This window comes from Clinocottus analis, unplaced genomic scaffold, assembly GCF_023055335.1.
Source record: "Clinocottus analis isolate CAN_PGR_092001 unplaced genomic scaffold, fCliAna1.0.p SCAF_29, whole genome shotgun sequence".
Taxonomy (NCBI): Eukaryota; Metazoa; Chordata; class Actinopteri; order Perciformes; family Cottidae; genus Clinocottus; species Clinocottus analis.
In genome coordinates this window covers 1,598,042-1,662,500 of record NW_027176031.1, presented here as the reverse complement: position 1 = coordinate 1,662,500, position 64,459 = coordinate 1,598,042, and the positions used below count along the sequence as shown (strand labels likewise).

Genomic DNA, 64,459 nt, shown 5'->3' with positions numbered 1-64,459 from the left:
GCATTGTGTTGCAGAACTGATTTCCCTTCATCCAAAATGTGTCCGCAAATCCACCGCTGGGTTGCAGCTGACACACCTGGTCCTTACATGAGCTACCCCTCACCCGCCTCTCCATCTCCTCTGTTGCGGTCCATCTGCTGTGTCATTGTAGGCGTTAGGAAGGAGAAACGATCCAGAGGAAGAATGTTAGTCATTGCTCTGGACAGTACAGTGGAATGAAAACCTTTAGTGCCCTGGGACATCTGAGTAGAGGTCACCAGATAGTACAACATGTTCAATGTCCTCAATGAATCAGAGCGTCACTGTATCCGCCAACGCTTTGATGTAATTTGGGGGGAAGTGTACAGAAGCACAGCCTGTGCTAACTGTGACAACCAAAGTGTGACAGGATGTAGGGGTTGTGTTAGTAGGTAGGTCCACAGCCATTGAACTAGTTGAACTCAGGTCTGTGTGGGCTTTTGGGTCCTGATGGGACAGATTTTTGTGTCAGTACAGCGTGCTTTACATTGCTAGTTATTATTTTTCTATAGAGTGCTTGTCTATGTAATCAATGTGTTGTTATGATATACTTCATTTCCCATTTGAGTGTGTTAGGGTTTTTGGGATGGTTACGGTTGGGTGTGCATTACTTCAAGAGACTTTAGTATTCTGAACACTGCAGTTGATAGCCGTTTCCTCGGCGGTGTCAGACTAACTGACTCTGAAGTTAATACTGATCTGATTTGGGATGTTGTAAGGCTCTGCATTGTGTATTGGGATTCAGTCCCTCCAGGAGTCCTTGTGATTTTAGCACAAGAATTCACGTATATTCAGTAGATCTTTGAAATATATTTTTCAAACGACCAACCTTTTTGTGAAAACTGGTCCGGCTTTTACCAATCACTGTAAGTTCTGCTGAGATATCTAATAATGAAGCTTCAGTCTCACCCTGAACCACTGCCTTTGATCTACATGGTGCAGGTATTGTTGCATATTAGTATGCATGAGCATCCGTTTGTTACTTGGACAATAACACAACTTTTTTTAACTGAAAACCGAAAATATCAAAATGGCAAGTTTTGGCCAAAAGTATAATGTATTCAGGAGTGTTTGTAGAAAAGCTTGTTCATCAGAAGCTGCGTTCCTGCAGGGGCTGCTCCAGGACTTGGTCTGACCAGTTGTGCTACAATATAGATGTGATTTTGTGAGATTTCTTTTCAACATCATTTAACCTGGTATTGTTCTCATTCATGATTCATTGTTGATGAACTACCTTTTGTACACACAATAAATGTTTTACATATACACAGTGGCTGTATTGTGTGTTTAATAATATACAAACTCAGTGTGGTTTAAGAACTCGGCACATACCGGCTCATGGGTTTCCTTTTATATTAAGAAAATGTTTTCAAAAGCCATTCCTCTCATAAACTGTGCGGGCTGGCACATGAAACTGAACTAGTTATTGACTCGCTGTCGGACTTGACTGACTACACTGTCATTATTTTTTCTGAAAGGTTAGGTTTAAATATGTAAAGGAAATGTTATATAATGCTGACTTTTGGTTAATTTAGGTCAAATCTACAGATTCAAAATAAATGTAATTTTCTTTCAACTATGTCGGAAATAAGACATTTTATGGAAGCAAAAGGGTTTTGCCAGGATAATCAAAGATCTACATAACATGTTTCTCATCTGTGAAACCAGTGCGATCTTTTTTTATTTCCATTTTGTGTGTGAAAGAAGAGATTTTATTTTGTTTGGGTCGTTTCTCAGTCTTCTGTAACATGACTTGTTAACATTACATGCCACTTAATTATCTCCCCAGATGTTTACACTTGAAAAAATAAAATTTGCTAAATTAAAGAAGCCTGAATGTAACATTTCATAACAAATGCATGTGGTTGTTTCCTAATTACAAGGTTCCATATTTGTGTAATTATGTTTCTTGATGATGCAATCATTTGAACACAAAGTTCAAAGGAAGTTAGTAGGCTCGTTTGTTAGAGCTGCGCCTCCCCTGGAATCCAGACGAAAGCAGGCGGCCGCTGCCGGAGGCATTGACAAAAAACTGCTATCAAATCGGACAGTTTTCAGCTGCCTTCAAAGTATTAACAGGAAGTTACGGAATAAAATACTTCCTGTTAGTTACGATATGTAGTCTACTTGTAGTTTTCAGTTCATATGTGATTATAAATATATATTCATGTAGAAATGTGTGTTTGCTGCATCCTTTGTTTTTATGTCTGCCTGTGAAATACATTACTACTGGTTTTGATGTTTGTTATACAAATACGATTTTGTATTCTTAACCACACACAATATGTCTTCAGCTCTTGACCCTTGCAGGACTACTGGAGGGGAGTTTGCCCAACCAGTCTACATGTGCTTTGTGGACTTGGAGAAGGCTTTCGACCGGGTCCCTCGGGGGTTTTTGTGGGGGGTGAATCGGGAATATGGGGTGCCGGACCCGTTGGCACGGGCTATCCAGTCTCTGTATGCTTGCAGTAGGAATTGTGTCCGTATCCTCGGTAGTAAGTCAGACACATTCCCGGTGGGTGTTGGCCTGCGCCAGGGCTGCCCTTTATCACCGGTCCTGTTCGTAACTTTCATGGACAGGATTTCTAGGCGCAGCCGGGGGACGGAGGAACTCTGGTTCGGGGGCCTCGGTATCGCCTCTCTGCTGTTTGCAGATGATGTGGTCCTGTTTGCCTCCTCGGACCGTGACCTCGAGCATTTGCTAGGGCGTTTTGCCGCCGAGTGTGAAGCGGCAGGGATGAGGGTTAGTGCCTCCAAATCTGAGGCCATGGTTCTCTGCCGGAAACCGGTGGATTGCTCCCTCCAGGTGGGGACAACATGCCTGCCCCAAGCGAAGGAGTTCAAGTATCTCGGGGTCTTGTTCACGAGTGAGGGTAAGGTGGAGCGGGAGATCGACAGGCGGATCGGTGCGGCTGCAGCATCGAAACAGGCGCTGTACCGGTCCGTCTTGGTGAAGAGGGAGCTGAGTCGGAAGGCAAAGATCTCCATTTTTTGGTCGGTCTACGTTCCAACCCTCACCTACGAGGTCGCGGATACAAGCGGCCGAAATGAGCTTCTTCCATAGGGTGGCCGGGCTCAGCCTTAGAGATCGGGAAAGGAGCATGGACATCAGGAGGGAGCTTGGCGTTGAGCCGCTACTCCTCCGTATCGAAAGGAGTCAGCTGAGGTGGTTCGGGCATCTAATCCGGATGCCTCCTGGACGCCTCCCATTAGAGGTTTTCCAGGCACGTCCAACTGGAAAGAGGCCCCGGGGAAGACCCAGGACACACTGGAGGGATTATATCTCCCGACTGGCCTGGGAACGTCTCGTGGTCCCCCAGAACGAGCTGGAAAATGTTGTGGGTGAGAGGGAAGCCTGGGTCGGTCTGCTGGGTGTGCTGCCACTGCGACCCGACCCTCGGATAAGCGGCGGAAAATGGATGGATGGATGGAATATGCTTTTAGATTAAACCTGAGACTAATAGTCAACAATCGAGCATTAAGTATTACAACTACACATAAAATAAGGAACTTCAACACCTGGTGTTTGCTGTCAGATCTAAGAGCCAATCAGCTCTTTGATGTAGCGAGAGCCAGGCGTTTCCCATCATGCACTGGGCCATTCAGCCGGGGGAGAGCTGCTGCAGCGCCTGCCTCTGAAATCGACGGCCGCCTTGCTCTCGTGAGAGTACCGTTGATCACATGTGCATGACGTCAAAGCAAGGGGGAGCAAGTCGGACACAAACCGGCACGCATTGCGCGTCGATCGCCGCCGATCGATTCTGCGCAGAACTGACTCATCTGGAATGAGCCTACTAATACGCTGCAGTAAAACACCTACGAAGAACGAGGGGAACTCTGCCTCTGATTGGCTCGTACTCGTTGGCTGGATTGGTTAGGTTTATACACTAGGGTGCGATTGGTTAGGCCTAGAGTAGGAACGCCGGGGTAAGCCAATCAGAGGCCGAGTAGAGCGGGCTATGGAAAAACGGTCCAAGACCTCTTCCGGGTTAATGGATGTGTTTGGTGTCCGAACTGTTAAGCTGTTGCTGTTCAGGACGTTACCGGCTTTTCAGGATGCTGCTGGTTTTGTCTGAAGACCATAAAGAACACCTCTCCTTCTTGCCTAAGGTCGACGCCGCAGGTCGGTAACTCGTCCTCGATCGGGATCGTGACTTTATGGTTAGCTGCTGTAACAGTTACGGCGTGACTGTCAGCTGACCAGTGCTGCAGGAGCAGACAGAAGATATCGGTCCGCCGTACAAAATGAACCTTTAACTGTGTGATGACCAGGCCAGTGAATCTACTGTATCACATGTGGCGTTGTGTTGAAGGGAAATGCCCGGATAAACCCTTCTAGCAGGATCTCCTTTGTAGGAGCAAGAACCGCGAGCTCACTGCGCAGACTCCACAAAATGCCCACCCATCCACAATAAAACAAACATACATTAAAGTGCAGACAATCCAAGAACCCTGTATTTTGGAAACACTATGTAAAATTACAACATGTAATAGTTGTAGTTTGATAAGATGTGGGCTATGCCTCTATTGATTCAGAGTCCAGTAAGTCTGGTGTATCTGTCATTAATAAAGTAAGTTGACAAAATTGCAAAATTGGTTAACTAGTCCTGATGGACAGGTGCACCTCCCATCAGTGTGTGAATGGGTGGATGATGATACATAGTGTTTAAGAGCTTTGATGGCTGGAAGAATAGAAAGATCGAGACAGTCCATATACTATGATCGTTAAAACTAAGTTATTGCAGTTTCGGTGTATAACAAATACCTTGTTGGATTGTATACATATCAGAATAGCTCCACCTGAGAACGGGTGCATCCCTTCTATCTATAGAGTCCCAACCCTGAATATGAATTGGAACCTGTTGATTGAGTAAATTAAGCACATGTGTGTTTTTTGTCCTCAGTGGTTGGAGAGTTCGGTCGCATAGCGCTGGAGTTCTTAAGGAGAGGAAGCAGTCCTAAGATCTACGAGGGAGCCGCCAGTAAGACTACAGCTTTCATTACATTCTCCGTACAGCTGATTGGTCCACTCAACTGCTGCTAAACACTTTACTCAACACTGTGGCAGTAATGGACTATGTAAAACAGTCCTGCTCATCTACATATTTAAGAACTGTATACATTATTTATTCAGTTTAGTTGTACTCCAGTGTTCTTATAGTTTATGCTGCTTTCCAAATATGTCACAGTTGTCATCTTTAGTCATGCTTTACTGGAGTGAACAACAGCCCCGCAATGATTATATGTTTCTAATGTTGATTCTACCTTACCCTGATATATGTGGGGTGTGATTATTACCACATAGCAGTAACACAATATTCAGCAGCACCACCTACTCCACCCTCCTAGAATCAACACTGTATACAACCAAAACAGTGTAAACTTCATGGAGGAGGAGTCAAAGTAACAGTGATCACTTTACAACACACACACACACACACACACACACACACACACACACACACACACAGTGTCACAGTGCAATGATCATCAGTTAAATCCTTTAGTACAGTTTGATTCATTAATACTAGCTTTAAGAGACACAGCACGTTGGAATAGTCTGGTCACATCCCATGACCATTAGCGTAACAGAGTAGACCTGCAGAGTGTTAATGGCCCACTGCTTGCAGGGAAGCTGTGTGTTCCGGTTGAAATGGTGCAGCATGGAGTGGAAGGCCTGATGTACCTGATGACCGAGAGCTCCAAACACATGGTGACTCACACACACTCCGACACGCCTCTCCGTGTGTGACATGGCACCTGTTAAGAAAGACTGTTTGACACTGACTTCAAGGTGATGGGAGGAATGACCACCACCTTTAACCTTTGACCAGGTGTGGGTTAGGGTTGAAATGGCATCAGACATGTTTCTTGTCATAAACGTTAGAGGCACATTATAAATGCTACAGGATCATGACCTCTTGGTCGTTGACTGGTTCCGCACTTCCACTGTCTGCATCCGAGTGTCTGTGACAGTCAGAGACAATTCAGATTTCCGGTGTGTCGAGGGGAATTCACATCGCTTGCAGCACATTCCATAATGCAGAGGTGCTCCGTGTCAAACAAAACGACTGTCACAACTCGAAAAAGGTTTGAGAAACACTTATTTAACCAATGGCCGCTATTTAACGTCAGAATTACACTTCTACGATCCAACGTCTGCTTGATCATCCAACAACGCTAGCTAATGCTAACACACTTATTCCTAACATGTGTCCTTTCTAAAATGAGTGCTGATGACACTTAGCCGACCAGGCTGTGTTCTAGTTGTCTTTGGGACAGCGCTGACAACAACAATAACACTTGGAAACACTTGTTTGTGTGGGTGTGTGTAGATCTCTGAAGTGGATTTCCTGGACTCAGTGTTGGTTCTGGGGTTTGGTGAAGATCTTAACCAGACCCTCCTACAGGTGACTTTGACTCTATTTCTTCTGATTTGAGATAATTCGCCGTGCATACGCTGGGTGCCAGGTGCCTGCTCTCCTGCTGAGTGTGTGAGGTTTATGTTGCAGCTCTACCTGCAACACCACAGTCAGATCCGCAGCATCCTGAGTCAGCTGCCCTCCAGCCAGCCAGCCTACCACAACCTGGAATGGAGATTGGATGTACAGGTGTGTGTGTGTGTGTGTGTGTGTGTGTGTGTGTGTGTGTGTGTATTTGTGTGTGTATTTGTGTTAGATCATTTAGAAATGATGAATAATCTGCTTTACATTAAAATAGAGAATGTAGATTATTTATTTAAATAATTTTTTATAATAATTTTTGATTCAGTTAATTGCAATCTTCTTGTGTGTCTTTGTGTTTGTTAATTAATTGGTGTCTAATCACCGATTAACTTCCCACCACCACTTGTGATGTTATGTTAATGTTATGTTGTTACGACATGTTGATGACACAAACTAAGATTAGTTTTTGTTTCTAACTTTAACCTATCGTTTCACAACGTTAGCCGTGTAATGCAGCATTGATATGGGCATCATTTATAAAACGTGGTTTTGGTTCGGACGTGCAATGCCAACATGTTTCTAGCGACAGTTCAGAGTTGAACTTCTTCTCCCATGTGTCTTGTTGCCAGTTGGCGAGTCGTCCGATCCGCCAGCAGGTCGTTCCCGTGGTGACGCTGCGCCTGCTGCTGACGGGAGGTGGTGACCTCAGCAGAAGGGTTCTCCAGACGGACCCCAGCACCCTCCTGCACCTCATCTCCACACTGGAGGCTGCTCTGGCCGCCATAAAAACCAATCACGCTCGCCGCATATTTCGCAACATCAAATGACCCCCCCCCCCTCTTTTGTGTCACCTGTTTCTCCTGTGACACGCCACATTATTGCCTTTACACCTGGATACAGTATGACAGGTCTATGTTCTGATCTGGCCCATCTGACTGGAAAGCAGCCTTCACTTTATTACCCTTGAGTCATAATACTTGCCAGAAGGTGTTGACTTTATTGTATATAATTTTTCTACAGTGATGTTAATGTTGGATTAAAGTGTAAGATGACATGAAGCTCCATTCTTGTGGTTTGTTAAGCCATCAGTGTAAAGGCAGAGAGGCAGTTGACTGGAACAGAATATGAATGTTGAAGCAAAGGGATGGACAGTCATGACTGTTTGTTAATAACAAAGTTATCCAATTATTTGTCTTTACTGCATAGTTGTATGCAGTAAATACTAAGAAATACTAAAGAATACTAAGAAAGCATACTGCATGCTTTCTTTAATCAATCAATCAAGCTCAGTAAAAAAAGTAGACTAAGGGCCGCTCGGTAGCAGTTGAGCAGAGTTGTAATGCCCCGGCCTGCTGACCAAGCCCCTCCCTTTAAAACCGTGTTTTAAAGGGAGGGGCAGTGTTTAGAGGGAGCGGGTGTTAAGCTGTAGAAACATCTTGTTGCTAGAAAAGACACACAATCCATACATTTTCTCCACTTTTTCCTTTAATTCATAAGGCATAAGCATAAACAAATATGTGCACTTTCTCTTTATCGCAATAGCTGTGGTGATCATGGTCATTTACACCGATGGTGGGAATTCAGCAAAAAACGTCACTGACTACCAAGTGTCATAGTTTACACACAAAAAGAGATTCACGTCACTAAGTGCATCATTGTTCTTGAATAGGGGCTGGATGTCTGACGTCGTTGTCCACAAGGAGGTGAACGTTGGTTACTGTAGTGTTCATCTTCACCTTTGTCGCATTCATCATGACAGGTGCGGCAGATGGTTCTCCTGAAAGGTAAAAGCTTTAAATCAATCCTACAACGAACAGAGAGACAGTGGAGAGAGGCCAGAACCGGAGTAATGTGATGTTGACTGTTAAAACAAGTAAGAAGCCTAAAAAGCTAAAAAAAATAAATAAAAAAAAAATGAACAAAAGCAAACAAAACAGAGCAAACACCCTATGGGGATAAGTACAGTGCAAACCTCACTTTCACCTAATCATTTTTATTAAACAAAGATGTTTCTTGAAAATACAGACACACACGCACATGCGCACACATACACACACACACACACACACACACACACACACACACACACACACACACACACACACACACACACACACTCACACACACACCTTTTTACATGTATAGCTAGGTTTAAATAATCACACAACCTCCAGATCTGGTTTTGATTTTTGCAAATTTACCCTAAATTAATAGGATATGTATGGCTACAACACACTGTACAGTAATATGCTATCAAAGACTGTCTTGGTTTATGAGCTCAGAATGAGAATGTACCTTTATTTAGTGATATTGTAGCTACACCATATCATTACACCAATGTGTTAACACAGTGCTTGTTCTCTTCTTCATTGTTTTTTTTTTGTCTGCAATTTTGCCCATCTGAGTCCCATTAAGGGAGTCTTTCTGTCTCGAAACCAAGAGATACATATGTGTTCACAATGTTGTTTACTAATGTTCATATCCTCTTGACTCTAAATGACCATAATTTACAAAATGAACATGCCGTAATGTATTGTATTTACAATGTTTACTGAGGGAATACATCAAGAGAGTAGTAGAGTCATTTATATAGACTTCTATACAACCAGAGGAGTCACCCCCTGGTGGTCAGGAGAGAAAATGCAGCTTTAACACATGAAGCATGGACTTCTATACAACCAGAGGAGTTGCCCCCTGGTGGTCAGAAGAGAGAATACATTCACTTCCACATTGGCTTCACTTTTCATAAACTGGAGGTTGCTGCTTGGTATATTATACACACCCCTGTATGCATTCCCCCGAAAAGCAAGCTGCAAATTAAGTGTCATCTATATTCTGCAAGATAAAAGCACACGAATAAAGAGGACATAATCATAATAGTAATAATATAGAGCTAAATAAACAATACTCTTTCTAGTCCACATGGTGTAGTTATGTGAGGGGAACGTCGGTGCACGCTGTTCGTCTGGAGAGGAACAGGAAGTAGGAATCGGGCATCACCTGATCGTCTCAGCGCTACACAGGAAGTCGGTTCGCCAATTCAACATGGCTGCCGTCAGCGAATAGAGGAGGAGTAGAAGAAGTGACATGATATAATTCGACTTTCTCCGTATCCAGGACAGTTGACTCGGTTCCGTGTGTTAGCTGGTGTCGACATGGCCCAATGCGTACAGTCCGTGCAGGAGTTCGTCCAGGACTCGTTTGTCCCGATGGTGGCCGTTTTATGTAGCGAAGAAGCGGAGAGAGTGACTCGCAAGAACAACCTGAATTTCGCTGAGCTGCTGCGGCCTTTCTGCAGACTGACGTCCGAAGGTAAGCTAAACTGTTTACGAGCCACCGGGACTCCAGACCGTCGGAGTCCCAGCGGCCACGCACGGAGCCTCGGGCGGGTAGCTAGCGTCTTTAGCCTGCTAGCAGACTGGCTGTGTCTCAGCAGCTGTGTGCGTAGAGCAGCGGGAAGATGAAGGCTGACTCCCGGCCACGGAGCCTCTGGCAGCGGGTCTCAGGGAGAAGCTTTTGGGACTGTTGACTAACTATCCTGATGTTCTGCTGTGTTGGTTATCAAGAAACGGGTCAAGGCATTTTGTGCGTCCCTTGACCCACATGAAGGCTAACTCAACAGAGCTGAAGTAAGACCAAGATGCGAGCCGGGGTGTCACAAGCCAACGTCAACACGAGAAGGACGAGGGGTTGAGGCGGTCCGGCAGCCCCAAACACTCCATTCCGACTTGACACAACGTTGTCATTGTCATGCCAATGTCCTCTCTCCACAGCACTTGTTTGTTTAGTCGGTTTGTTCTGTTTGGTGGGTCGGCTTGTTAACAAACTATAGAGACAATTTCACATATATGACCAAACGGACATCGTTTATGGTTGAGAGAAATGCATAACGCCCCAAATGATCATTGTAGTTTATACCAATTATTCCTTCCTAAGTCCCGCCTCTATTCACTCTGTGCTCCAATGAGAGTTGAGTAAACACAACCTGGTAGACTTTAGCCGTTTCCTGTTCTACTTAGAGCAAAGGTAACATTACTATGTAAGTCACACTATGTTGGTCACGGACACATTACATTGTGAGGAGTCATATGTTAAGTTAGCTAATGTTAGCTGAATGCTATCTAACATATAACTTGTTCAAGTTAGGTTAATGTCAGATCACTAATGTCTATTAATAATGTTTATACACATGTTGTACCAAATGGTGGAGAGCCTTAAAAAAGCTAATACACAAATACTGCCATCCAAAATGCTACATAAATAAACCTAGCAGCCAGTTCTACGGACCTTTTAGATAAACCAACTCAAAATGAAATCTAGCCTTGGTTAGATGATCACAAAGCTAAAATCCTGGCCATATTTGACAAAGGTGCACATAGCTCTTCCTTGACTCCTCTCCGTATCTTTCTTGCTTTTGTTTTTAGAGCAGTGAGGCTCTAAACGCAAAGCTCACATGTTTGTCAGGATTAGCTGCCATAAATAAAAGACCCGAGTTAGATCAGCTGAGCTGAGTTTCCATCACAGGCTCCTTTTAATGAGTTGCTATTGCTCCTGCAAAGTCATGTCCTTTTTATAAAGCTGCAAGCTAATGGGTCCCTAACACAGTCAAATGATTCACTGTCACCTAAAGGGAAAGGGAAATGAAACCATAACCTCTCCTCAAGAGTTTTCAAATGTTTTCCAATTATCTCACAACGCAGAGAATCGTTGTGTGAATGAGGACATGTAGTGTTAAAGCTCTTTGAGTGGCGGATGGCCCGTTAGACCCAGTACTGCTGCTGACCACCAGCTCACGGTTCGGCTCATTTTAGTTGCTCCTGCAGAATGTCACCTCAGTGAGTCCGGCACATGTTGAAGGCTGGTTTTGTTTATATGGATGTTGGCATGCTTACTAGGAAGGGACCCAAAACATGTGGCAAAGTCTTTAACAGCATCTGGGTGTAGAATCTTCTTCTCAATGGCCTCTTTTGGACGACAAAATGTATGTCTCTGTCACAGTGTGTGCTTGATTTTGACTTTGCCGCTAGTTCAGTCGGTGGCTAAATATGAGACTCCCAAAAGACTTGCGCTTGCCAGAGCCCGTGGTCCAGGTTCTGTATTTTTCCTTTAAAAACAATAACAATTTCTAGATTTACATTTTTAACACCTTTGTCACCTGAAGGCCACCGTAGTTTGTCTCCACACTTAAAAGGGAGGGCTGTGCGCAGGGTGCGCAAGTGTAGACCGGAAAAAAAAGTTTGAACATGCTGTTGAAGCTTGCTTCTAAACCAATTATCTTTAGTTATAGGGAAATACACATGTTTTGAAAACACTTTGTAAACACCAGTAAATGCATGTCGTCTTCTTTTACTTCTCTAGGTCACATCCGGGACCCCAATAACCAGGTGCAGGTTGTGAAAAACCTGCGCATCTGTGTCAACAATGTGGTGACGAGTCCAAACACAGCCTTCAGCCCCGCCCAGCGGCGCGTGCTCAATGAAGTGGTGTTATCCTGCCAGCCACAAGAGGGCGCTGCCACCAACGTGATCACGGCAGGAGACTACGACCTCAACTTCAGTGGTAAGGATAGAACAATGCAGCACGATCAATAAACAGATAAACATTACAACTTGTTATGTAATGCAAGGTTCAGATAACACAATGTTGTCGTCTGTCACTGGGTCAGATCAGGTGATTTATAGGGATAATTTCTTACCATGACTCAGCAAAGAGACACAATACAATAAACGTTGGTACCCGACCAATCCTCACTGGTCTTCTTTCCCGACGAGCGTGATGTCATCAGAAAGAAGTTGCAAGGAACTGACTTTAAGGAATAAGAATATAAACATTTGTTTTTATCTGAAGTGGTGTGTAATCGTAGCGATTGGTTGGAAGAAGCTTTTAAAAATAAAAAAGAGTCAAATATGACTGTAGACGCGTTCCTGTTTCCCACGAAGGGGACAGTATGGACTGTCAATCCTCCAGAGATGACTTATGGTAACCTAAACCAACTATATTAGCCATGAGTGAAACCTTAATGTGGCTAGCTCAAACCACCAAAGCAAACATTAACATGAAAAGCCAGAAACATTCTAACATGCTAGACTTTTTGTCAAGACCCTTTGCGTCCGTTGGTTCAGCATGAAGCTTGTTCTGCAGCGATTTTGCGTTTAATTGTTCTACGGCTGTATTATGCAGCGGAGTGGCGTCCTGTCTGCTGACTGCAAAGTTCTTGAGCCTCTGCCCCACTTCTCCTCGCCCGCCCTGCTTCATACCTAATGGTAGCCCTGTATTTAAAGGACAGGTAGTGTCCTTTAAATGAAGGAAACAAAGTGTCTTTGGGGATGAAAAAATTAAACGCAGAGTGTCATTCGTTGACATTACGAGATTATTCACAATCAGTTTTACCTCCGAATAAGATTCTTGATGGATCATTTCCTTACCAGCCGGACCTAGTGATGTCACCTTGTTCACACATTTTAATTTCCCTGTCATGATGTTTAAGTGTCAGAATATGGATATGCAGACAAAAACAAATAAAAATAAGCAATTCTAATTGTATTATCTTATGTATGCGATTTCAGACAGAAGCAGACAGAATGGTCTGCATTATGTGTTTGAAGGATGTTTCCAGGATGTGAAGGTGCTTCAGCAGTGACAGCAGGTTAAAAAGATAAAGATAGAAGCTACAGATCAGTGTAAAGGTGTACCAGCACATCACTTGGTGATCCAGACAGAAGACAATGAAATTAAGGGACAACAGTGTTCCTTAAAATCCGGGTAGGTGTTTACCCGTTACATTCATTAAAAACCAAAAGCAGCCCGGGTTTACTTTCAGTATACCGACAATAGCTAGCCTAGTGTAAAAGTGCTAATGCTACTTAACAATGTACTAATGTTGATGCCACTAACACATCTACTTCCAACCCATTTAAGTTGAGGAGTATCGCTATCACACATGATTTAACCATGACTAGCTCCACATCCAATGACGCAGCCGGATCATGAAGACACTCTGAAACATTGATGAGTCCATGGAGCAGAGACAGCAGTCAGTGCCCAGTTGGCATTGGCCCGATGCTATGCTATGATTGGCCAGCCTGCGTTCCAGGAGCGGGATTACTTACTAGTTACCTTTTGGTCTGTTCTCAATTTCAAATAAAATGAATAAGCGCTAGGACGACTAACAACTACAATGACCGGCCATGTGACCATTGCCTCTACAATGCTTCTCCTCCCTGTTTGTTTCCTTGATCACCTGTAACTTCTCATTTTCAATAAGGACACATTGAAGGAATTGGCATGTTGCTAACACTGGCCATGGCTGTCTGCTTCCACCTATCAGATCACTCTCTTAAAGCTAGCGCCCCCTGGTACAGTGCCTGGAAAGAAACACTGTCTGAAGTCAGCGCCTCCAAGCACTACACAGGTATCCCTGCCTCCTGGCTGATGTGGGTAGATGTAGTCCTCTCAGCTTCTCTCCTTCTAGTTTCCACTCGCTGTCTCTCTGCTCTTTGTTAAACTATGGTCGCTGCTTTCTTCTATGTGATGATTGATCTAAATATGAAATGATAACTAGTTATTTTTGAGAAGGGGCCAGATATGTAAATGTGTATGCACAAAAGCCTTTTCCCCACACATTTATTTACAAAGGAAGAATGAGTCACCTCAAACAGACCTCAGACCAGCCATGCACAGCTTTCTAGAGATAGATGGAATTATGAGGAAAATAAATTTGGGGTCACTGCATGTTACTAATCAGAGGCTGTGATGAGTAAGATTCTGCTTCGAGTCACACAGTGGAGGGTTTAGGGTTTACAAAATGTGCAAGAACAAGTTTTGCCATTAACTTGCCAAGCGGGACATTTTTGTAGATCAGAGAGTTGATTTATTGATTGACATGATCAGTGTCATCACCTCTGTTGCCTTTCAATGCCAGGATCCCGTGTGATGAGCATTCTCAAGGTCACAATCTAGCAGACATTGATGCTGATATGTCTCAGGAGAGGGAATCATGGCTGCCATCAGCCCAATGCCCAACCTAAGCTTTAGTTTGAAGGTTATTTAGCTCTCTATGTCCACATGTACTAACTCAAGCTGGTGCAGTCTTGGTGTCAAACACATGTAATTATCTTCACTAATTGCTGCATCTCTCCGTGTCGTTAGAGAAGGGACAGGAACAAAACTAATGTCATGGTGCATTCCTTGGTGTGCAGTGGTTGGTTCCCCTCCTTGATACTGGTGTTTAGTGTTAGATGACCATTAAACACGACCAATGACGCAGCGTCTGCTTGATTGGCAGCTGAGCTGAAACAGTCAGTGTGTTGGAGAGCCTGAACCTGTCCCCTGGCCGCAATGTTCCACTTTGTGGCAGTCAAGGGTCAAAGGTGTCTAATCAAAAGGCTCAGTTCCATCACTGACTGAAATAAGTTACCATACTACACCAATGTAGCTGATGATAATTGATGACGCAAGTAAACACATTGCTCTCCTTCTTCACAATGGTATTATTGATTCTGTTGTCGCAATACTAAAATGATGACTTGGTATCAACGTGTTAAGGCAGGTATTGTTTTGCATACTGAAACAAAACCATAGCAAAAACACCAATCATCAGGAAAGTAATGGAATAGGAGATGACGAAACATAACATAACATCTTTAACATCTTAACATCTTTGAATTAAAACACATATGTAGACTGTTAATGCAAGAAGGAGGATGAGAGAAGAAGCCATAAAACACCAGGCATGGATGATTGTACCAACCAGGACTGGAGAAACTCTTCATTTAGACCAGCTCCGCGGTCACATCTTTCTAAGTTCACATGTCACGCAGATGCTTATAACTGGTAAACTCCTTGTAGAGATGTGTATGAGTAGTACTCTGAGCTATTTAGTCGAGTAACCTCTTATTGAAATGCTCCGTTAGGCATATACGTCTCAGGCTTTTATTGTGAAAGGTAAGAACGAAAGAGTGGAGCTGTAATACGCTGCTCATGCTGTTTAGGTGTGAGACAGAACGTTTTCCGTCTTGGTTCATGCGGCGCAGCATAAGCATAGGAACTACTCATAACCCTTGTGTGCAGTCCTTTAGTGCCATCTCTCACTTTGTGGACAAGCTGGGTTGGATTGGTTGGTTGAAGTACTTGTTTTGCAGTGAGCAAATGAAAGAAAGCAGAAAGCAGTTGGCACACCCAATCTGCCTGCAGCGCTGCACACTTCCTGCCCCGTCACGTCCACAACTCAGAAACACGTCTCATCAACACTGATTTCCTGAAAGTCCTGCTACTAATACAATGTGCTGTAGTACGGCCTTTAACGGCAGGCTATTGTGATGCCTCTACTACTGGTGTGCGGTGCAATAGATGGAGGGTAGAGAGACAGATTGTAGTGATTGTTGTTTGTTAGATGAAACCCTCCATCTCATTTTGTCTCTGTGTTTCCAGCGACCACGCCCTGGTTTGAAGCCTACAGGGAGAACTTCCTGCAGTCAATGCCCGCCTCTGAACATGAGTTCCTCAACCACTACCTTGCCTGTATCCTTCTGCCAGCACACACGACGGGCCTCTGTTCATGGAGAGTCAACGCGCTCTGGTCAGGTCTTTTTATAAGATTGTAGTGAGGTTGAGTTCTGGTTTATCGGGGTGATCCGTGTGTGCTGTCTATTTACTCCAGCAGGACGGGTACTGCTCTTTCTTCTGTGAAGCTTTAGCCAAGTCTTTTGTGAAAGAAATAGTGTGTTTTTCACTATTTCTTTCACAAAAGAGTTGGCTAGTTAGACTTCACAGATTTGTGAAAAAGTGTATCCCCTTAAAAACGTGGTTTCCAAATCTTAAATATGTCCCTTAATCTTAAATGAACTACACCGACATCACCTTTTCCTAACTTAGTCTCACCCACGTCACAATATGGGGGAGAACACAAAATATACAGAATGCATTAAAGAAGGAAAACTGTCAAGACTTTATCAGAAAGTAGCTGCTCATGTTCCACCTTAATGCTTTTCAGGTAACTGCGGGTCAAAGAAAACAAGCAAATAATAAAAACAACGCCAGGGTTACAGTTCAAGATAAAATATATATTAATATAGATTGAATATGAGTATATAAAATATGTTCAGCGGCTTGTATGTGAAATAGTGCCCCCGCTGCGTCATGGAGCCACGTGGTCGTATGTCCTTGACGCTCCGGTCCCGCAGGCCTGCTGGTGGTGTCCTCCACCGAGACCGTCCCTGTGGAGCAGTTCCTCAAGCTCTCCCAGGAGCAGCACAGGATCCAGCACAGCGGAGATTACACCAACCCCAAGTGGTTCATCCCCAACACGCTCAAGTACTACGTTCTACTGCACGACATAAGCGAGGGGGGCGAACAGAGGTACTGAAAGGAGTTCCACTCTCAAAGCGCACAGTGTGTTTCTCTCTTCTACAACTATGAATGACGAGCCCTTTGCCTCGCTCACCCCTCAGGGCAGATTCCGTGTATGAGGACATGAAGCAGAGGTACGGTCACCAGGGCTGCTACCTGTTGAAAATAAACTCTCGTACTTTCTCGGCTGAAGAAGACGAACAGATCCCAGACCCCTGGAGTCAGTACCTGCACAGGAGTAACCTGCAGAACCAGGTGAGCGCTGTAGCGACTGACCGGGTCCAGTGTCCTGTCAGGAGGCCCGATGTTACAAATCCACCAGAGGACTAATAATGTCATATTATATTACATAAAATTTAGCTGACGCTTTTATACAAAGCAACTTACAATAAGTGCATTCAATCGTGAGTACAAACTCAGGAAAGTACAATTTTTTTAATAAAGTTAAACTACAAAGCGCTATCAGTAAGAGACATTTAAATGCTACTAAAGTGCTACTATTGCGCTACCTTCCTTTTTCAAGGTGTAGTAGAAAAAGATGTTTTTAGTTTGCGATTTATATATAATGTAATTATGTGCCCTGGGTTAACACGGTAACCTTCTTGCAGGAGGTGCTTGACGATGCAGCTGTGAACAGTGCTACTGTGGAGAACCACATCAGTGAAGGGGATGGCCATCCCTCTACAGAGAAAGGTCTGACAATTCTACAGCTAATCACCATAACACCGTACAACAAAGGTCTTATATCTTGAATAAGCTTAGTTTCTCTAACGTTTCCCAGCAGACAGAGCCTCCAACAGCCTGGAAAGCCACCCTCTCCAGCTGGACCCAGCGAGCAGCCCAGGCAGCCTGCACACCCTCAGTGCCGTCAACCCCGAGCTGAGGAAAGGGGCAAGGGATCCGGAGAGCTTGGCGGGGGGAGCGGGCAGCCACGGGGCATGTTTGGCCCTCAATGACCACGACCACATCAGACAGTTCATCCAAGAGTTCACCTTCAGAGGCCTGCTGCCTCACATAGAGAAGAACATCCGGCAGCTCAACGACCAGGTAGGGCTCCTAGCCACTAGGCTCCATCTGACTAAGCCCATGTGATGAATGAACATTCCCTTTCAGCTTTTCCTGTCGCCACTGAAATGGATCCACAGAATATATCGATAGTTATATCGACCTGTTTGATCATTTTGGACCACAGCAGTTGGAGGAGAGGCTGCTTATTTACTGAAATCATACACACAGTTGCCAGTTTATTTATTTAATACTTAATACAATGAATGCAAAGTACAACTTTCAGGTTTTTGCATTCTGTTTCATTGTTTTTGTCTTCATTTGTCAGAAAATGTATAAAATACAAATAAAGATGTGGTGATTCGTTTTTATTGTGATTTTGGAGCAGTGGTGCCACAATGGCCACTTATATAGCACTTCGTATTTTTCCCCAAAACTGTTGAATCCAAGAATCAGAAACTCATGCCCCACCCCATGCCACCCCCCCCGTCCCCGCTCATTCACCTTCCAGTACTCAGACACTCTGCTTCTCGGTCCACAGCTGGTCTCCAGGAAAGGTCTGAGCCGGTCTCTGTTCACCGCCACCAAGAAGTGGTTCGGTGGAGGGAAAGTTCCAGAGAAGGGCATCAGTGAACCAAAGAGCACATGTGGCCTTCTGTAAGCATCACCGCATATGACTTTACCATGGGCACCATACACGTTGCTGATCTTTTTCGTCTGTGGTGTCAGATATCCCCCAGAAGCCCCTGAGCTGCAGATCAGGAAGATGGCCGACCTGTGCTTCCTGGTCCAGCACTATGAGCTGGCCTACAGCTGCTACCACACGGCCAAGAAAGACTTCCTGTCAGACCAGGCCATGCTGTATGCTGCAGGGGCACTAGTGAGAACGCACACGCACACACACACACACACACACACACACACACACACACACACACACACACACACACACACACACACACACACACACACACACACACCTTTCAATCTGTCCTGATGAGAACCATGTGTTAACCCTTTGGTATTGTCTTCCTTCCACTCTTCCTGACATCCTTTGTAGGAAATGGCTGCCGTGTCAGCCTTTCTGCAGGCTGGAGCTCCCAGACCTTACCCAGCACACTACATGGACACCGCCATACAGACATACAGAGACGTCTGCAAGTATGACCTCCTTACTCAATGCTTTTTACATTATGCTATTGTGAAGACACTTCGAGGCTCACCAAAGTGAATCTTTATTCGTGCACCCTAAAGGATGACCTTATTATGTCTAGTTTCCTGATTTTTAGAGTAAATGTGTCTAGTGTCCTGAGTGGTGACCCATGAGCACAGCAGGTTTTTCAGAGGTGTAAGCTGCTGTCTGTTTCTCTAAGCTCCATCTCCTGTAGTAATACACTGACTGCGGTGAGGTACCTCACACAACCTCACTTCAGAACACCCAAAGTATTCCTCCAAACGCATGTTCTCCCCTCTGGCCTCTACAGGAACATGGTGCTGGCTGAGCGCTGTGCGCTACTCAGTGCTGAAATCCTCAAGAGTCAGGTTAAATACTCAGACGCTGCGACTCTCCTCATCAAGATGACGAGCGAGGTAAACAAACCCTCATCTTTACAATAAAGGGGTTCCATTTCCGTGTTGCCATTATTTAACTGTCATAGCATAAAAAAAAACATCATATGCAATTAATCTGAGTAAAAAAACTAATCTGATTGTATGCACTCTGAACAGTTGGATCTGCATTTGCATTGATCACAGTTCTTGTAACAGTAAATCCAGAGGCCTGAGTACAGTTGACTTGTTTATGCCCATTAATAAAAGTGGATTAATCATGTAAATTTATTGTGGATTTTTTCTGCTCTGACCTCTTTATTCCACAGGACTCTGACCTGCGCAGTGCTCTGCTGCTGGAGCAGGCCGCCCACTGCTTTATTAACATGCGCAATCCCATGGTGCGCAAGTTTGCCTTCCACATGATCTTGGCTGGTCATCGTTTCAGCAAAGCCGGACAGGTGAGCCCTTCAACTGCGGTGGTCTAACCCAGCTCTGGTGTTCCATCTTCATCTGTACTCCACTGCAAACACTTCCTATCTCTCTACGATGACACCTGCGTTTGATGTTGGCATCTTTGCATCAGCCTGTGTGTAATTGTTCAACATTTAAAGTTGTCCTTGCTTTTGGTGTGAACACAAGTCTCTGGTCCGTCTTCCCACCCCGTGCACCCTGTTTACTGTTGGAATCCTGAACAGGGTGGACACTTGGGTCAGGTCTGACGTCTTTTAGCTTAAAGGTCATAAAGACAAAATTTGGACCGAGTTTAATGATCGATTATGACACCTGGCCACTGGGGTTGAGAATAGAACGTAACGCCACCTCACCACCGTTCCTCACCACCTCTGACGCTTCTGTCCCCCGGCCTCTCTGCCTGTCTTCATGTAGAGGAGGCACGCACTGCGCTGCTACTGCCAAGCCATGCAGGTGTACAAGGACCGGGGCTGGTCTTTGGCGGAGGACCACATCAACTTCACCATCGGTCGTCAGTCCTTCACACTCAGCCAACCAGAGAACGCTGTGACGGCCTTCAGACAGATCCTGACCAATGACAGCAGGCAGACGGCCACCCAGCAGGGCGCCTTCCTCAGAGAATACCTCTATGTGTACAAGGTAACCACCGTTTGAAACCACGTCTGTACGCTGACGAAGAGGGACTACTTTGTGTCAATAGGGAACCACACACGCGGCAATAACAATGATGTGGAGTTCCCCACGGGTCCGTTCTTAAATTCTGATTTGCATCGACATGAGTCCTGCTGCTCGGACTAGGAAAGACAGCAGAATACTTTCCCATATGGTTATTTGGACCAGAAACAGATTTACATAGCAATATCACAAAGTCAACAAGCTAGCATTTTAACAATTGAAAGATTTTTTAAATCTTCTTTTTAGTTTGTTCTTGTTATATCCTGTCCGTGTGTGCGTGTGCGTCATTTCAGAGTGTGGTAGGGGGAAAGGAAGACAACCTCCCCCAGCTGCCCCTACCCTGCATCCACAGCTCGGCCACAAGGGTCTACTTCGGACACGAACGGCGCTTTGCAGAAGGTAACATGAAGAGGATCTCTCCTCTTGTCTGCGATCTCTCCCCTTGTCTGAAATCTGTCCTCGTCTCCTCTTGTCTGAGATCTCTCCTCGTCTCCTCTTGTCTGAGATCTCTCCTCGTCTCCTCTTGTCTGAGATCTCTCCTCGTCTCCTCTTGTCTGAGATCTCTCCTCGTCTCCTCTCTGTCTGAGATCTCTCTTTTTCTGCTCTCTGTCTGAGATCTCTCTTCTTCTCCTCTCTTCAGTCTACTTCATTGAGATGAAAGAAGAAAATTAATAAAATATTCAGGGATTGTGAGTGAGTGGGATAATGTGAGACATTATTCTTATCAATGGAAACAGTAACATTGTCCAAATAAAACATTGGAATACTCTGTTTTCATCATAATGATATGCGAGTCTTATATCATTGGTCAGGATACGCATAAATATTATAAATACACATAAGGATATGTTCATAGAAACACGACATCTTTATGTGTATTTATAATATTTATTTGTATCACATTAGACAATCTTCATAGAAACAGCATTCTTATGTGGTATCAAAAAGATCTTAAGTTTCACAGTAAACTTATCAAAATGTACCATTCAATACTAGTGACGATTGACCAAAATCACTACTGAGGTGCCTTGAGCAAAGGTTTACTGTAACTCATGAATGTGTAAGATTGACTGAGGAAATGCATAAATATTATTATAACTATAAATACAAATACCTGATGCATGCAGGCGAAAAGCAGGCAGCCACTCACGTGTCCCTGGACCAGGAGTACGATCAGGACTTGGCGGCCATGTGGTGCCACCTAGAGGAACAGCTTGTGGCTGCAGCCAACAGGGGAATTGTCCCAGCAACCTTCCAGCCCACCCAGTGCTGCTTGAACAGCCAGACAGACAACCTGCGCTTCCCACTGGCTGTGGCCGATGGTAAGAGCTCCTTGTCTACTCCCTACTAGATGTTCTAGCATACGGATACTATCTTCTTGTTCCATAGCGTTCCTGCTCAGTATACGGCCTCTTTCTGTCCCCACAGAGCCAATCACAGTGGAGGTGTCGTTCAGGAACCCTCTGAAGGTTCCTCTGACTCTGTCTAACCTCTCACTCCTCTGGAGGTTCTCTGCCGAGGGTGCGACACCATCCGAGGAGAAGACGACTGAAGAGTCAGCAGGAGAGGCCGTCACCAATGAGGAGACCCCACCTGAAGGGGTGAGCTGGCCACAGTTCGATGGATGGATGCTATGAAAAGCAAAAGCTTCGATTTCCACAGTTTCTTCAATGTCCCGTTTCCTTCTTGCAGACTACGCAGAAAGACGACGTCGTCACCACAGAGATCATCCTGGAGTTTCCAATGGGACCAGAGGAGACCAAACTGGTAAGGGCTCTGATGGATCTGCAGGCAGAGGGCAGAGACAAGGCACAGGTATCCCAGCTCCAATCGCACTTGGCTGTAAACCTCATCAGTTTCATAAGCTGATCTGCATTCTCAGGTTATGACCTGAGAATGCAGATCAGAAATCCAATTCAGAGCTTTATTTGAGAAGAATAGCATGCCTATATAAAGAGTAGGGTCGGTGATACTCAAACACATTTTCTATTTGATGAAATTCTCCTTAAATCCTGACTGCAATCCATGAATCAAAAGCTCTGTGAAAAAAAAATCCTGTATCTCTGGATTCTCAGGACTGTAATAAGCCCGTCCAGTCATTATATTTGGCCTGATTGTAATGATTGGATGGTCTGTCTCCCTGTCCGTCTGTCTTCCTGTCTACGTGTGCGTATTCTGTCCGTTCACTTATTGCTCGTCACTAGTCAGAACTCGCAGCAGTCGTGTACTTTGTTTACGCTCTTTGTGATCATTTTGTGGATGTGTCTTTGGAGGGAGGCCTGAAGGGACAGGATGTAGACCACATGGAGGCTTTCTCTTGACTTCAGAGCTAGCGCTGCTGCATCTTATTATTTGAATAATGCACTCTTTAAATTCTTATATTGGTCAATAGCGCACGAGCATAGCTCGTTTTAAGACAAACACAATGTGCCAATGTGTCTGTCTGTTGTGTTTTGCACCGCTTTGCTACAGGTCATAGATTATGTTGACGATGGGAACGTTTCTGCTTCCTCTCTGCTTTCACAGCAATGCCTTTCCTGCACATGCTTGCATGTAAAAGAGCTACATAGAAACAAGATTACATGGTCAGCACATTGGCTCTCCCCAGGAGAAATGCAGCAGGTTTCTAAGATGTCTCACCCTGAACCAGGTTTCTTCTAGACAAGACTTTTAGGATTATGGTTACTGCAGGAAGTTGACCTTGAAGCCGGTACATGTGCATGCACTGATTGTGTTATAAGGCTAACAGGCCTGTTGAAGGGATGTTTATATTTATGGCCATAAAAATGCGTGAAGACCATTCAAATGTCTGTGAATAGTATTTTAAATGGCCAACAAATGATAATTGGGCTGTTCCTTTGGCTCATATGATACTTGAGACTGACAAACACCAAGTAGTGTGCCGCTAATCAGTCACTGTGACCTTTGACCCCAGGCTCGACTCCGGCTGCTGCCCCACAGAACTGGCCAGCTGAACATTGTGGGTGTGGTGTACAACCTGGCGGCAGCTTCCTCTGGAGAACCGGCTCCCAGCTCTGACGGTACAGACTCATGCTATTGGCTGCTTTATTATCGCATCTCTCGTGTCCACAATGATTGAGAGGAAACACCCGGTGTGGCCCTGCTCCTGTCCACAGGCCAGCAGGCGCTGGAGCTCATGGTGGTCCGGGGCAGGCAGGACCTAAAGATCCAGGGCCCACGACTGAACCAGACCAAAGAGGAAAAGATGTTGGTTCAACATGGTCAGGATCGGCGACTGGATCCCATCATCACTCCACCCATGCCCTTAATGGAGGTACCACTGACACACTCATCTGACAGACGACGTTCCGAGCCGTTTTATTGTCCCTGAACCAGGACTATTATAAACAAAACAAAAAGTAAACAAAACCAAAATAAGCAGTGAAAAAACTGCCAGTCATGCCAATGACAAGACCAAATTAAGAAGCAACTTTCATTTATCGTCACATTTTTGTCCTCTAAAATCCTCACAATTTTTTCTCTAATGTCACCAAATCCTTTGTGTGTGTGCGTGTGCGTGCTAGGTCTTCTTCCTGCAGTTCCCCACTGCTCTGCTTTGTGGTGAGATCAGGAAGGCCTACGTTGAGTTCTGTAACGTCAGCGGCGTCGCTCTGCGTGGCCTTCGGGTGGCGTCCACACACCCGGATTTCTTCACTTTTGGCAGCCAGACCACGACCCCCCTCACGCCCGTCAGCCCGACCTCAGCCGAGAACTGCTCGGCCTATAAGACCACGGCCACGACCCGCCAGCCGGGCTCCGTGGCGTCTGAGATGCTGGTGTCAGCGGAGGATTTCAGCCAGCCATCTGGAGTGATGGCGATCCCGATAGAGGGCAGTACAATGCAACCGGGGGAGTCCACTCAGCTGCCTCTCTGGCTCAGAGGGCCGGACCAGGAGGGAGTCCATGAGATCCACTTCCTGTTCTACTATGAGAGCACAGAGAAAGGACTCAAAATCAGGTGACACAGGCTGCTTATGTTTATAGTTTGTCAATTCCCTTCACTTTACTTCAATTCTACTTGAGGTCTCTTCATCAACGCTGCACTAACCCTCATGAGTAGACAACCAACCATATTATCTCGCTCTCTCTCTCCTCCATGTGAAGTCATCGGGTGTTGCGCCACACGGTGTTCATCTGTGCCAGTCGCTCTCTGAGCGTGCAGGCGTCGGCCTGCCGCAGCAGCGTCCCCCCACATCACAACGTGGATGACAAAGGAAGCGGCGGAACTCTGGTCTTCGTCGATGTGGAGAACATCAATACCGTGAGATGCCGAGCATGCACCCTGCCTCACACTTTACAGTCTGCACCTCATTGAACGATATGAACGTGGTTCTAATCCTCCTCCTCTGGGCTACCAGAGTGAAGCCGGCGTGCGTGAGTTCCACATCATCCAGGTGTCTAGCAGCAGTCAACACTGGCGCCTCCACAAGTGTATCAACCCGGCCAATGACAAAGGTTTGTTCTTTTATTCTTTCTGCTTGTAGCAGCTTCATTGTAGCAGACCTCATTTTAATGACGCCTCAATGCTCCATTTGTCCCTTGAGCACGGCACCAAAAGGCTTCAGTGGAGCTGAAGTGGCAGCGATAAGAGAAAATGTCACAGCTTCTCTGTCTGCCTCTCTCCCAGACTGCAAACTCACCAGCAGAGAAAGAGCCAAGCTGTGTTTCAGAGCCACAAGATGCAAGCCCCACCAAGGTACCACACAAACATGAATAAATATACACTGCCTGATCAAAAAAAGGTCACCACGAAAAAAAGGTCACACACACTAATATTTCGTTAGACTGCCTTTAGCTTTGATTACGGCACGCATTCGCTGTGGCATTGTTTCGATAAGCTTCTGCAATGTCACAAGATTTATTTCTATCCAGTGTTGCATTAATTTCTCAACAAGATCTTGTATTGATGATGGTGGAGTCTGACCGCTGCACAATGCCTTCTCCAGCAAATCCCAGAGATTCTCAATGGGATTAAGGTCGTGACTCCATGTGTGAAAATGATGTATCGTGCTCCCTGAACCACTCTTTTACAATTTGAGCCCAATGAATCCTGGTATTGTCATCTTGGAATATGCCCGTGCCATCAGGAAAGAAAAAATCCATTGATGGAATAACCTGGTCATTGCTGAAGCTGGTCGTTGCTCAACCTAGACTTGAGCAACTGCAGCAACCCGAGATCATAGCATTGCCTTCACAGGCTTGTACAGTAGGCAGTAGTTAAATCCAGGTGGCAAGGTTTTTTTTTTGGACAGGCATTGTAAATAACTAACTTTGGTTAGAGGTTTAGAATAGGAAGTGATTTATCCATGTTTTGTCTCTAGCTGCCTCGGCTGCCGTGGAGAAATACACCTTTGCAGACCTGAATCTGGGAAATGAACGGGTAAATACAAAGCTAAACGTCGTTGTCAGTTTAATTTGTCTGACTGAGAGTATGATCTCATTTTCTTTATAGGCCTGTCATGATAACTACTTATGTTGGACTATATATACCACAAATAATTGTGATAAACAATATTATTGTCATTCTTTGCCATTGATATAGTAAAGAACACACTTTCAAAGAGCAATGAACTTTTAATTCTTAGTAAAAACAAGTTAAATACAGTAGATTCTCAGGCTGTGAAGTCCGGCTGTTTATTCTCCCACGTTTTTATGTGAACGAGGAATATACATTTTCAAAATGTGCCAAAAAAGGATTTACACACAACTTGAATTGGTTAATTATGATTAATTACATTCGCAAAATGTATCAAATGTAAATAAAATGTAAATCTCATTATTTTTGGTTTTCTGGGACATCAGCTGAAACATTTAAGTGGAGGACATCTGTGACATCAAGCATTTTGACTTGACCCAGATATGTAATGTCTTCTGAATATTCCGAGTCTCAGAAGTTGTGGATCTTTTGCAGATCCTCAGCGCCTCCACTCCCTGTGGAGATTTCTTTTTCCGTGGCTGTCGGCCCTATGAGTCTCGGCGAGTGGAGAGCACGTCGTCTAGGATGCCGTCCAGCAGCAGGAGCCAGACATCTGACATCAGCAACATCGTTAGGAAGTGTAACGAGCTGGACCTCAACATTATCGTCATCTGGAAGGTATGGACAGTAGTGAGCCTGAGTTAACCTTTCTGATGTGTAGCGCCAGTATATGTTGGTATGGACCGTGTGAGATTGTACCAATAAACAATCAAAAATAAATGTGATTCAGTATTAATTTATTCACAATGTTGTATCACATTCTGGTCGGAATGTTGTCTCTTGATATTCAAATATGATTCTTGTCAAGCCTTGACGTATGTTCATCATTTTGATGTAGCCTGTCTCTGTGATGAATCCTAAGGTTTTTATAGTTTGCTCTTAGCTTAACCTGAGCTGTGTGTGTGTGTGTGTGTGTGTGTGTGTGTGTGTGTGTGTGTGTGTGTGTGTGTGTGTGTGTGTGTGTGTGTGTGTGTGTGTGTGTGTGTGTGTGTGTGTGTGTGTGTGTGTTTCTGTAGGCCTATGTGGTGGAGGACAACAAACAGCTGATACTAGAGGGCCAGCTCCATGTGGCGCTGCAGACCATCGGCAAAGAGGCCAGTTCTTTGACTCCCAAAGAGGTAATACACACACACACATGCATACATCCATACATATATCCATACACACACATGCATACATCCATACACTAATGTTGCACGGTATACCAATACTAAAAAAGTACCGCACTACCCGTACGTTAAAAACAATACGATTTTGAATATTTTAAGTATCGGGACTTTCTCAAAATAGCGCTTCCATAAAACTGCTCCGCTCTCTCTCTCTCTCTCTCTCTCATGCTGCATGCAGAGAGTGCATGAAGACGGAGTTCAGGGGGGCGGGGCTTAAGGCTCCGGCTCGCAGAGCAGCAGCGCTCAAAGCTAGTGACCGGGGGAGACATGGCCTGAGCTCAGGAGCTCTTGCTGACCGTCCTCTGCTTGTAGAAAAAAAAGACGTCAGGAGTGTAATCTGGAGATACTTTGGAGACAGTGCAGACTGTGAGGGAAAGCCCACTGACACCGATAGACCCGTCTGTAAAACGTGCTTTAAAGCAACACAGGCAAAGGGAGGTAACACGTCAAACGTGACCAAGCACCTTTCAAGCAGACAGCCCGAACTTTTTAAAGAGTTTAACCAGCGACAGGTAAGCAAATGTAATTATAAACATGAAAAACCCCAAGCTCACCCATATACAGCTACGAGTAGCATTAGCCTAGTTTGACTACAAGCATTTATGATCATGAGGTCAGAATGCACACAAAAGTGTACCAAATGAAACAATTGATGCAAAACGGTGACATGCTGGTGGAGCCTGAGGATGGATCTTGAGCTAATTTGTTCAAGATTATTAATAAGTGCATTTTTCAATAAAGGGGAGAAATCACCCTTTTAATTATGTTTCAATCTTTAATGTACCCATATGATAGCTTTAGGTTGTTTTCGCCTCAAACACACATCTGTAAATTTCTTCTTCTTCTTCTTCTTCTTCTTCGTAGTAGTAGTAGTAGTAGTAGTGAGTATTATTATCTACAATTGCTCATACTTATAGAAATAACTATATAGTCATCCGGACAATAGACCTACATAGCCGTGTATATTCAATGCTATGATAGCACCATGTAATTTTCTTTAATATCTTGCTGTATGCTAATACTAGTATCAATGCCATTTGTCAAGTGTTCAAAAAGCTGGGCAGAAACAAGCTGGTCAAAAGGGAACCATACAGATGTTTTATTTATTACTATTATAGCAAAGTCATAATTTTGGTATCATGACATGCAGCGGGGCTCAATGAGGCAGGGCTTAGGGATAGCTGGGGAGACATAACATGAGTGCAGAAGCTTTTGCCGACCGTCCTCGGCTTGTTGGATCAAAGCTCTCCCAGTGTATATTCATGATGACACTACACCAGTACAGCAGTAGAGTTTGTAAAATCCAACAGTTTCTGAGTGGAGTTCTGTTGCACACCGTCCATCAGGCCACCTGATTTATATTTACAGTATATTTTAAACAGTTAAAACATTGTTAAATTTGAAGAAGAAAAAATTGCCTTGGTAATAAAAAAGTATCGGTTTAGGCACCGTTTAGCACTAGTATCGGAAAAAAACAACAATACCCATTCCTAGTTAGGACACAAAGGATTCTGTCAAATGGGCTTTTAATCTGAAACGGATACAGGTAGTGTTGAGCTTGTATTTGACCAGGCAAACATAAGCAGATCAAAAATGAGAGAGGCTTCAGACCTGGACCAAATATTGTTATTAAACAGAGGAATCATGAATACATGGTGTCTCTAGTAGAAGCCTTCTTCAAATATACCCGGGTCCCGGTGGGTGTGAGGGAGTGAACCATGTCGGATTTGGTATGGTTTCATTTAGAAAAATGATCGGATGAGGTCATAACACAAGCGTGTGCTTTCTCTGTGGCAGGAAGCTCAGGAGATGGTGCTGCTCAAGTTTAAATCTGAGGTTTCTGCTCCAGTGGCCCCACCCTCTGCAGAGCTGTCCCAACTCATCAAGACCAACCTGCACTACCCCGAGACCTACACACACCCGTTTGACCAGGAGAGGTGAGACTCATCGTGTGTGTGTGCTAATGTTGCACGGTATACCGATACTAAAAAGGTACCGCGATACTCGTATATTAAAAATGTTACGATTTTGCATATTTTAAGTATTGATACTCTGTCAAAATAGCGCACTTCCTTAAAACTGCTCTGCTCTCTCTCTAATGCTGCCTGCATGCAAAGAGTGCATGGAGACAGAGCTCAAGGGGGTGGGGCTTAAGGAGTGGGGCTCCAGCTCACACACGAAGCAGGCAGCGCGCTCACAGCGAGTGATCGGGGGAGAAAAATTATGGAACTCTACAATTCCTCATACTTATGAAAATAACTATGTAGTCATCTGGTCAGACAGGGACAATAGGCCAACACATAATCAATGCTATGATGGCACCATGTAGTTTTCATTAGTATCTTGCTGTATGCTAATACTAATATTAATGTCATTTGTTAAGTGTTGAAGAAGCTGGCCAGAAACAAGCTGGTAAAAAAGGGAACCATACAGATGTTTTATTACTATTATGGATAAATATACCAGTATCGCATTGAATTCTGGTATCGTAAGTATCATTATCGTGATATTTATGGCAAGTATTGTATCAAAGTCATGATTTTGGTATCGTGACAACCCTGGTGTGTGCGATACTGTTGATGGAGGGTTTTAGTGAAGCTGCTCCCCTCTCTCTAGTCTCTGTGTGGTGCCGGTCACGCTGACTCTGTCCAACTGCTCCTCGGCTCCAGTGGATGTCCTCATCGACTTGAGGCACAAAAGCAGCAGGTAAATGTCTTGTGTGTGTGTGTGTGTGTGCGTGTGCGTGTGCGCGTGCGTGTGCGCGTGCGTGTGCGCGCGCGTGTGCGCGCAGAGGACATTCAGAAAGGTGTCAGACCCCTTTACCTTCAGTGTGACCTGATGAGGGAGGGAATGAACTGAAACAATTTCAGCACAAAGCATCAATTTAACAAGAATGTGGATAAAGAATTGATAGAGACTGATGCGTGCTTGTTGATGCAGACAATGTTGGCGTTACGTGGTAAAATTTTATACATGTTGGGTGCACGAACGCGTTCTAAATCGCTTGAACAGTTTGTAATACTAAAGTTGAAAGTAAAGTGATTCCGTTCATACACGACGTGTACTTGTCCTCCTGAGAAGCTCCACTTCATTACACTGGTTGAATATCATTGTGAGCAGACTTCTGAGCCCTCTATCTTGCTTCTTTCAGCCCCGAGTCTCTGGAGGTGCACAGCTCGTTCACTTGGGTGGGTCAGACGCAGTACAAGCTGCAGCTGCAGCCTCAGGAGGTGCTGTGTCTGACCCTGAGGGCCTGCTTCCTGCAGGCAGGAGTCTACAACCTCAACACGCCGCGAGTGTTCGCCAAGCCAGCCGAGCAGGGCGCCATGTGCGAGACAAGTCAGCAGGCGGCCAGCCCCGCCCTCATCATCATCAACAGCGCCTGAGCGGTGCTTCGGTGGCAGACTTGGTTTCCTTTGATTGATACCGGACAGCGGAACGCATAGATGTTTCTACCACTTCATGAATAAAAAACAGTTTATTCAAACAGTTTATAGAGATCAATGAGTTTATGGACCTCCAGATTGTTTTAGTTTCTTCCTCCACATGTCAAAGAGCCCCACTTGCATGTTGCTTTCTCCTGTCAACACACGGGTCAACACACCTCCACTGTCTCCACCCACCTGCCACCAGCATCTGAAACGCCCCCTTGTGTTTGGAAGCTAACAAAAGCTCGGCAGACGCAGGCTGGTCTTGGACCAGATGTTGACTCGGTCTCTGACTTTAGGGCTTCTTTAGAACTGTGTGTGTGTGTGTCTCCATGAGGACAAGAGGGCTCTTATCACTGGATACATTCGCTGTGCGTTCGGACTTATGCAACAACTCCAACCTGCAAATATACGGAACTCTGGAGGAATCTTGTGTGTAAAGTTCCTGAATGGACTGAGCTGAAGTTTTAAATTCTTTTAACAAGAGCTGTTTACACCCTGGATATTGTACCTGTCCCTGTCTCAGCTGATCCTGAAGACAGACCCCCATCCTCTGTGATTTCCACTTCCTCAGTGCAACAGACCACGTATCCCATGTGTCGGCCGATCCCATCAGCATCCTCCCCATCCCCCCGACCCCCATCCTGTGTATTTAACCTATTGTGATTGAGCTCTTGTATGCATTGACTTGACAGCTTTTCTGAAAATGATGTATTATATTTATATAACAAATTGGTTGTAAATAGAAAATAAAAATGTAACTAATGATACTGTAAGTAATGTGAGAGTCTGGTATGTGGGTGGGAAATTGTGGAAGATATATAAGATGTATAGCTGGATACTTTATGAAAATGAGTTTGTTGCAGTAACACAGCAACTTACATAGAAGACAGAATATAATACTCATCAGTGAGATTTTACTCACTGATAGCAGTGTTTATAGATTTGGCGTATTTAAATGTTTAGTAAAAATTCTGTTTCTGCAGCTCAAAGTGTGAGACTGAGGTAAGATGCTCGCTTTGGTTCTGGACAGAAGAGGAGAGGAGGAGACTTCTTCAGCACCACATCACACATCTGTTTCATTCCGCTCAACAAACGGAACCACCAACAAGGAAGAGGAACACTAAAGAAAGCGTTCTAAAAGTTCTGATGACTGTCAATTTAGAAAGACATAAATATAACATGCATTTACTTTATCCTTAAATGATCAATATTTAAAACTTCTAAATATTTTGAACCAGGACAGGTATCGAACAATTTTGAAGCCCAAATCCTCTAGTTTACAAGAAAGTATAAACCAACTATTATACATCTCATTTATTAAATACAGTTTAAAATGACAAATATTGGTCATGTTAAAGTTTATTTAGCTAGCTGTGTAACTATTTAGTTCGCAAATGACCAAAAATAATGTGCATTTCTCACAGAACATTCGTTTAGTTGGTGCTTTCTGTTGCTTTTGTAATACATTTCTGAAGTAATGATCAACTTTTATGCACATGCACCAATAGTCCCACCTGGTGTGCTGTATGTTATCACCTGAAGACGGCCGAGGGCCTTTCACATACTCTGTACTGCAGCAGGAAGCAATGAGCATCCTAGTTTATTCTAAAATATAACTCATTTCTCTTTGCACACAATTTAAATCACATTTTAAAAGTTTGGCACCTTGTAGAGGTAAATCTTTGAAATTGTGACATTTCTGTACCTCTGGTGCCACCTTCAGGCCAAATGTCACTTCACTATATTTAGAATAGCAAATGTTTTGTTCTCTATTTTTAATCAAGTGCTGTCTTCCATATTCTGTTATGTTTTATTGAACAGGATACCTTCACCACCAGTATGGATGCAGTTCTACTTTCAAAGTAATGCTTAATGAAATATTGATTTACTGTTTTGCAGAACATGGTAGCAGACTAAGCCTTTGAAATTAATTCAATGTGTGTTGATACGAGGTGTGTGTGTGTGTATGTGTTTTAGCCCTCAGTGTGCTCCCTTTATACTCCGTAAAGCGTTTACAACGTGTTTATGATTGATTTAAAAAAGATCTGCTCTTTTAGTCATCTGGATAACTTGTAGAACGGTGTACATCTCTAAAGGTGTGCCTCAAGGGTCCATCTTAGGCCCTATTTTAGTCACTGCTTTAAAACCCATTCACCACATTAACTCCAGACCACTGAAGCTACAATAAAGCTCCCAATACAAAATAGCCACTTGAGACGCTCAAGGGTTTTTATTGAATGCAACACCAAAATTGGGTGACAGTGTGCTCAGTGGGCCTCTGCGATGCTCGGGCTTTCGTCTCTCTTGTCCTTTCTCTCAGATCCATTGGGTCGGGCCTCAGGATTTCCAAAAGGCACAAGCAGTCCGATGATATTGAAAACAAGATACAAGGGAAAGAGAAAAGGCACTTAGTCACATTTCTGAAAACAAAAGACAAAACCAGAGAAGCCCGAAGCAGGGGCCGGTTTTCAAAAGTTTTAATCTGGATCAAACTGATCCAGATTTGGAAATCTCTTTTTCTGCTATCCAGGATCACATAATCCATCTTATTTTTATGACGGTTTTTCAAAGCAATGTGTGATTGGATTACTCTGATCCGGATTCAAACTGTTCAGGATGACCTAATCTGGATTACCTGTGGTCTAAATGGGACTATCACAATGTAGCTATGTAAAGAACAACAGGTGTAGGGTCACTCCAATAAGCTTCATTTGAACAGAAAATAAGACTGAATGGAACAGCAAACAAACAATATAAACATCACCCTCCGTTGTGCATTTCTTGGAAACAGGCAGTCCGCTCATCTGAGACCTACAACAAATAAATAAATTGTCTTTTGGTACAGATTTGTAATCCCTTTATTGTTATTACAGCAATACAGAGACATATTTTGACTTTTTAATGCTATGCATGGACACTTTTTGCCATATTCTATTTTTTGATGGCATACTTTGAAATAGTTTATGGCAATTGTGACACTTGTGACATCCAACATGAGATGGTGTGTTATTGGCTGTCTGGAACAGAGAGACCAGTGTACCCAGTATTCCACCTCTGTTGTCCTCGGGGTCAATCTCTAAATAAATGCTTGACATCATTTCTTTTGTGTAGTATTTCATATCTTTTCCTATATTATTGGGGACAACAGGGTACAGAAGAAATAAAAAATTACATATTTTCATTTTCCTGTATGCATAATTTTTTCTTGGGGTCAATTTGCTCTTTAAAAGACACACCTTACACCATTCATCGAGCTGGAGTTGGGAACCCTCGATAGTTTATTTGACATTGGGGAGTAGAAAACCTACTTCCTACAAGAACTTTGCCATTTCCAACAATGAGGGAGCGGGAATATGGTTCATCAAAAGTGTTATGGGACGAACGTATACAGGTTGCACAGCCACGTTCTAAACCATTTATGCTCTCAATTGAACATGACCATTTAAGAAAAGGTTTTCTATTAGTGACATTTTGCCACAGACCTTATTAAAAATAAAATGGGAGAGAATAAAAATAATATGGAGGAGGCCCCTGATCAGGAGGCATCAAAGTGAGCCCCTTGGAATTGAGCTGTTGTCTGTAACACACCAGCAGACGGGTTACCTTTCAAAAAGTTAAATGCTCCCAGCTTGAACTACAAGGTAGACTGAGGGCCGTTATTGTGACAAAAGGTTCCAGGTCCCACGAACAAACTTGCAGCAATAAGGGGATAAGTGGGTATAACGAGTATCGTCTCCTACAATCCAAACCTCCACTGGACTGGTTGCACTTCATGGCCACTGACCCTTCAGACAATATACACTAAGCCAGACGTGGTATAGAAATATGGGTTGCATGTGATGCACAGTGCAGCATTGCCTGGAATATGCAGGTGTACACTGGTAAGCCCCTTCAGCGTCAGGGCGTGAGGGGAGTCTCGTCATGGCCGAAAGCGAGGAAGTCTCCTTATAAGAAACATCGCCTCCACTGCCTGAGCGTCCTCCTTTAAGAGGCCTCCTCAAGAGGCGGGACGAAGATGGGGAGAAAGGAGATGAGGTTGTACAAACTGTGACATGAGAAAGGCATCTTGATTTCCATTTTGACATTACATTTAATAAAAAAATGTTTATACAATCATCATTGTGTCTGGTTTTCTTGCATCGATCAAAAATTTTCATACAGTGGTAAAAAAAAAAGTGTTGATCCTGAGATATTTAAGATGGTGGCACACGGCGCTCAAAGCAGCTACGAGTGTGAACCTGCTCAAGAGAACTCTGCATCATATCATGATGAAGTCAGCCATGACTCCCACAGGACTTCTCTGGAGCAGATGGAATCATTCATTGTGTGCGCGCTATGTTGAGCGATAGAATTGTCCGTGTGGCTGCTGGTGATTGTGCGTTGACAGACTACAGTCCGTCAACCGTCTTTTTCTTGCTCTGCAAAGGCTTCGTACGATGGCAGCTGTCTGTAGAGGCAGTAGTGCTGAATTATGAAGATGATGTCGAACACCACAGAGAGCAGACCCAGGCCGAACTTTGTGGGATCGCCGAATATCAGCCTCCACTCGTCTGAGGAGAGACACAGTTAGTACGGCTCCAGCAGTCAGATACATAGTGGAGTTGTGACCGATGTCACGGTATCATCATTCACTCTTACACCAGGAAATACACAACACAAAGTTACCATTGTTGTAAGACTCTAGGAGCATCTGTAGAATACTGAGGGTTCCTCCGGTGAAGTCCAGCAACACGTTGCCTATACTCCATCCTTCAGTGCTCTGCTTCATGTAGTTCATGTACGCCTGGAGAAACACACACCGCCCTCTGACAGTGATTTTTCATCCCACGAACAATCACTTAAATACTGGAGCACATTGTGTGGAATGTTTTTACAGTCTCAGCCAACATAAACTGAACATTGTATTGAGTCATTTCTGCATGACTGCTGTAGTCCAATGTATCACACTGTCCAGGTGTTTCCATGGTGTGTATGTGTGTGTGTGCGCGCGCGTGCGTGCGTGCGTGTGTGTGTGTGTGTGCGTGCGTGCGTGCGTGCGTGTGTGTGTTACCTGTGGCACATATTTGACTAGAGTGACTCCTAGCTTAATGTAGGAGAAGTAGTAGAGGTAATCCAACCAGGTGATCTGTTTGGCTACAGCCAGGAACAAGCTGACCAGGGCGAAGGTCCAGCCAATCAGCAACAGGACCTTGGCCGTACAGGACACCTTCTGACCCCCCCTCTGGCAGAGAGCGGACACAGAGGATTAACCCGTCAGACACATCCACGCACAAACACACACATGAAGGAATCACATACTTAAGCAGTAACTTTCATCTTGTGTTAATTTTGGCGGCCCCTGTGGACAGAAGCGGTAGTGTCTCCGAGCGCCACAGTCCCTGAAGGATAGCTCTGGGACTAGATGACAGGGTCAAGAATAACTAGACAGGAATAGATAGTCTCAATGATGTTTGCTCTTTCCATTCACTTATTATTCAAAAGCATCACTCTAAGGAAATACTCGAAAGAAAGCCCACAACAACAAGGCTATGTTTGGGCCTTATTTTCTGCAGAATCACCCATCAGTATATGCAGGGGAACGCAAACACATTATTTGGAGAAATAAACTTTTTCTTTTAAGTCTCCTGCAAAGGGGCTACTGTTGGAGCAGACTAGTGTTAGCTTCCTTTGAATAATAGTAACGTTTGCCAATTTAATAACCGGCTCTGAGCCTCATGATCGTATGATTGTGAGTATCTGATTACTGACACACACCTCGTACACAGCCGCCTGGCTGATGTAGACCAAACACAGCAGGACAGCGTGGACACTGAAGAAGACGTCGTTAGCGCTGACGGGGTTAATTCCATTGGGGTTTTTCTTCAGAAACTCCTCCTGCAGAGCGGACACACACAGACACTTTACACTGCACATGTTTCAGAGACAAACGCTGTGAGCTGACCTGCCGTCCAAACCTCCAACTGGGAAACAGGGGCAACATTGATCAGATAGGAAATCATGGAAGTCAGGGGTCAAAATAATAATTATTATTACATAATGAAATTGTCCCAATAAACATAAAAATATGCTTAAAAAACACTTCACCTTACATTAAAACCTTTTGAGCTCCAAAGTGCCCCACACGAGGCATGAGCTTTGAGAATTTAGCAGGTCTGTGTTCAAGTAGTAAAATGAACCCCAAATGAGTTCTAATACTTGTGTTATTTTATATCATTTTTTTTCAGAATTTTTTTGTGAAAAGATTTTTAAAAGATAAAATAAAAAAAGCCTTGGCCTGTTACTAACGATTTTAGCCCCAAAAAAACTGTGTCATTCGGTTCAAAAATGGAAAAGTTAGAAGCTTTATGCCTAAACATGCTCTGATTGGTTGAAGTCTGTATCCAAAATCTGCAAAATCCCGCCTTAAGACGTGTGACGCATATAAAAAATAAAAAAAACAGGAAATGATCTGCCCCAGTTTGCACTATTCAATATGTTTCGGCCATACCTTGTTAGATTCGTACAGATTTGCAGAAAAACATAGATGTGTTTATTATTGAAATCTGACTTTCTGAAGTGTATTTATTAACAGAAAGGCGATAAGTAACTTTTGCTCCAAAAAGTGATGGCAAGGTTTTTTGAGGTAACGGGTTTTATGTAACTACATAAACTTAACAGATTTTTTTTTGTTTTGTTCGGATAGATCTCTTCCTACAAGTCTTTACTGTATTTTAGTAATTTAAATGAAGTCAATCAACGATGTGGCTCCGGAGATATTGTAGGGAACGTCACTTGACCTTTTTTTTTTTTATCATTTCCTTGTCTGATAATGGGTGCAGCAGGTTTTAGGGGGGCATGCGGGCTCGGGAATATATATATATATATATATATATATATATATATATATATATATATATATATATATATATATATATAATAAAAGTATACAAATTTAGATAAAACAAGTAACTAAATACGTACAGATGCAACAAGTTAAAAAAAATAATAATAATAATAATAAGTAAAGTAAAGTGCACGGAATTAAGTTATTGATTGTATTGATTGTGCAGGGGAGAAAACGGAAGGGAAGGTCCTGGGGGAGACAGAGTCAGTCAGTGGGGGACCCGGGCTGTGTTGATGAGCCCGACTGCTGATGGAAACAAACTGTTTGTGTGACAGGAGGTCTTGGTCCTGATGGACCTCAGCCTCCAGCCAGAGGGAAGGGGGAAGGGACTCAAAGAGTTACTATTTACCATAATGATCAGTCATGTCATGTCTAAGGACATCGGCCATCTGGCAAAATGCATTTCTAATTTCAATGATGTCATTTCCTGATGAAGTGTCTTTCTGCTGGGCTGAACTTCTTCTCAGAGTTTCACAATAAAACTCCTCTAGTAGTTTTCGGGGCACAATCACCTCACCACTTAATCTGAACTTGTGATGTCATGCGGTCTCTCCAGACCCAACAGTACTGATCATGACCGGTACACTGAGCCGCATGTGTACCAAGAGGGCAGTGCCACTTTAAAAGCATGACGTTACCTTTATATAAGGCACCCAGAACAGTCCTACGTTGAAGACACTGTAGGCAATGAAGCCCGTCAGGTTCAGAGCCAGGAAGTCAAAGTTGAGACCTACAACGCTGAAAACAAACATGTGGCTTTGATTTGTCAGTTTATTGGACCTGTTGCATATTATACCATCTCAATCCTGTCAGCAATCTGTCTAATGACGGCAAACACAAGTAAATCATTCTGTAATGATGTAATATGCTACCAGCTGATGTAACCTAAGCAGACATACTGCTAAAGCTGCTGAGCATCCATCAGGAGTGTATGATGAAAGAAGCAATGTGTGAAATGTAGACGCGTGCTGCAAAGCAATTGTTTACCTCTACCACTAAGTTATCAAAAAATCCAATTACTAAGTAACAGCAGGGCAAGATTATACGGATTGAAACAGTAGAGCTGTAAATGCTACCCAATCCCAAGCTGCTGCATGCATGGATGAAAAAATCTACCTCTTCCTCCTGTAGTTTTCCCAGACCTGTGGATAGAAGGACACCGACCAGGCCAGAAAGTAAATCCAGCCAATCACCTGGCTGATGGTCAACAGGATGCTGCTATGGACGACTACGAAGTGGATCCTAGTGGACGAACTAGAGGAGAGAGAGAGAGAGAGAGAGAGAGAGAGAGAGAGAGAGAGAGAGAGAGAGAGAGAGAGAGAGAGAGAGAGTCAGGCCTTAAGACATGTGACAGTGAAGTACAGCACGACTTACAGGATACCCATATGGCATTGGTAGGCCGTCAGCCTCCTCTTTTGGCCTCAAGACAATCACAAAGTATAGCTGTTTTATAATGTAATGTGTTTTTTACAAATACACTACATGTATTATAATTATTTTTCCCGATTAGCCTATTTTGTCATTGCACAGCTTGCTCCGTTGCTCAAGCCTGCTGCTTCCAGCCTACTGTGTGGCCGCTGGATCTGGTTAAGACCGCTTGATCAATCACATTCCACCGCGCAGCAACAGCTGATCGGCTGACGCGACTATGACTCTATAAAACTATGCGTTTTTGCTGCCGGAGTTGGGAAATTTCAACTTGCGCAGCGACACCAGTTCGCCCCGCGGCCGACTCACTGTTCATGCTGCCTCTACGCGTCTGCCCGCTGGAAAGTACGCGTCTACGCAGCTTCTACGATGCTGTGCATTGACTTAGCATGTAATCTCGGCACGCATCGAAATCTTGACGCGTTCGGTGTGAACACATCATAAGACTGACACTATGCGGGTTCGTGTCGGGGCCGGCCTGATTTAGAGGCTCAAACCTACACCTGTGTAGGAAGTGATGAAAGAAAGAGAAAGTGCTTGATGTCACTGCGAGCTGCTTCTGTGCAGACACCCACCTGTCGAGGTCTGTGTAGTTGCTCAACAGGTATGTGGTCACCTGACCGACATCGTGGGCCGCCACATTGAAATTGACAGAGGCTGCCTCCACTGCCAGCAACACCTAAACAACAACAAGAGCTTTTAGTCTGATGGTGGCGCTGGAGGAAAGCTGCAGTTGATACAGAATTTGATCTGCAGAAATGTGGAGTTTGCAGCAGCGCAGACATGAGTACATGACGGAAAGTGAAAATGAAAGAAATACACATTTAGTCAAAACTATAAGGGATAGTCAGATTATAGTACGGTGCAGTTACTCTGTAAAGAGCTTGGATGTTGTTTTCAGTTGCTGCAAACTTTAGCGCCAACTTACAAACTTACACCGAAGAGCTGAGTGTCTGTACATGTCCAGATGTAACGTGTCCATATGCAACATGTAACATGTTCACATGTAACGTGTCCAAATGCAACATGTAACATGTTCACATGTAACGTGTCCAAATGCAACATGTAATATTTCCACATGCAACATGTCCACACGCAACATGTAACATGTCCACATGCAACATGTAACATGTACACATGCAACATATCCACATGCAACATGTCCAAATGCAACATGCAGCACAGCTCCTTGTGCTCTGTGTCGTGTTACCTGCTCAGGCACGGTGATGACAGACGAGGAGTTCGGCTTGGAGCAGAAGGTCACATTAAACCGGATCATGGCCGACTGGTTGAGAGGGGAACTAGAGGAAGACACACAAGTGAGAACACTGACAGCTGCTTTTAGAACCTCTAGGAGCACACATCTGGAGACAACATCTGTTCCTGCACAAGCACCTAGGTTCACTTCTTTCATTCACTTGCTGAGCAGATTGTCTTTCTGAGGTTTTACCTTCACCGTGAGACAAAAGCAGCCCAGCAGCACTGTGTGGAGTGTACCACACCTACAGCTCAGTAGAACTAGTGTCCGCTTCCTTATTCACCATCAGACCCCAGTTGGATAAAGGTTGAAGCTGTGGTTTCAAAGAGTCACATTAAAAACCTGCAAACTACAGCAGATCTTGATCTGAGATTGCCTTTTAGAGTGTAGCCTGTGTGGACTCAGACTGTGGACCTGATGAAGTCATGGATTGTTTAAAGATAGCATATAATTATCATTTTCTGCTTCACACTTTAATGCAGAGGTTCTATTGACACGATTCAATGTTTAAATTGCATTAAAAATGTATATTTAGAACTCTTAATCGACAGCAAAGCTCCAAACTAACCATTTTCACCACTGTCCTCAAGTCAGTGGAAACCGCACACATTTGAGATGTTTAAATATTACTTTGTTACTTTCTGGAGTGGTTATTCGGATAAAAACACAGCAATCAAATGATTGTTTATTTATCAAAAAAATAAATCATGTCACTGAAGAACTTCCACAGCGACGAGATGCTGTTGATAGCATTCCATGTGGCGGTGGAACACGTCCCTAAATGTGACAGAAGACTGACCCCGGCCGACCAACTGATAACTTGCAAAAACTCAAACGGCTGGTGTAAAATAACATGAACATTTCCATATTACTGAACATGTGCTTAAAGAAGCTCATGAAGTTACAGTGAAGGCTTTTGGCAGACTGTAAAAAGTTTACTTCCATTAAAAAGAACGGCCGAGCAGACAGAAACCGCTCTTATTGGTAACCTCCTACAATGGCATCAGTTAGTGCAGTGGTTCTCAAACTGTGGGGCGCAACCCTCTAGTGGGCCGCGGAGGTATTATATTGAGGTGGTTCTCAAAAGTTTGAGAACCACTAAGTTAGCGTGAGAGCAGCTAACGCTTCACGCACTAGCTCTTTGCTGTGCGTCTCTGTATTTACCTGGCTGTTATGGTGACGTTGGCCTTCGAGTTCTTCTCAAGTGTGACAGACTCTGGAGCTAACAGATACACACTGGTCTCTGGAGGACAGATGGAGAAACATCATGAACAGACAACCAATCAAGAGGCTCACTCTGACCCTCATCGTGAGGTTACTACCTGCTACATGGTTATCGTTCTTAAGACCTCAACATTTACTGGGTGGGAAAACAACAACAGGTTCCATTTTCAGAGCCAGATGTAGTGTCATGGAACCAAACCCAGAGCGGCCCTCACCTGAGACGCTGGTCAGCGTCCACAGGAGCAGCAGCAGAGCAGGGAGCCGTCTCTTCTCCAGGCCGGGACTTGCCATCTCTGCTGAATGATGGACGCTGACACCTACAGGACACACCTGTTGTTAAACAAACTTTTTACATAATTATTTACACATACAATTACATACAATAAACTAATCAATTAAATTTACTGATTGATGATTGCTAATGACGCGGCATGTTTCCACAAAGCGGCCACAGAATGTCTGCTGCTTTGAAGTTAATTCAATACTTTTTAACTCCAATAGAGTGCATGGCCCAAGGGCCCACCTAAAAGTAAATATCTGTAGGACACAAAGAACCTTGGGCATTTACACATCAACATGTGACAACATCTGTATACTCAACACTGTGGTGGAACAGGGACAGTCACTGGATTTTTAAGTTAATTTCTTCTTTTTTTTTAGTTCAATCTACATGACCAGGTCTACATGATGTGGGTCTACATGACCAGGTCTACATGACTGGGTCTACATGATGCGGGTGTACATGACTGGGTCTATGTGATGTGGGTCTTCATGACCGGGTCTACGTGACGTGGGTCTACGTGACCAGGTCTATATGATGCGGGTCTACATGACCGGGTCAACATGATGTAGATCTACATGATGGAGTCTGCATGACCAGGTCTACATGATGCGGGTCTACATGATGGAGTCTACATGACCAGGTCTACATGATGCAGGTCTACATGACCAGGTCTACATGATGCGGGTGTACATGACCAGGTCTACATGATGTGGGTCTACATTATGTAGATCTACATGATGGTGTCGACATGACCAGGTCTATATGATGCGGGTCTACATGACCGTGTCAACATGATGTAGATCTACATGACCAGGTCTACATGACGCGGTTCATCAACGGGTCTACATGATGGGAGTCTACATGACCAGGTGTCATGGAGTCTACATAACCAGGTGTCATGGAGTCTACATGACGCGGTACTACATGACAGTAACGCAGTACGTGGCAGTAATTACACGGCAGTAACGTAGTAACTAACGTTAGATACATGACAGTAACGCAGGATATGATAGTAACGTACATGTATCTAGACTAACAAACACAAAGGAACTCACGCCAGCTGAGTTGGCTGCTTCCTCACCGGCAGGTCACGAGACACTTGCGAGTTTGTTTTCCTCCTCTTCTTTTCGGTCGGGCTTCTTCTTCTTCAACGAGGATTTACGGCAGCAGTATCCGTCACGTCGCAGTGCTGCCACCCTCTGGAGATAGAACATTACTGCACCATCTTCCTTCGAGAGCGCTCAAGGATTCCTTTTCCTTTCCCTCCACTCTAGAACACTTATTGATTTCATCACTTCTTTTTCAGCCCCATAACGTATCAACTCATCGAGTACACAATAGAACTTCCTGAGGTGAATGTGTCCCACTCCCACTGTGGTCCACTTTACCTTGTGAATGAAAACAAAGACTGACCAATGGATTGTTGAAGCAATAAATAAATAAAAAGCATTGCTAACTGTTCTTTTGATAAGTGTGGGTGGTTGTCTTGTCAGAGGTTTATTTAAAAGGGGGAACACATGGAGCGATTTCCCATTCATTCTAATTATTCATTTAGTTTAAGTTTTTCTTTTTATAACACACACACACACACCCCTTTATTGTAGATTTCAAGATGTCTTCACTTCCTAGAACTAAGACACAACCCTCAAGAGTTGATTTCACAATAACTTTATTACATGAACTCTTTTTACAACATAGTTAAATGTACAGCCATCCTTCTCTTTATAGCTTGGGGAGTCCAGCTAACCTCCATCCCTCCATCTTGCCCACTTTAGTGAAGAAGGCCAGTGTGCCCAGACACAGACACGCTGACGTACCGGTCATAGCACTGTGGGCTGGAGACAGACACACAGACACACAGACACACACACACACACGTTGTTAAATTTTTTTTACATAATTATTAAAAACATACACTTCTCAGCCATGAAACAGTAATATAAATAAAAAACATTAAACTAATCAATTAAATGTACAAATTGATGATTGCTAATGACGTGGCATGTTTCCACAAAGCGGCCACAGAATTATGTCTGCTGCTTTGAAGTCTAATTCAATATTTTTTAACTCCAATAGAATGCATTGCCCAAGGGCCCACTTAAAAAGGAAAATATTTGTACGTAATGGTTTCTGTGTCAAGAGACAGTTCCACTAAATGTAGTCGACTTCTCATGTTTTAACAAGGATATGCAAGGCACTGTACTCAAGTCATATTCTAGTGCATTCGCTTAAAAAATTCACACTTTTGGGAGGGGGGGGGGGGTCGAATGTGATTCTATAGACTCGTCAAAGAGAGGTGCCTAAATGAGTACCGACAGGAAGAGAACAAGTGTGTGAACGCGGTGTCACAGCATCTTGTTTCTGCTCCCTGCTGCTGCTAATACATTAAGCTCAGCATAACCATGGAGTCCAATCTTTCACTACTTGCACTCCTGGAAGACATATTGTGTATTGCTTGGAAAAATTGTACCCGGTGTTAAACCAGGCTAAAGCCTGTGGCATCCATTAACAGCCCCTCCCCTGCTCTGTGTCATGGCTGTGGGGGAGCTCTCCATACATACACACAACTCACAACCGTCGACTACAACACCCTCAACGATTGCGGATCTCAGGCGAGGTCGGGAGAAAGCAGAGCTAGCATACTTACTCTTGGCTCCCAAGAAGATGCCAGAGGCACAGCCACCAATGAAGTAGTTCAGCGGCTCGTCTGGGGCTTCCCGGACATGAGCACTGAGACAAGTGGCCATGCCAAAAATGGCTCCCATGGAGGCTGGAACCACACAGACCGACCACACATATCAGCTTTACACAAGTTCATACAATATGTGGAAGTTTCAACATTTCTACCTGCCACAATGTAATTCGTATGGAACGCTTTAGAAATGTTCACAGTGAATAGAATCATTGTATTCCTGTGTTTTAAAGCAGAACACTGTAATAGCGCTTGGTCTTAAATAGCGATGAATATTCATATTCACCCAAGGTAACCGTTGCGTTGGTAGCCCTTTGTAGTGCTTCCAGTGCAGAATCAGGCTGGAATGCCACTATGTGATAGGCTGAACCAACAAGGCCTGAAAACACAGAGAAACCCACAAAACAATGACAAACTTAAAATCAACAATATAGTCTGAGTTCTACTTGAAGCTGACCAAGGACTCTGATGCTGTATTCACACCGAAGGCGTCAAGATTTCGACGTGCGTCGAGATTACATGTAAAGTCAATGCACAGCCGAGTCGAAGCTGCGTAGACTCGTATTTTCCAGCGGGCAGCGCGTCAGACGCGTAGAAGCAGCACGAACAGCCCGTTGGTCGCGGGGCGAATTCGGGTTGACGTGCGAGTTGAAATTTCCCAACTCCGGCAGCAACTATGACGTTTGTTGCGTCAGCCAATCAGCGTTGAGATGTTCCGCTCGTCACCACCGTCCTGCCGGTGCTGAATCAAACTGCTGCCGGTCACCCGGAAGGAGCGCTGATAGCGGCTTCATTCAGGCGCTGTTGTGGTACTACAGATAATAGTATGAACCCAAACACCATACAGTTTTCTGTTCCAACGTTTTTGTGACTTCCACAAGTATGAAGCAGATTTAGTGGTTATTTCATTTACAGTCTATAACGGAAAAGATCGCTCAATTTTCCAGAGAGAAATGGCAGCGAAAAGCCACGCCCCCTTTGTAGCGCCGCGATTAGTCTTGCTGCTTTTGGTGTGAACACACTTTTTCTCGACGCGCATCGGAAAAAAAATGGCGACAGAATTTTTTTGACGCGTTCAGTGTGAACGCACAATTAGTCACACTGGACTGAGTCTGTAGCAGTGAGTATGACAGTTGTTTAAGATGGCCCTGGATAAGGAAAAACATAATTGTTGAAATCAGTACATATTAGTGTATCATGGACTTAACTTAATGTATCATAGACTTAACTTAATGTATCATGGTGTTAACTTAATGTATCATATAATTAACCTAATGGATCATAGTGTTACCTTAATGTATCAGAGTTAACTTAATGTATCATAGAGTTAACTTAATGCATCATCGTGTTAACGTATAACCTGAACGCAGTCCCTGTAGCGTTTAGCATTAGCTTAAACATTCACAATAGTTAACGCAATTATATTTCTTGCCTCAGCGCACCAAGCTGCATCTACAGCCGAGAGAACCCGCTTTCGTTATATCAACAATGATATTTACCTAAAGCAGTGGCTAGTTTGGTTGTGATCCATGTTTTTTCGATACAGTCTGTGCCCTCTGGTTCGTCCCAGTACCCCATTTTGGACTGAGCAAGGACGCGATCGAAGGAGTGGAACTCTCGCGAGAAAAGTGTTCCTTGTGTGTTTTTGGCCGCCGACGACACCGCTTTGTGGCGTATTGCCGCCCCCTACTGGAATGGAGGGTTAAGGCGTGCACTGGCGCCAGAGGAGAAGGGAAAACAAACCCGTGCTCAACCGCTTTATCCATAAAGTAGTTCATTAAATGACTGTCTTAAATCAGTCACATTGACTCAACAACCTTCCTTTAGTCAATTACTTGTCTCATCTCGTAATGTGCATAAAACACATTTGCACTGGTTCTGGTTGGTGCACATGGTTCTGCTGCTGTTAAGGAAGAGAACCTTATGTTCTAACCTGAATCAGATAATGATGCCCCGTCCTTTTGCAAACACTCTTTTAGTATCTTGTAAAGATGTTTTTCCTGTTGTAACAGCAGGTTACTGTGTACACAGAAGCCTAAATATGCCTTGTTTATATGTTTTAAACTTGCTATGAACTGTTTTGTGCTTTAATATTATCATCACAATCCACTCTATGTTGGACAGGAAAGAAATGTACTTCTGTATGTTCGCGCAAATGGAAATTGACATTAAAGGTGACTATGAAAAAAAAGAAGGGTAAATCTCTTTTCGAGTCTTCCAAGCATGCAAAGCTTTTTTCACTACTTGTCATCATTCACACATTGATGGGAGGAGCTACCATGCAAGGTTCCTCCACCTGCCCATCCGGACTCTCTAACAATTATACAGCAATATAGCAATTTTGTGGGTTAAACACACCGACAAGACTGAGCCCAGAGAGGAACCTCTGATTGAATGACAACACTGCTCCACCACAGTTGTCCCTTTGCGGAGTCAGCTATTATTTTGAGCTATCAGTTCTGTGTGTGTGCGTTTGTTATAATGGACCACATGGATACACATCTTCAAACCCCTTTATTAACTTAAGTTACATATTCCATCAGTAGCAGGTCATTTACACTTCAAGTCCTAACACTCAGCAGCAGAGCTTCGCCTGCTACACGTGGCATGTTAAGTCAGTCATCCTGCCCTAATAAATGTCCTTGGTCTGGCCTTAGTGTCCAGAGACTTAACCTTTTGGAAAAATCATATTTTTTCCAATTTAAACATCCTGTACACAGACGAATGGAATTGTGAGGCTGATCTTTACCGACGCTGGCCCATATATATATATATATATATATATATATATATATATATATATATATATATATATATATATATATATATATATATATATATATATATATATATATATATATATATATATATATAGAAGTCAAAGAAGTTATTTCCTCTTCCAGAATTGGCTGTATTTGTCGACTTTGAAGTCATCTTCATACTGGACCACGGTCTCCTTTTTCGTCTTCTTCACTTCCCTTTTTTTCTGTCTGGCTCGCCGCTCTTCTTCAGACAGCATGGACAGATTGACTGGCATCTGTCAAAACACACAAAAGGAACATGAATAAAAATGTACAGCAAATGAAACATGAGTGGACATACTTTTGGACTCCTATGCTTTGGGAGCAGGGCCCCTCATCTTGAGCATGGAGGTTGTGGTATGTAGTGGTCAGTATTAACAAAGAAGCATGCTGCTTCATGTGATTCATGATACCAGCACTTTATTCATTATCAGGAGGACCGCTTCATACAGTCCTTTGTGGCTTTGGCTGAACTTGATCCAAGTCTGAGAAAATAACCCTGATGAGGTCAAAGTCCCGATGATAACCCTGATGAGGTCAATGCATCTCATGAAGTCAAGCCAATATTTTCAAGTGTTGGATGAAGTGCCATCCTTGTGTTAGCTACATGTGTCGCTGTTGGTTTGTGGCTCTGCAGGAGTTGGTTTTCTGGCCCATAGTGCTTAAAAACAGTACATCACGATGTTACATTAGGCTCGTTTGAGATGAGCCAGTTCTGCGCAGAATTGATCGTGGGTGAACGACCCACAATGCATGCCGGTTAGATTTGTGTCCAACTTACTCCCGCCTTGCTCTGATGTCATGCACACACGGTCAACAATACAATAGGCGGCCGTCAATTTTTATAGCTAGGCGCTGCAGCAGCTCTCCATCGACTGCCTGGCCCAGTGTATGATGGAAAACGCCTGGCTGTCACCACATCAAAGAGCTGATTGGCTCTTAGATCTAACAGCAAACACCACATGTTGTAGAAAATCATTCTTTTACGTGTAGTTGTAATACCTAACGCTCGATTGTTGACTATTAGTTTCAGGTTTAATATAAAAACATATTTTGTGTGGTTTGTAATACAAAATCAGATTTACACAACACATCAAAACAATAATGTGTATTTCACAGGCAGACATACAAAGAACGCAGCTACACACACACACGTTTCTACATACATACATACATACGGTTCAGATAATGGATGGATATATATATATATATATATATATATATATATATATATATATATATATATATATATATATATATATATATATATATATATATATATATATAGGTATAAAATCACAAATGAATAAATCCAATGAATCCAAACGTGATCCGTAAACTACAAGTAGTTTAAAGAGCAGAACTAACAGGAAGTTGTTTTTTTCTGTGACTTCCTGTTAATACTTCGAAGGCAGCTGAAAAACTGTCCGACTTGAACGCAGTTTCTTGTCAACACCTCGCGCAGCGGCCGCCTACTCTCGTCTGGATTCCAGACGAAGCGCAGCTCTAACGAACAAGTGTACTGTCATACACTGCTTTCACACGCCAGGAGACCGGACTGTCCACCTGGTGTGCCCACGTCTGGCATCGTGTAGACTGGCACCCAACTGCACAATGCCACAAGCCTCAGATTTTTTTTCCCCACCCAATGATACGAGTTCGATTCTCGTAAATTAAACGTATTTATGTCTCCTCTCCCCCCCGGCCCTCCTGCCGCCCTCGACTTTATACGAGAAGGTTTTATATTGAATGGCAGAATTAAACAATACCGGCTGTTGACAGGTAGGCTTATACCTTCTGCCTCCCTGCACAGCGGAATCATAATTCTTAGGAATGAACGGACGTTCAGGCGTTTGTCTCTTCAGCCATCAATGCACGGCATTGTTTATTTTAGGACAAGCTGCTCTTCCGTGAGAGTCCGGTAAGACCGAGAGAGAAGAAGAGAGCGAACATCTCCCTTATAAAAGGTAGTGGTGTCATGCGACTTCATGCCATATGAGCCGCAACAGCGCCTCCCCCTGAACAATTGTAATTACATGCATCCATACACTTATCAACTCAACACCGGCAATCAGGAGGACAGCTACGTGTTCTCTCGCTATTCTCAACATCTGCTGTAACGACGACAACATTATACGCTTTCGGTCGAAAGTCGCCAGTTAACATGGTCGCCTGTTAATCCGTAACACCGGTATCAATATGGCATACTGACCATGAGGATGTGTCTGGGTTCCCTGTATCTGATGTGGACGGTGGACCCGTCGGGTCGGACCAGCATCACCGGGTACAGCCTCTCGTACTTCTGGCGGCCGCAGCGCACCACCGACGTCCTGTTGGAGCCGAGCTGAGGGATCTGCGTGTGCAGCGGGGCCGCCTGGCCGAGCTGACGGACGAGCACGGGACACACACACCTGCCCGTAACGAAACACATATCGTTAGCCGGAAACAATACACGTCCGTTCTCGTCTGTGTGGGGACACCAGTATCGCCATGTAGCGGGCTCTCTACTCCTCTACTGACTAGCTGTACTTGAGCAGACAAAATGTCTTACCGTGATAAAACGCCCTGCGGTGAACACAGCTTCAATAAAAACATGTTGGAGAACATGAAACTCTGACCGGAAGCACTTAACGCGAAGGGCAAATTCTTCTTCTTCTTTTGGTTTAACTATAGTTTGCAACCAGAAAGGCGCATACCGACATCTAGTGTGCTGGAGGGTGGGCTGTTCCTTCTTTACCAAATACATGAACATACAAAACGTGACGTCTCATACCATACCAGCGTACGTGTGAAAAGTTAACAGAAAAGAAGAAAAACAATCTACAAATCTAATTGAAATAAAAAAATAAAGTATCATCGCTCCATAATAAATTGAGGTGATGATAATGATTGATGAGTTATTGTTCCTGGATTCTTTTTCATAATTAGGTTAAAAAAAAAGTAGCCTCATAGTTGAATAAAAGTATTTCTTCTCCAGCATTCTGTAACGTTACATTCAGAGTATTGATCTGATATGCTTCTCCCTCACAGATACCATTCACTGCAAGTCTAGCAGTGTTAGTCAAATACATCACCATCCGACACACACACACACACACACACACACACACACACACACACACACACACACACACACACACACATATAATAAGCATGTTTAGTTTACTGATACTCTCTCTGGTCAAATCTAAATGTTGGTAAATTGGGTCATAAAGGAGCATAAAGGGCTGACTCTTACTCCAATATGTATGTCAGGGTTTGCCAATTATAGCTAACCAGAGACACTTCCCTGTCTCCATAACAGACTGATTAATAATTAAGCTCCAGGATGACTGCACTGATTCTAAAGCCTCTGTCAGGTTAACCAGCAGGATCGACTATCTCGGTTACAGAGTCAGAGGAACTCAAACAGGACGATCGCTGGAGGACTGAGCGTCTTTAACACTATCTGGAGGATCAGAATCAACATGTCTGCCAGTCTCACCACAGGTCTGACCTTCTTTACTCACATTCATGCTCTCAGCCTCCGTAAACAACACAACAGCAAGCTTCAGTTTGATGGCAGGTCCTGAGCAAACCTTACAGACAGCTCTGCAGAACCTGTGTCACAGACACAGACTGTACATGAGACAGATGTGTGTTAAAACAGCTGATTCAATAACTCTTGACAGGAATAAACATTGCAGTCTGTCTGAGCTTTTCAACACCTGCATAATCATTTCACCTTCAGCCTGGGCGAAACCAATCTTCAGCTATCTGGGGTATAATAAGGAAGAAGGTAAGGTCATGTCAGTTCTCTTCAGCCACAAAAACTGATTGTGATCTGTGATCTCTGTGTGGAGCTGCAACTGGAATAGCCCTCTCCACACACTCTCAGCAGGCCACATCGACCAGAACCATTTGGTTGAAATTTTATTTTCTGTTTACTGTTAAGGGCCGCGTTTCCCAAATTCGATCGTTCTTAAGGACTTAATAAGGCTGGAAAGAAGGTTCGGCTAAGAAGGAGCGCTAAGATACGAGTGTTTCCCAGATGCGTTCTTAACTGCCTTCTTAAGATCTCGCCAAAGAAGCTTCCTAAGACGCAGTAGGAGCTGTCCACCGCCGTGTTGCTGCAACTAAATCAATCGATGCCAGGCAAATCGATCACCCACCACTTTATCAGCTCATAAATCACACACAACACGCCGTGGTCCTCACACAGTCTCTCTTTGGCGTAGGTTTTGAACATGCCTCCATAACATTCCTGTTTTCCAGTACCTGAAGTCCTCACTCCGCCCTCCTGTGTTTGCTAACAACATATTTGACCTATAAGGAATTTGTTACTCAGTTCTGCAGGTTACAGTGCAACAGGAATTCTCCATTCTGAGCGACAGTCATCCTCCAGAAACCCCAGGCATGTAAAGTCTCCCCACTTCTGCAGAAGTTCAAATGCAAATAGAATCCCCCTTCTGTCCTGATAAGAACAGGAGGAAGTTGCCCAGACCACAGGTGGTCTAGCCATTCCCTTTGTTCCTTAAACCAAATGCCCTCCTGTAGACACTAAACCCCCATCTGTGTGTAAATGACCTCTTCACTTCCCAGACTGACCAATCAGAATCAGAAACGTTTTATTGCCACGTAAGTTATTAGAAATGAGGAATTTGTCCTGGCGGAAGGTGCATCATAAAACACAACAACAACAACGGCAGCAACAACAAGAAACATTTAACTGTACAAGTGAAAGTCTAAAATTTGGATAAAAAACAAGTAAGTAAATAAGTAAGATGCAGTACATGTGCAGGGCTCTCAAGTGTCACGCATTGAGCGTGACTGTCACGCATTTCGGTCTTAAATCACGCCCTCCCGCCACACATCGTATTTCTCACGCTGGAAAAAAACTCCAGGCTATTTAATGTGCCGCAGCGCACAGACATGACCTGGTCGTTGGCTACCCTCACCACGGAGGAATCAATTCTACAAAACCCAACAACAGCCATGGAGAACGTGGAGGATGATCCCAAATCATACAAATCAAAGTCGAAGATCCTATTACGCTTCCATGATTAGGGATAGAGAAATGCAATTCATCTAGAATTTTGTGTACTTTCGGACAGTTTCTTTTGCATTTCATCAGAGCTCTGACTTGTGATACGAGTCATAGTTGAATGGTTTAAAAAGATTGAATCTCCATCTCCAATATCCCATAACTAGTTCACTGATGACCTCCTCCCTGCTACTACTAGATCTGCTGTTTCAGCAGTACAGACTCTACCGGCCCTGAGCTGAAGGTTTGACTCAGGCTGCACAAAATACTCACAGATTCCACGTCACAGTCATTAATCCATTTTTCATTTGAATTTCTTCCATTTTGTAAGTGTATTACTGATCAATCATGCAATCCAACACACTGTAATTAGTGTTAAGAGTTATTTGGTTGGTATAAGTTGTGCAACGCTGCGGCGTGTGTTGGTCAGCTGATCACGGTTGATACTGCTGGGTGACTGACTCGGTGACTCAAAAACCCTTTACTGAGTGACCGTAGAAACCTGAGTCAGTAAAAAAAGTCAAAACTCATTGACACCTGTTTACTGGGAATTCAACCCCAATGCTGTTCCAGCTGACATTCCTTCTTTCTCCAACTCAGTGGTTCTCAAACTTTTTCTGTCTCGCCCCACTTTGGAGGAAGAAAAATGTTCGGGCCCCAACAACATTGCAACAAAATGGTCCAACTTTTTGAGACTCCTTCATCCGTGCTTTTTTAATTTAAATTTAAATCCTTTCAAGTAAACCAGATTGCTCAATCTGACAAAAAACAATAACATGTGCAATCACTTTATAAAAACAATGCAAATAACCCTAGTGCTTCATAGCAGCACAAAGCTCTTTAATTACTAAAGTTGGGTAAAATGCAGAAAATTAATCCCCTTACTGTGGGATTAATAAAGAATTCTTAAAAAAATAAATATATATATATAAAGAATCTGTATCTTCCCCTGCACCCCACCTGTAATACCTCACGCTCCACGAGAGGGTCACGCCCCACAGTGTGAGAACCACAGCCTTGTTTGCTTTACAGTTACTTGTACTTGGTATTGTACTTATATCTCAGCGGTGTGCTTTGATGTGTGTGTGCAGCTGCAGGCAGCGGCTCCTCAGACTTCACGACTGCAGTCCCTCCCAGCACCGGTGTCAGTGTGGATGCTGCTGACATTGCTGTGGTGGTCGTCTACTTCATCCTTGTCATGGTGGTTGGAATCTGGGTAAGACCTGGAAGTGGCTCAACTCATGGAACACTTGCACCTACACTATCATGAATTTTGTTCATGATAGTGTGCACTTAAAAGTGCAAAAAAAAATTCTGATCATGAATATATCATCAAAAAATATATATATATATATATATATATATATATATATATATATATATATATATATATATATATATATATATATATATACATAGTAGAGATCCAACAGTGTGTGATGTAATCAGAGCTTCTCCTTGTTTACATTGCTGGTCCGCTGGCGAGTGCACGCTAGTGCATGTGTGCCGCAATGGCTAGCTACAGATTGCCACTCTGCACTGCAGTGACAGCTGACAACGTCGTCCCAACCAATGGCGTCACTCTGTAAGCACTGTTTGCACATGTTTGCACTGTTAGCCCCATTAGCATTGTTAGCTCAGTCATTTTGAGCAGCTCAGGCAACCAGATTATATGCAAAGTCAATGCACAGAGACCATGGGTTGCAAAAAGGTGTTTTTTTCCCCGCCAGGCGGCGTGAATGACGTGGTTGAGGCAAAGCAAATAGCGCATTGGACGCGGGGGAAACAGAGTGTTTGAGGCGGCGCGAATTCACGTAAGTTGAAATTTCCCAACTGGCAAAAAAAATCGCATGCCGCTGAGTTGCATCAGCCAATCAGTGTTGAGAAGCTCCGCCCGTCATCACCACCGTCCCGCCATTGCCGAATCAAACTGCTGCTGGTCCGCCTGAAGTAGCGGCCGTCATTCAGATTCTATTGTGGGTGGGACTACGGACAATATTATGAACCCAGACGATTTTGGTGGCTTATCTCCATAGCTTATCGTGCAAAGAGCTATCATTTAAGATATCGCCCATGGAATAAATAACCCTCTATGTCTGCATTATCAGCGTCATCGCAATCAGCGTTATTTCAGGCAGACCGGCAGCAGTTTGATTCAGCAACGTCAGGACTGCGGTGATGACGGGCGGAGCTTCTCAACGCTGATTGGCTGACGCAACTCAGCGTAATGCAATTTTTTTTGCCAGGGTTGGGAAATTTCAGCGCTCTGTTTGCCCTGTGTCAAATGCATCATTAGCGCCGCTTGGTGGAAAAAATGTCTTTTTGACAGTGCTTCAAGTCCTTTTCCAGATAGCACGTTTCTGTATATTCTGTTTCTAGACATGGGTGTTGGATATTTCCTTCATAACCCTGGCTTCTTGGAATGTGATTGTTCTTTAATGAGTCAGTATGTGTTTTCTCCATTATTTTGAGTACAGCAATTCTGGGAACACATCGAGCTCATTGGTTGTAAATGTGTGATATTACCTCTTCCTCCTCTACAGTCATCAGTGCGAGCCAACCGCAGCACTGTGAGAGGCTACTTCCTGGCTGGCCGTTCAATGACCTGGTGGCCTGTGAGTAGCAGAATTCTGACTGATTTTATGTATTTTTATGTTTATATTATTGTGAATACAGATATTTCAAAGTCTCGCAGCCTCTTTGACTGCTTGGAAAAATTCGGTCCCTTTGACAAATGAAGTTGATAACCTCATCTTCAGCGTGTTCAGGAGTCGTGTTCAGTCTCAGCAGCATGTACTAAGAGTTGGTGAATAATAATATCCAGTCCGGCCTGTATGTCTGACCACTAGTGGGCCCAGGAGTCTCAGTCGTTGATGTAATACTGTCCACAGTGTTGAGAGAAAAGGACGATCCAAAGGAGAACGTCTGTGTTCAGGAGCAGGCAGGGTTCCTTAGATGCAGACAGGGTTCCTTAGATGCAGACAGGGTTCTATAGATGCAGACAGGGTTCCTTAGACGCAGACAGGGTTCTATAGATGCAGACAGGGTTCCTTAGATGCAGACAGGGTTCTATAGATGCAGACAGGGTTCCTTAGACGCAGACAGGGTTCCATAGACGCCGACAGGGTTCTATAGATGCAGACAGGGTTCCTTAGATGCAGACAGGGTTCTATAGATGCAGACAGGGTTCTATAGACGCAGACAGGGTTCTATAGATGCAGACAGGGTTCCATAGATGCTCGTTAGATTGAACCCTGGTTCTAAGAGATGAGGCGTGGCAGCCTTAATAAGATCCTGGTCCTTTTACCTTACATATTGTTCTGGGTATAAAGCGCAGTAACGTTCTAAACAATGACACCATAATACAAAGGCTGTAATCTAAAGTTCTGTATGAACTCCACTTCCTGTATAACAACCATGGATCGTGGCTGTTTGGAGCTGGTCCTGCCCACTGCCACGGATCCTTCTGCTGACATGGATTGTGGTTACTTGGATCATGGTCCATGCCTACTACTCATTATATAAATCATTTCTGTCATATTCATGTAATGTGCTGTAACCATGTTATGTTATTTCATTCTGGTCTCATGACATCTATTGCTTATGTCCATCCGGGTAGAGGGATCTTCCTCTGTTGCTCTCTTGAAGGGTTCTTCACTTTTTTCCCTGTTAAAGGGGTTTTACTATCTTCATTTGGGGAGTTTTTCCTGATCCGATGTGAGGTTCTGGGACAGGATGTTATGTGTACAAATTGTAAAGCCCTCCGAGGCAAATCTTGTATTTGTGATTTTGGGCTATACAAAATAAACTGAATTGAATTGAACAGATAAAAGCTTTTGTTGTGAATGTGTTTCCAGATTGGAGCCTCTCTGATGTCCAGTAATGTTGGCAGCGGCTTGTTCATTGGTCTTGCAGGAACGGGAGCAGCAGGAGGAATTGCTGTTGGGGGTTTTGAATGGAACGTAAGGAACATTGTTTATGAAAAATAGGGCGATCACTCGTCTACCTCTTCTTTTTCTTCATCTACTACCATATGGTTCATACTGTAAACACAATATACATAGTCAATATGTAGTGGATGCAGCTTTGACAGCAGTTGCAGCTTTCAGTCTGTGTGAATAGTTCTCTACTAGCTGTACATGCGGCTCTATAGATTTGACAGAAATGGTTGTTTTGGAACCCTTCCAAAACAACACTGGCTTTGGCTGTATTCTTGGGCTCAACCTCCAACCTCTACGATGATGTGCAGAGTTTGTTTCTCATCAGGACCTTCTGTCAGAAGGGCTCACTGGGGCATCTGCAGGTAACACTTTACAAGACAGCTTTGTAAAGTGTTACTCTTCTCATATGTCGGTTTTTTAATGCCTCGACATTCCGTAGAGTTCGTGGGAACACAGGCAAGAATTTCTTCCGATTTGGCAAAACGGACTGAAGGATGAACGGATTATAATTTGGTGGTCAAAGGTCAAGGATAATGTGACCTCATGAAACATGTTAACGACAATTGCTGAAGATTCAAATGCTGGTAGTGAAAATGTCACACAAATATCTAATACGATAAGACGATGAAATGTTGACTTGTTGGACCGATGTGATGTAAACTGCAACACGAGCTTGAGGCAGCACTTCTCCTTTTTAATAGTGCTGCATGGACTTGTGTGTATCTTTGCCACTCTCCTGTACAGATGTGACTGGTGAGGCCAACAGCTGTCTTTCAAACTTCAGAGTGGTCACACGTCTCTTGGTGACTTCTAGGCAATTTTTTTACCAACAACTGTGTGTGTGTGTCTGTGTGTTCCTGCAGGCAGCCTGGGTCCTGGTGGCTCTGGGCTGGATCTTTATCCCTGTCTACATCTCTGCTGGGGTGGTGACCATGCCTGAGTACCTGGCCAAGCGCTTTGGAGGCCAGAGGATACGCATGTACATGTCTGTCCTGTCACTCATCCTCTACATCTTCACCAAAATATCAGTGAGAGACACACACACACGTATACACACACACGCATCGCACACACACCCCAAACAGCATCAGCGATAAACAAGCGACTGTCAGTTATAAATATTTGTTGGTTGAAGTGAAAGTTTTTTTCCTCTGTGATCTGTGCAGTCAAAGACACAGTAGAAAAATGAGTGTGTGTGTGTGTGTGTGTGTGTGTGTGTTTGTGTGTGTGTGTGCGTGGTGTGCGCGTGCGTGCGTGCATGCGTGTGTGTTACCCAGACAGATATATTTTCGGGGGCCATGTTTATCCAGGTGTCGTTGGGCTGGGATCTCTATCTGTCCACAGGCGTCCTACTGCTGGTCACTGCTGCTTACACTGTGGCAGGTAAACACACACGCACACTTACTCGCACACACTTTGCCCTCTTATACATTATTGTGAACTAAATTAATTAGTGAGTCGGCTTGGCAAGTCTTGTTAAGCTTGAATCAGGAGCAAATGTACTTTTCTTGTTGTCTTTATAGCCACTTATTGTGTGTGTGTGTGTGTGTGTGTGTGTGTGTGTGTGTGTGTGTGTGTGTGTGTGTGTGTGTGTGTGTGTGTGTGTGCGTGCGTGTGTATGTCTGTGTGTGTAGGTGGTTTGGCAGCAGTGATCTACACTGATGCTTTCCAGACTGTGATCATGGTTGGTGGAGCCTTTGCTCTCATGTTCATAGGTAAGGTACACACGCGCACACACGCACACACACACACATACACACACACATACACACACACACACACACACACACACACACACACACACACACACACACACACACACACACACACACAGATATAAGTATACGGTGAATAGAGGCTGGAGACAGAAGTCTACTCAAACAATGCTGAAGCATTATGTTCCTTCCAGTTGTCTCTTCCTGTGCAGGTGTAACATCCACATTCATCCTGGGAAGTGTTTCAGGAGCAAACTCATGACTATATTAATCACTTCTAACGTGAAGTGTGTGTGTTTGTACATTTCCCAGCGTTCTCCAAAGTGGGCTGGTATGAGGGCCTTGTGGGCAGTTACATGTTGGCGGTTCCCTCGGTGACCGTCGCCAACACCACCTGCCACCTCCCTCGCAGTGATGCCTTCCGCCTGTTCAGGGACCCCGTGTCCGGGGACCTGCCCTGGCCTGGTCTGGTGTTCGGGCTCACCATACTGGCAACATGGGTCTGGTGCACGGATCAGGTGACTTTACCTGCACTAACATAGCATCAGTTGTCATTTAAATGTGTGTGCACAACTTGTTTCCTATCAGTATAAAGCTGTACATTGGGTTTAAGACTCTATACCCTGCTGATCATTAGATAAAATACAAGTTTAACAGGGTTAAAAGAGAGGTGGTCTAAGGGTATGGGGGTTAGGTATTGAGTCAACCAGGGTCCTCTCGCGTAGAGGAAGACAAATGTGTGTTTGTGTGTGCAGGTCATAGTCCAGAGGTCTCTGTCAGCCAAGTCTTTGTCTCATGCCAAAGGCGGCAGTGTGTTGGGAGGCTATCTCAAACTGCTGCCCATGTTCTTCATTGTCATGCCAGGCATGATCAGCCGGTCCCTGTTTCCAGGTCAGTCTGTGTCTGTAGGACTGTCAAGTCAAACACTTCTGTTTGTTTAAGCACATGCTTCATTTAGATTAGGTCATTAGTGCCTTAAGAGTTGTTCTGTTTGAGATTGCAAAATCTACATTACTACAACATGTTTTAAGTAAAGTACATGTGCAATGAAAACATGCAAACATAGCTGGTATGATCTTTTAATAAATGATGAGGCAAACCAAAAGGTGGAGAGCTGTGTTGTGAAACTTTAAGAATCTGGAACAATAAGTGTAACTAACTCTCTCTCTCTTTCTCTCTCTCTCTCTCTGTGTGTGTAGATGAGGTTGGTTGTGTGGATCCAGCAGTGTGTCAGAGTGTGTGTGGAGCTTCAGTTGGCTGCTCCAACATTGCCTACCCTAAACTAGTGGTGGAGCTAATGCCTGTGGGTGAGTCACACACACATACACACACACACACACACACACACACACACACACACACACACACACACACACACACACACACACACACACACACACACACACACAGAGAGAGCTTGGCTTATGTGCTTGTGGAGAACCTCCCTCTCTCCATGTTTATGCACCTCGTACCTTTATAGCCATAGGTCATGTGACATCATGGGAAGACATCATTTTATTTTATCATCTGTGTGTTTAGCTTAGCTTATGGCATTGGGATGCTGCTAGTATGACAAAAAAAATTCTCCTTGGAGATTAATAAAGTACTTTTCATTTCATTTTCCTTCACTTTTCATTTCATTTCATCATGCACAGTCTTGGACACTTGGAATAACAAGTCTCCAGTGAGTAATTTTGAGGGTCAATTTATTACAGTAAAAACAATAATGACAACAATAACTGTGAGGGTGCGACACACACATTTCTGATGGAAGTCCTGAAACGTGATAATGGTTCAGCGGCTGCTGATAGCTCACCATGACGGGTCCACCTGGCTGATCCTTCTCTCCGTTCAGGTCTGCGTGGTCTGATGCTAGCAGTGATGCTAGCTGCTCTGATGTCATCTCTGACCTCCATCTTTAACAGCAGCTCCACTCTGTTCACACTGGACCTCTACCACAGAGCCCGGCCCAGGGCCTCCGAGAGGGAGCTCATGATAGTTGGAAGGTAGGTCTGCAAAGACCAACTGCTTGTAAAACATGCCCCTTGATGCAAAACTGGGATTGGAATATGTCATTCAGACGGACTTGATTTCAAACTGAGTAGAAAACCAATGCAAGAGAACCCTCTTTGTCTCTGTGCTCTCCGGTTGCAAACCCCAGCGTTCCCAATCTGAAGCAAATGCTGGTGCTACTTTGTTCTCATTCACAGAAAGGGTCTGGAACCGAGCCTCGGTTCAAAGCTAACACCAAATATTAAGAACCAGTAAAAAAAAAAACGGTGGTTGTGCTTATAGGTTCCTAAACAACACAATGTCCAGCTCAGGGATACCTTTTGGTTTAGTTTCGGCCGTTTTTTTTCTGCTTTCCTTTACCGTCTATAAACCTGTTAATGGAGTCTAAGCCACCATGGCTGGGTGTTCTGTGTTCTGCCCTAGTGGGGACTCGAAGAATGTGTATATACATTTGATATATACACAGTGTCACTTTGTACATTTCTATCAATTAAAAATATGAAAAGGTTTCAGGTCCACCTTTAAAAATCTTTTTTTTTCTTCTCATGTACTAAACCATATATTTCCCTTCTATATTACTTATGGTGTTCAATACATTTGAATACAGCAGTTTTGGGCTTTTCTTCCATAAAACAAGCTAAGCTTTTTATATATCAGTCGTTCAGTCTGCCCCCCTCTCGGGAGGGATTGGTTTTGAAGTGGTTTTAATATATATATGTTGTCTCAATTTTAAAAAAAAATATCTATTTACACGTTATTATCGGTGTTCATTTTATTTGTTGGACAAGAGAGGAAGATGTTTTCAGTTCCTCTGTCTGTTAGGTCTATGTCGAGAAATTGACAATAAAGCTGACTTTTTGACTATGTGATGCTATCTGTAGTGGTGTGGCGCAGGTGGTGTTTCAGCCTCCGCCTTCCGTGTGTCTGTACGAGACTGGCAGTCTCCCAGTGCCAGGACTTGACCTCACTTAACGCTGACATCATACTGTTTTGTGTATTTCCAGGGTGTTCATCCTGGTCTTGGTGTGTGTTAGTCTGTTGTGGATTCCGGTCATCCAAACAGCCAACAGTGGACGTCTGTTTGATTACATCCAGTCAGTGACAAGCTTTCTAGCTCCGCCCATCACCGCTGTATTCATAATGGCTGTCTTCTGGCCACGTGCCAATGAGCAGGTAGGTCTTACACACACACACACACACACACACACACACACACACACACACACACACACACACACACACACACACACACTTACTGGAGTGAAAAGGGCCTTAAAATGTTGAATCTTTTGATTCTGTCTTATAGTGGTGCTTACTGTCAATTGTTGTATTTTTGAAATGTGTGTTTCTCAGGGTGCATTCTGGGGTCTGATGACTGGACTGGTGGTGGGACTGATCCGCATGGTCCTGGAGTTCTCCTATGAACCCCCCTCCTGCGGTCAGCCTGATGGCCGGCCTGCCGTCCTGGCTGATGTCCACTACCTGTACTTTGCTCTCATCCTATTGGCTCTGACCGGCCTCATCATTGCTGCAGTCAGCTTGGCCACCGCCCCAATACCTAAAGAACATGTAAGGACCAGTCTTACATTGATGGACAGCAGTATTCAGCCTCCTCAGAGCGGCCTGTCTGCTGCTCCTAAAGATCAGATGGAGTATTGAACGTCACCGTTGTATTACACGATAAGCACAACATTCACATTGGACGATTCAAAACCAACGCCCAGCTGTAGCACAGACACAATAAGGACAACAGGAAGTCTGTTACGAGGCTTGTTAAAGCGCTGCAAAAGCAGACGTACAGTGGCCCTGAGAGCTCAAATCAAGAAAACCTTTTCACCAATTTGAAATTTGCAGTATTGCCACCTTTTTTTGGTTGAATTATAGTTCCAGGTCTTTTAATCAGACTACCACATGCATGCCTGAGCTCACTTTCCTCTTCCTGTGCAGCTGTACAGGCTGACCTGGTGGTCCAGACACAGCCGGGAGCCTCGGATTGACCTCACGGGTCCCCCGATGACCTCTGACCCCCCAGTGAGCTCTGACCCCAGCCCGGACGCTGAGCGCCCGCCCCAGTCCTGCTGGCTGAGAGGAGCCCTGAGGCTCTGCGGTCTGGCCGGTCCAGGCTCGGTCCCGGTTTCTCCAGCGGGTGAAGACTGCGAGCTGGACTCCCTGCAGGAGGAGCCGCTCTGGAGGAGAATGTGCGATGTGAATGCCCTGCTGCTGCTGGCTGTTAACGTGTTTCTCTGGGGATATTTTGCCTAATAACTTTATCGTTATTGGTGAGGTTACATTGATGGACCGCTCAGCTGCTGTGTGATGCTGATCTGTCTTATGACAACAGACCGCTAATCAGGAAACACACATTTAACCTTGTCAAGGTCTATAATTGACTCACAAGGTCACTTTTGAACACTGACAGACAGCTGGAAGAACATGAGTGACATTTGTCCAGAGACCACTCCCACAGCTGTTTTATTTTAAAGGGAAAATATTGGTTGTTTTAGGAATTTAAAAAAAAAAAATCTGAATTTTTTTTATTTTTTCTTCTCCAAATGTGAGCCCTCGCCTGACTTTTTTCTGTACTAAATCCTCTCTAAACTTGTTCTGCTTCACTTTATCAAAGTAAAACAATGCAACAATTATGTTAAAACTTTGAGGTAGGATTTGGGAGAAGTTTAGACCTTGCGAATGCTGATATTTACACATCTGAGCAAAATGTAACATTATACTTGTTTATTAACTCCACGATTATTCAAAAAGCTCTAGTGGTTGCAGAGACACACCCATTTTAGTTTGGGTATGTCATTTTCAAGCAGAAACCTAAAAAGAAGCTCTGGGCTCTAGTTTGAAACTCCAGCGATCAGTTTGTTCAGCTGCAGCATCCAATCAAATGACTGATAAACAGTGAGGGGGGGTGTTCAGCGTTAACACACTTCCTGGAAGCCCGCGCTTGGGGCTGCTCCATCGTGGCTCCTCCGATTTCCCTCCTCGATCCTCCGAGCCGAATAAAAGCTTTGGGATGACCTTTAATATGGCGGTGCAGAACCACTTCCGGTTCAATCGAGGAGCTAGGTGTGAGGAAATGACAATTTAGAGACTTGTATGTACCCACTGTGTGATAGTCTGTCCAACTATCCAGGTGAACAACATGGGCTCTGCTCCTCTTCATCCATCCTCCATTTGTACATAAGAGTAACAGAGAAGCAAAGGTTTCTATTTTCATATAGTTGTGTGTCCATTTACATTTCCAGTGATGGAAGTTCTTTTTAGTAGCTGTCGCTGTGTTTTAAAGACCCATCTTCAAACTGGATTATAAATTTATAAAAACAGGATGAGATCCATCACACTTCCTGTTACTTAACACAGCAAATGCCCTGTTTGATGGTTTTAAGTCTGTATTTGTGACATTGCAGAAACACTTCATTGGGACAGTCTGCCTACAAAGTACAATTTCATCAGATTATGACTTTGTAGAGGTTTGACAGATTCTTTGATGTGAAACAGAAGAAGTCAAAGTAGTTTGTTTCTTCCAGCGAACTGTTCACAGAGTGACATCACGTGAAACACGATTAAAGAAATGAGACAAACATCACGTCTGTTTTCCAGAATATGGCAAAGTAGTGTTTATTTTGTCTTCTGTTGACAAAGAAAAAGAACTTTACAAAGTAACATTTCAACACCAGACAAACTGTTTTTATACCGTCTGTTACTGAAGACTGCAGGAATCTGACAATGGAGCCAACGGGGGTGGGGGGAATGCTACTTTAACATGTCAACAGGGTCAGTGTGGAGTTTCCTTCTTATGTGGAATGCGATGAAGAGGACACAGAATCAGAGACATGTCACACCTCCCTCACCATGGTAACAGCCTTTACTTTCAGTCCTTACTTTAGTCTGTGGCTCGTCTTGAGTAACATTGAAGCCGAATGAACACCAAGAAACAATAGTGATAATACATCAACGTCCTTTTGCAGCCGTGGACGTGAGGGTTCAATACTGACCGCGGAGCAGCTGGACGATAAGGGTTCATAGCATCGGGGGCTTTCAGCCACGCCTCATGGTCTTCATCAGCAGAGGGTTTTTGTTCAGTTGCAATGATTATTTAGAGCCGGACTAATACTGGAATGCCAGACACATTCTGAAATCTACTGTATCCACTGATGGCTACAAAGTCGTGATGACAAACACGTCGACCAGAATTCAATTTCACATCAACACAAACTATAAATGTGTTTTAGTGGAGCGGGACACTTTACTGCTAACAACTTGTCAGCGCCCTCCGGTGGCCAAGCAATGCGAAGGCAACCATGTGTCTAAATAATACCTCAAACATTTTGGGACCACTCATCCTTGGGTTCTCACCCAAAAGGTCTGCTGGGAGCCGTTCAGCTGCGTCACATGGTCTTCCTCAGCAGACGGGAATACAATGTTTAAAATCCATCCTTTTAACATGTATCTGAACAAGGTGGAGAGATTGCTGAGGATGACTGGATTTAAACAGAAAGCCCCAGAACCGCTACCAAAGGACCCTGCTGAGCAATGTCTCCACCAATTTCTTGAAACACATCTTTGGCATGTCTGCTACGTT

At 44.0% G+C, this 64,459-nt stretch overlaps 8 protein-coding genes across 12 annotated transcripts in view; 4 read left to right on the top strand and 4 right to left on the bottom strand.

Moving 5' to 3' along the window:
- The window catches only part of lmnb2 (lamin B2), a 13,573-nt gene extending 12,289 nt beyond the window's left edge, over positions 1 to 1,284 (top strand). Inside the window, exon 13 of the mRNA XM_068593252.1 lies at positions 1 to 1,284. This exon is cut by the window's left edge and continues 573 nt beyond it. The gene's annotated coding sequence lies outside the window, so the exon portion shown is untranslated.
- A 2,452-nt stretch (positions 1,285 to 3,736) lies between these two features.
- On the top strand, positions 3,737 to 7,518 carry commd2 (COMM domain containing 2). Its single transcript, XM_068593271.1, has 6 exons — positions 3,737 to 4,141; positions 4,923 to 5,000; positions 5,649 to 5,731; positions 6,354 to 6,428; positions 6,531 to 6,629; positions 7,094 to 7,518. Exons 1-6 carry the CDS (start codon positions 4,015 to 4,017, stop codon positions 7,289 to 7,291), a joined length of 660 nt encoding a protein of 219 aa, XP_068449372.1. The 5' UTR covers positions 3,737 to 4,014; the 3' UTR covers positions 7,292 to 7,518.
- Positions 7,519 to 9,490: 1,972 nt separating this feature from the next.
- On the top strand, positions 9,491 to 31,361 carry trappc8 (trafficking protein particle complex subunit 8). 2 transcript variants are annotated; one of them, XM_068593214.1, is made up of 30 exons: positions 9,491 to 9,776; positions 11,823 to 12,023; positions 13,792 to 13,875; positions 15,894 to 15,983; positions 16,646 to 16,820; positions 16,913 to 17,066; positions 17,420 to 17,504; positions 17,596 to 17,858; positions 18,358 to 18,473; positions 18,546 to 18,696; positions 18,877 to 18,977; positions 19,301 to 19,406; positions 19,694 to 19,825; positions 20,253 to 20,477; positions 20,807 to 20,912; positions 21,641 to 21,835; positions 21,942 to 22,114; positions 22,206 to 22,280; positions 23,449 to 23,554; positions 23,651 to 23,808; positions 24,059 to 24,492; positions 24,639 to 24,795; positions 24,893 to 24,989; positions 25,162 to 25,230; positions 25,856 to 25,914; positions 26,446 to 26,628; positions 27,027 to 27,128; positions 28,977 to 29,116; positions 29,796 to 29,885; positions 30,331 to 31,361. In XM_068593214.1, exons 1-30 carry the CDS (start codon positions 9,620 to 9,622, stop codon positions 30,563 to 30,565), a joined length of 4,419 nt encoding a protein of 1,472 aa, XP_068449315.1. In that variant the 5' UTR covers positions 9,491 to 9,619; the 3' UTR covers positions 30,566 to 31,361. The 2 variants fall into 2 exon arrangements, with proteins under 2 accessions (XP_068449315.1, XP_068449314.1); XM_068593213.1 differs by having other exon boundaries at positions 17,593 to 17,858.
- A 2,125-nt stretch (positions 31,362 to 33,486) lies between these two features.
- Positions 33,487 to 42,802, bottom strand: ctns (cystinosin, lysosomal cystine transporter). Of its 3 annotated transcripts, none has more exons than XM_068593215.1 (11): positions 42,742 to 42,802; positions 41,619 to 41,720; positions 41,344 to 41,422; positions 40,132 to 40,222; positions 39,497 to 39,600; positions 38,610 to 38,747; positions 38,132 to 38,231; positions 36,365 to 36,484; positions 35,661 to 35,831; positions 35,276 to 35,393; positions 33,487 to 35,160 (listed from the first exon to the last, which is right to left on the bottom strand). In XM_068593215.1, the coding sequence occupies exons 2-11, from the start codon at positions 41,692 to 41,694 to the stop codon at positions 35,009 to 35,011; spliced, it is 1,149 nt and encodes a 382-aa protein (XP_068449316.1). In that variant the 5' UTR covers positions 41,695 to 41,720; positions 42,742 to 42,802; the 3' UTR covers positions 33,487 to 35,008. The 3 variants fall into 3 exon arrangements, with proteins under 3 accessions (XP_068449316.1, XP_068449318.1, XP_068449317.1); XM_068593217.1 differs by having other exon boundaries at positions 42,768 to 42,800; XM_068593216.1 differs by having other exon boundaries at positions 41,619 to 41,733; positions 42,742 to 42,783.
- Positions 42,803 to 43,338: 536 nt separating this feature from the next.
- On the bottom strand, positions 43,339 to 45,987 carry ndufa11 (NADH:ubiquinone oxidoreductase subunit A11). The gene is made up of 4 exons (XM_068593277.1): positions 45,878 to 45,987; positions 44,665 to 44,757; positions 44,334 to 44,456; positions 43,339 to 43,521 (listed from the first exon to the last, which is right to left on the bottom strand). Exons 1-4 carry the CDS (start codon positions 45,954 to 45,956, stop codon positions 43,409 to 43,411), a joined length of 408 nt encoding a protein of 135 aa, XP_068449378.1. The 5' UTR covers positions 45,957 to 45,987; the 3' UTR covers positions 43,339 to 43,408.
- Positions 45,988 to 47,232: 1,245 nt separating this feature from the next.
- mrpl55 (mitochondrial ribosomal protein L55) lies at positions 47,233 to 49,823 on the bottom strand. The gene is made up of 3 exons (XM_068593296.1): positions 49,731 to 49,823; positions 49,392 to 49,590; positions 47,233 to 47,415 (listed from the first exon to the last, which is right to left on the bottom strand). Exons 1-3 carry the CDS (start codon positions 49,784 to 49,786, stop codon positions 47,266 to 47,268), a joined length of 405 nt encoding a protein of 134 aa, XP_068449397.1. The 5' UTR covers positions 49,787 to 49,823; the 3' UTR covers positions 47,233 to 47,265.
- An 808-nt stretch (positions 49,824 to 50,631) lies between these two features.
- Positions 50,632 to 62,133, top strand: slc5a9 (solute carrier family 5 member 9). The gene is made up of 14 exons (XM_068593220.1): positions 50,632 to 50,668; positions 53,294 to 53,418; positions 54,746 to 54,817; positions 56,060 to 56,164; positions 57,007 to 57,171; positions 57,421 to 57,526; positions 57,778 to 57,858; positions 58,171 to 58,376; positions 58,614 to 58,749; positions 59,058 to 59,165; positions 59,714 to 59,864; positions 60,876 to 61,044; positions 61,225 to 61,440; positions 61,819 to 62,133. Exons 1-14 carry the CDS (start codon positions 50,647 to 50,649, stop codon positions 62,131 to 62,133), a joined length of 1,977 nt encoding a protein of 658 aa, XP_068449321.1. The 5' UTR covers positions 50,632 to 50,646.
- Positions 62,134 to 63,467: 1,334 nt separating this feature from the next.
- The window catches only part of b4galt6 (UDP-Gal:betaGlcNAc beta 1,4- galactosyltransferase, polypeptide 6), an 18,163-nt gene continuing 17,171 nt past the window's right edge, over positions 63,468 to 64,459 (bottom strand). For both annotated transcript variants that reach the window (XM_068593223.1, XM_068593221.1), the window contains exon 9: positions 63,468 to 64,459. This exon is cut by the window's right edge and continues 4,441 nt beyond it. The gene's annotated coding sequence lies outside the window, so the exon portion shown is untranslated.

Excerpts from the sequence above, each read along its gene's own strand:
- commd2 (XM_068593271.1), top strand. The coding sequence starts at position 4,015 with ATGTGTTTGGTGTCCGAACTGTTAAGCTGTTGCTGTTCAGGACGTTAC. Across the intron at positions 6,429-6,530 it reads TTAACCAGACCCTCCTACAG|CTCTACCTGCAACACCACAG; the intron begins GTGACTTTGACT and ends TTTATGTTGCAG. Across the intron at positions 6,630-7,093 it reads AATGGAGATTGGATGTACAG|TTGGCGAGTCGTCCGATCCG; the intron begins GTGTGTGTGTGT and ends TCTTGTTGCCAG.
- trappc8 (XM_068593213.1), top strand. The coding sequence starts at position 9,620 with ATGGCCCAATGCGTACAGTCCGTGCAGGAGTTCGTCCAGGACTCGTTT. Across the intron at positions 17,505-17,592 it reads CCATCCCTCTACAGAGAAAG|CAGACAGAGCCTCCAACAGC; the intron begins GTCTGACAATTC and ends AACGTTTCCCAG. Across the intron at positions 21,836-21,941 it reads CCCACTGGCTGTGGCCGATG|AGCCAATCACAGTGGAGGTG; the intron begins GTAAGAGCTCCT and ends CTGTCCCCACAG.
- ctns (XM_068593215.1), bottom strand. The coding sequence starts at position 41,694 with ATGGCAAGTCCCGGCCTGGAGAAGAGACGGCTCCCTGCTCTGCTGCTG. Across the intron at positions 40,223-41,343 it reads AACGTCACCATAACAGCCAG|TTCCCCTCTCAACCAGTCGG; the intron begins GTAAATACAGAG and ends GTCTTCCTCTAG. Across the intron at positions 38,232-38,609 it reads GAAAACTACAGGAGGAAGAG|CGTTGTAGGTCTCAACTTTG; the intron begins GTAGATTTTTTC and ends GTTTGTTTTCAG.
- ndufa11 (XM_068593277.1), bottom strand. The coding sequence starts at position 45,956 with ATGGGGTACTGGGACGAACCAGAGGGCACAGACTGTATCGAAAAAACA. Across the intron at positions 44,758-45,877 it reads CAAACTAGCCACTGCTTTAG|GCCTTGTTGGTTCAGCCTAT; the intron begins GTAAATATCATT and ends CTGTGTTTTCAG. Across the intron at positions 44,457-44,664 it reads CAACGCAACGGTTACCTTGG|CCTCCATGGGAGCCATTTTT; the intron begins GTGAATATGAAT and ends GTGTGGTTCCAG.
- mrpl55 (XM_068593296.1), bottom strand. The coding sequence starts at position 49,786 with ATGTTCTCCAACATGTTTTTATTGAAGCTGTGTTCACCGCAGGGCGTT. Across the intron at positions 49,591-49,730 it reads CCGCAGGGCGTTTTATCACG|GTGTGTGTGTCCCGTGCTCG; the intron begins GTAAGACATTTT and ends CGTTACGGGCAG. Across the intron at positions 47,416-49,391 it reads AACCCAGACACATCCTCATG|ATGCCAGTCAATCTGTCCAT; the intron begins GTCAGTATGCCA and ends GTGTTTTGACAG.
- slc5a9 (XM_068593220.1), top strand. The coding sequence starts at position 50,647 with ATGTCTGCCAGTCTCACCACAG. Across the intron at positions 57,172-57,420 it reads ACATCTTCACCAAAATATCA|ACAGATATATTTTCGGGGGC; the intron begins GTGAGAGACACA and ends TGTGTTACCCAG. Across the intron at positions 59,166-59,713 it reads GGTGGAGCTAATGCCTGTGG|GTCTGCGTGGTCTGATGCTA; the intron begins GTGAGTCACACA and ends CTCTCCGTTCAG.